General features: G+C 38.4%; 1 protein-coding gene across 4 annotated transcripts; it reads right to left on the bottom strand.

Moving 5' to 3' along the window:
• Positions 1 to 28,900: 28,900 nt before the first annotated feature.
• Positions 28,901 to 67,864, bottom strand: DHX35 (DEAH-box helicase 35). Of its 4 annotated transcripts, none has more exons than XM_081948880.1 (23): positions 67,767 to 67,864; positions 58,965 to 59,098; positions 58,337 to 58,429; positions 57,276 to 57,353; positions 53,831 to 53,935; positions 52,380 to 52,441; positions 51,432 to 51,501; positions 50,704 to 50,763; positions 48,883 to 48,995; positions 48,486 to 48,713; positions 47,461 to 47,557; positions 44,067 to 44,225; positions 43,002 to 43,212; positions 41,172 to 41,296; positions 39,236 to 39,290; positions 36,530 to 36,625; positions 36,170 to 36,264; positions 35,452 to 35,529; positions 34,578 to 34,707; positions 33,017 to 33,098; positions 32,349 to 32,420; positions 31,748 to 31,886; positions 28,901 to 30,350 (listed from the first exon to the last, which is right to left on the bottom strand). In XM_081948880.1, the coding sequence occupies exons 1-23, from the start codon at positions 67,861 to 67,863 to the stop codon at positions 30,306 to 30,308; spliced, it is 2,424 nt and encodes an 807-aa protein (XP_081805006.1). In that variant the 5' UTR covers position 67,864; the 3' UTR covers positions 28,901 to 30,305. The 4 variants fall into 4 exon arrangements, with proteins under 4 accessions (XP_081805006.1, XP_081805007.1, XP_081805008.1 ...); XM_081948881.1 differs by having other exon boundaries at positions 31,775 to 31,886; XM_081948882.1 differs by lacking the exon at positions 48,486 to 48,713.
• Between the last annotated feature and the right edge of the window lie 4,225 nt (positions 67,865 to 72,089).

The following is a 72,089-nucleotide window of genomic DNA, read 5'->3' as shown; positions in this document are numbered from 1 at the left end:
TGGTTTGGCTTCTGAATGGTATTGGCTTCTGGATGGTGTTTGCATCAGAAATGAACTAGACAGGAAAAGATTCCTACTAGACCAAACCAACAGGGACCTACTCACTCTTCACCTCAAACTCAGTAACAAAATCCACCCAGCACTCTGGGACAAATCCAAACAACTAGCCTTTTGGAGAGCTGAAACAGAAACCTCCCATAAGATAGACACACACACACACACACACACACACACATACACACACACACACCAACAAACTCCACAGACTAGAAAAACACCAGAAGCCCAACCCCCCTCCACAGCAACTCATGAAACAAACAGTACATAACATATCAGACAGAACCCTCGCCATAGCAGAAACCAATGTCCTTTCCAAAGGATTCAACTTTGCAGTCGCCCCAAAACGCATCCCCACTGAAAACATCATATGTGGAGTTGAAGCTACCCTAACCAAAATCAACCCAGATGAAGCCAATAAAATCAGACTTAAAGTCACCAACATCCTCTGCTCCAGCAATCCACCCAGAAACAACTTACATAAAGAAGAACAAAAGGCACTCACCAACTTGAGGAAAGATAACAACATAATCATTCTCCCAGCAGACAAAGGTAATGCCACTGTGGTGATGAACACATCTGACTACCAAGCCAAACTATCCAACCTACTCCAAGACCCTGTTTACAAACCTCTAAACACAGACCCCACCACCTACCTGGAAAAAAACACCAAATCCAAAATAAAAGCCTTTCCCATCAGTGAAGAGATCCAGCAAAGAATCATCCCCAGAGAGAAATCATCCAGATGCCCCAAGCTCTATGGCCTCCCCAAGATACACAAAGAAGGAACACCACTCAAACCCATAGTCAGCTCCATAGGCTCACCTCTACAGAATCTTGCCAAATTTCTTGCCAAACAACTTCAGCCTTACACAGAATCCATCACCTCAGACATAAAAAATCACTCCACTTCATAGAAACAATAAAGAAACAAAACCTACAACCCAGCGACCTACTCATGAGCTTCGATGTCATATCCCTCTTCACCCAAGTGCCTAAAAGAAGCCTTGACAGCTATCCAGAACAAACACAACCCCCCTAAACACACCCTGGACCTGACCAACCACTGCCTAACCAGCACATACTTCATCCATAATGGACAAAGATACAAACAGATAGAAGGAGCACCCATGGGATCACTCCTCCCACCCGTTATCACAAACTTATACATGGAACATTTTGAAACTAATGCCTTAGATAAATCTGAACACAAACACAAACTCTGGCTTAGAAAAAAACTGGACAACTTCTTCACACATCTCAACAGCCTACACCCCAAAATACAATTCACTATGGAAATAGAAGCAAACAACCAACTTCCCTTTCTGGATCTACAAAAAACCCAATGGCTCCCTAGGACACATCATCTACCGGAAAAAAACACACACCAACATTACATCACAGAACTCAGGAGGTTATATATATTTAGTGTGTGTGTGTGTGTGTGTGTGTGTGTGTGTGTGTGTGTAAGCATAAATGAGCAGCTTCTTCTGGTCATTCTAAATGCTGCCAACTTCCATAGAATGAGCCATTCATCTGAACCACTTCAGTTTTGTATCGTTGTATCACCATTAAAATGTGTAATGATATAGGCATCATTCAGTTTTATTGCAAAGTATATTCATCCTCTTTTCTATACTGATGAAAGGTATTTACAAATGGGAAAAACAAAGGCTCAATAGAATAGAATAAAAAATTAAGCTGCATATTAATGAATAAATAAAATCTCTGCATACCAGGGAATTCCAGATAAGTTGCTCAACATCCATCTAATTCTTGGGATTCTTGAGTTTATCCTTTATAGGCAAAGAGCTGCCAATGATGGATCGCCAATGGTGTGCTATAGCCTGTGTCTTTGGCACAGCCAATGGCTTATACTACAGTGTGAAGGCAGTTGTGCAAGTCAAAGCTATGGCGAAATATATGTGACTAAGCATTCAAATCTATTAACTGCTATGGTACAATTAGCTATTACACATTTGAAGAATCATTTGTGTGATTCTCTGTGAATGTGTCTATGTGACAATGGATGGATGGATGGATGGATGGATGGATGGATGGATGGATGGATGGATGGATGGATGATGAATGTAGATAGAAGGGGACAAACAGTTTGGTTTACATGAGAAAAGGGAGCGCATATGTGCGAGAGATAAAGAAAACATTTCAAAAAGGTGTTTTCTAACTCTAACTGGTCGGAATCTACCTTAGTTTTCAAGATTCCTTTTCTAACCCAGATCATCCTTAAAGATACCTTCCTGAAATCAATATTCTTGTTCCTTACTTTGCCAGTTACATAATTTCTCTGTCATTTCTCCATTTGTTTATGTCTCCATCTCCTCCTTCACCAGTGTGTGTGTGTGTGCACGCGCGCGTGTGCATGTGTAGCATAGGCATAAATATTTGGCAATCTAAAAAAGTTGGCTGAGCTCCATGAAAACGTATAACATAATAAACTGAATCTTTAAGAATGTCTCTAAACTAGTTATGTATGTAATCCAGAATTCAAAGCTTCCCCAAGTTTCCAAGTCAATTCAACATTCTTAATATTATAAATAAATAAATCATAGTATAAAAGTGTGATACTCATTGTTGAAATTAAGGTTAACTTCTTTTCCAGCTAGTTAACACAGACAAGAAGAAATATTTCAGTAAAGCATTAAAGTAATTCTTAATGCCCACATTGGGGAGGGGGGGTTGTGGGGTTTTTTGGAGGGGGGATTACTTTTAAGATATCTCAGAGCTGTCCATTCCTTGATGAATTTGGAGTGAGGGGGGAGATTCACCACAGAACATTTATTCTGCTACTTAACAAAGATTTGAAGCACTGAAAAACTTAATGGTATTTTTATGTCATTCTTCTAACACAGGCTTTTACGTTATACCCTAGTCTTCTTTGGAAACTTTTGCCAGATGACACAAAGGATTGTTGAATTAATCACACAATTTTCTGAATCCTGGCTTGTGCGTTGAAGGAGAAGAAATCAACGGATGATTGCTAGCCTGCGTTCTTCACATCTAGGACCCATTGGAAAGAAAAAGAGCTGCCCAGGAGCATGGCTTGTATTCCACATGAAAAATTAGCCCCTTAACCTTAAACGTGTTAAGTGCAGACATGCATCTTGCATGTGCATGTAAATATAGGAAAGTCTCTCTTTGCCTCCGCCTGCTTGTAGCTGAAGCTCAACAAGATAAATGTCCCCCTCTCAAAGACAAGATACCTATTCTACAAATCACCCCTCTCTTCCCTCTGCACCTTCCTTTCCCTCTAACTCTCCTCTATTACTCATCCCCTGGAAGAAAATGCAAAGAGTAATAATAATTAGACAAGTACAAATAGCCAGACAGCGATATGGATGGCATGTCCCACTAAATAAAGGGCCGTTACCATACCAACAGGCAGGCAGAGTGCTGATCTAACAGTGTTTGTTGGCGCTGAGGCAGTGGCACATCATCCGTTATCCGACAACTTGGGTCTGAGACACGAACCATTGTCCCATTCCACATGCCCCTTCAGCATAAGGCAAGGGAAACTACAGGGGGAGAGAAAAGGACTGCCAGGATATATAAATAAATACCGCTGATAGCAGATTTGCTTAGAAGCGTTTAGGTCAGTCGGGCCCGGAAACCTGAGGTGCTTAGAAAAAGCTGCTTCATATTAATATGGAAGAAGAAAATACCCGTATTAAAGAGCAACCAAGTAAAAAAAAAAGTTAGCCGATAAACAAAACGATATTTCATTGCCTGTCTTGTTTTTAAATTGCCTAAAAACAAAGGTTTCTATAAGGTATAAAATGCAGAACTATTTTTTTAAAAGATTTCTACAAACCCATTAAATTCAAAATGCAAGCTAACGTGTGAATGCAACATATCGTCGCATCTCAACTTTGTTTATTTTCTTTTGTTTTTCCTTGTTTAACTCACAAAACTGTGTCATAAAATAGAAGGCATAAAAAGGGCTGACCCTGAGAACAATAATACAGTATCTGAATTAACTACTAGAGATTTTAGCTGAACCTATGCAAGCAAAACATCAATTTGTTTCTTAGAAATTCTACTCAACTTGTGCACAGGGAGAAAATCTGGGGCCTAGGCTAAACTATTGATGATTGTGAGCATGCATTATTAACTTTGTTATTATTAACAATTATCTTTGTTGCCGCTGATTTTATGCATCTATGGCTTGTATGATGTTCTGATGAAGCTAGATATCTAGAAGGACAAAATAGGCAGGTAATACTAATCAGTGGTGGGTTTCCATTATTTTTACTACCGGTTCACTCGTGTGTGTGTGTGTATGCATGTATACTCGAGCTCACATGTGTCGCTTCTGCGGATGTGCAGAAGCATCCGGGCGGGTGGGCGGAGCCTCCCGCTGCCACCACTACCAGTTCGCCCGATCCTGGCTGAACTAGGAGCAACCCACCTCTGATACTAATGTTGGGATAAAACATTTGCTGGCTATCCAACATACTTCTCATTGCATTCCCCTCTCCCCACCCCAAATAATATTTTCTCCACTGTTGGTGTCTGATGCCACAACTCCATGGTACAAATATCTTGTGCTAGTAGAATTTAGCAACATTTGTGTGAGTGGAAAGTGATGTGTAGGGACTTCTTTGCTGTGCAGACTCTGTCTCAGGTCTTGGAAGCAGATCGGATTGCACAATAATAGAAGATTAAGCCTTGGCTTGCAGATTGTATTTCCACGTTTCCTGTCCGCTGAGTCAGGGCATCTTAACTGTGATAAAGGAAAAAAAATAGGCTTCAAATAAAGGTGGCCTTAATAAATAATGACTATATAAAAGGCCAATTGTAAGTCAACCCAGAAAAAGGTGAGCAATAAAATGAATTTGCTTTCAGTTGATGTGCCTGAAAAACAGGTTCTGAAAATTAGACTTGTGCATATTACTTCTGGCCACACTTGGCTTTTTATATTTATTTTGACTGAAGAGAAGAAAATATCAGAGTTGGAAGGGACTTAGGAGGTCCTCTAATTCAACCCATTGAGTCTTGGGGCACAGTGGTTAGAGTGCAATACTGCAAGCTACTTCTGCTGACTGCCAGCTGTCTGCAATTTGGTAGTTCAAATCCCAACAGGCTCAAGGTTGACTCAGCTTTCCAATCTTCCAAGGTGGGTAAAATGAGGACCCAGATTGTTGGGGGCAATATGCTGACTCTGTAAACTGCTTAGAGAAGGCTGGAAAACACTGTGAAGTGGTATATAAGTCTAAATGCTATTGCTATAAGTGCTTATTCAGGCAGGAGACCCTATACCATTTCAGACAGGTGCTGTCCCATTTTTTTTTTAAAACCTCCAGTGATGAAGCATCTACAACTTCTGAAGGCAAGCTATTCCACTGGTTAATTGTTCGCACTGTTAGGAAGTTTCTCCTTAACTCCCATCCATTGTTTCTTGTCATGTCTTCTTTGGAAGACATGTTTTGGAAAATAGGTTAACCCCCTCTTCTTTGTGGTAGTCCCTCAAATATTGGAACTGCTTTCCTAGATTCACTGATAATTTATTAGAATTCACAATCTGAATAAGATTATACCTATTTAAATGAAGAATTGTAAAGTAACAACTACTGGATCCCTGACTTAGTTTCCTACACCTTTTCTGAGAGTAAAATCTTCAGGTAGTTTCACTACCAGCTGTATGTCTGAGTTAGCTCCAAGTAAGTATCAATGAATAGTTCCTGCCTATGCAAACAATACAAGAATGAAAAAAAGCAGTCAGCTATACATAAAGGAATCAAGCTAGGACAGTTACAACTCTACTAGCATATTTTGAGATAAAGGCTTTAGATTTCAGGACACTTAAATGGCAATTGCTCCAAGAAGAAGGAAAAACATTATCTGCCATGATACAAATAAATCTTCTGTCCACTTGATCTGTCAAATGGAGCTGGGAGGATGAAGGAACAGGACTGTTCCTGTGCAGTAGACAAGCTCACCTAATTGCTAATAAAACATAGTAAAGTCAAAGGGCATTTTAACTCTATATAAACAACTAACAAGAAACTCAGAATAAGGTTCTCAGAAATATAAATTGTATATCCTCTAAGGCACAGATGTCCTTGTAAATGCAACGTTGAACACCATACAGCAGAATACTTAGCATTTTGACTTAAAATGTTTAAATGTTGCAGGTTTATAACACCTATAAACTGAATATCTAATAATAGTTGATAACCCAGCATTGCCTGAGTATTTATTTATAGGGGGAAAATGCCCAAGAACAAATGTAATTTCTAATGTTGGATTTTCCATCTTACCAGAGGGAGCCCCCTTGTGAAGTACTGTGAAGCCATTACTATGGCAACTCCACTGCGCTGTACAGTAGAAGGCATTTTATGTCAGTACAGTAAAGTAGAATCCATTTTAAGGCACAACAGGCTGTATCTTAACAGAACACATACACTGAAGGGTGTTAGGTGTGTTACCCCCACAGTATATTTTTCCAGAGAGTAAGTCATCTGTGTACCAAGTTTTGCACACACACACACACACACACACACACACACAGTCATTCGTATGTATGTATGGTATGTATGTATGTGTGTGTGTATGTATGTGTGTGTGTATGTGTGTGTGTGTGTGTGTGTGTGTGTATGTATGTATGTATGTATGTATGTATGTATGTATGTATGTATAGATTGAAGTCCACAAGTCTTAAAGTTGCCAAGTTTGGGGACCTCTGATATAGATTAATGTACATATCAGCTTAAATGCAATTATTGTAAGATACGGGTCATTTTTTCCTTCACCTAGCATCCTGCCTAAATTCCATTGTTTAGGACAAGCTCATTCTCTAGGGTTGCTTATTCAAAGTTTACTCGGGAATAAGGGAAGACTTCTCTGAACTTCCTTCAGGCCACTTTCTCTAGAACCCAACTCATAATAGCATTTCAGCTGTGCCAATATTTGTATAACTATTTAGAGAAAAACAAAGCCTTCTAATCTTTAAAATAGCTACTGATTTCAGTTGTTGTCCTCACTGAATTTTCAAAGAAAATGTAATCCTTGGTTTTCCATCTTGATGTTGTAATCTGCAACTATCCAGAGGTGAGTTATTGTCATGTAAACAATTAATATTGATGGCGCCATCGGAAAAGGACTTCAATGCAGAATGAACTGCCAAATTGGTAGGAATATCTCTAAATGCAGCAGGGGTGGCGTATCCCACTTTGAGAAAAGTAACATTCCCATAAGAAGACCTTCCTCAACCATTGTCCAGCCAATATTTCTGTAATTACAGAATTCTGAAGCTATGAAAACTTTTACACAGGCAACATCTTACTTGTTGCAACTGCTTCCATTTCTCCAAAATGTCAGCCAACTTTGAAAGCTAGGAAATAACACACCATGGCTAGTCCAGCTCCATGTGACAGATGCTCTTCTGTGGTCAGCCTACAGGTAGTCCTCATTTTATAGGAGTTGATTTAGTGATGGTTCAAAGTTACAACAGAATGAAAAAAAAGTGACTTATGATGATATTTCACACTTACGATCATTGCAGTGTCCTCATGGTCACATGATCAAAATCCAGACACTTGGCAAGTGAATCACATATATGACGGTTGCAGTGTCCCCATGGTCATGTGATTTACATGTGTATATTTGACACCTGGCTTATATTTATGATGGTTGCAGTGTCCCAGGGTCATATATACCCTTTTGTGATCTTCTGATCAGCAAAATCAATGAAGCCAGATACACTTAGCAATGATGTTACTAACTTAACAACTGCAGTGATTCACTTAACAATTACAGCCAGAAAGGCAAGAAGTGGGACTTAACAAATGTTAGCAAAAGAAATGTTGAGCTCAATAGTGGTCATAAGTCAAGGACTATCTGTACTACGAAGAAGGAGCCTTCTTACATTGTTTGCCTGTTTTCCATTTTGATACCCAGAGATTTTTACGCCTGCACAAAGTCCTTTCACAGCTTTGCATTTAACAAGACAAAAGAGACAGTTAACAGGATGGAGCTCCCTCCCCTGACTTTGCTTCCCCTCCTTTTTCTTTCCCAAAGACCTTCACAAACTAGCTCAATCTCCTCTCATAGACTTCTTGCTGATACGTCTCACTTTATTGGTGAGTTTGGCCTTGGGTGTCTCAGCTGTTTGATCAATATTGCAGAGGGTCAGTGATATTTTCTCCCTTTTAGTGGCTTGCTGTCTTTAACTTTGTCACCTGATGAACAGCACTACCCCTCAAACGCTTATCTTGTATCGATTTTCTCAGCTCTCCTTCTGCATTTCCAGCTGTCCCACCATTTCCTTTCCTGTCACCAGATGCCCATTTGATATGAACTTATCCCCTTCTACACAAACTCCTTGTTTTACAGGGACTTCCCACCCCCACCCCCACCCCATCACCACAAACAGCCAATTGTCAAAAAAACAATTTCCTCTTTTGGGAAGGAGGCTGACTCCTTGATATTCTTCACCATTTATTATTGAGGGTTTTTTTTGCTTTCCTTCTTGTTTTCATCATTATCGCTGCAATTTCAAAAAGCGATAGAACCCTGTAAATTGAAGCTTTTCTTCCGTAGTTTCATTAACCCATTCTTGGATAAGCCACTTGCAGGGAACTAGGAGCCTGTATTTCACAGAGGGTAAAATGCATGCTAAGGTATACCCAAAATCCTGCTTTAACTGCAGTTTCTCTAAGCAGTTTACAAAAGTAAAAGTAAAGTCCTACAACAATAATCATCACTAAGAGATTTTTAATTTCTTGTTTACAAATAAATCAGCCATCAGGACAGTTGCACATAACAAAAGTGCCAGGAGAAAAGAAAAGTATTAAAAGGCCTATAATCGCTTGAGAGAGCCAACTTATGTAGTAGTTAAATATCTGGAGTTCTAGTCTTTCTTTAGGTACAAAGCCAGCTGGGTGACTTTGGGACATACATTCTCTCTCAGCCCTAGGAAGAAGGCAAAGGAAAACCACTTTCAAAAAAAATCTTGCCAAGAAAACCTCAGGGACTTTTCCAGGCAATTTTCAGGAATAAACACTGCCTAGGGGACACACATTTATTAATCACTTAATCAGAGGCATAAACTGCAGAGGATAAAAAGTTCTGCCTTTTAATAACATTTGTCAATCAGAAAAGGTGCTACCAGACTCCAGAATTTTTGTCAACATAGGTTAAAATGGCTCTTCTTTTGTAACAACTGCTCCACCATGAGTTTTTACTCAAAGGGGTAGACTTTTAACATTATTGTAAAATACCGTATTTTTTGGACTATAAGATGCACCAGAGTATAAGACACACCATGATTTTGAAAAGGTAATTTTTTAAAAAAAGTTTTTGCACTCTGCAAGCTTCCCAAACCCTCTGCACGCCTTGTTTTTGCACAAAAGGGGGGCGGGTCATATAGAGCTTTGGGAGGCTTGTGGAATGCTCCTGGGAATGGGGGGGCAAAAATGAGGGGGGGGAAAGGCCCATTTTTTGCTCGTTTTTTACCCTCCCCAGCCCCCAGGAGCACTTTGCAAGCCTCCCAAACCCTCTGCATGTCCATTTTACAAAGGGGACTGGGTTTCAGTAGGCCAAAAATGCTGTATTCAGTGTATAAGGCACACCCAGATTTTCACCCTCGGGGGGGGGGGGTGCATCTTATACTCCGAAAAATACAGTAATTAAAAACACATTACACCCGTCAACTCAACAGCCAAAAATGTATGTTTTGCTGGCCAGGATAATGTTTTCAAAAAGTTATAGATGACCCTAAAATAAGTATGTAAAAATGAAATTATGTTTTATTTGAGCATTTTATTTAGCAAATGGACAACACACAATTAAAATGATAAACGGTTAGATTGAGTAATGGATAGGCACAAGCAGGCTTAACGGTAACAACAGCTCTTTATTAGGTTCAACAAGTGAGAACAATCCAGGGAAGGTTGAGTCTGACAGCAGCCCTTTTATAGGGAGCTGTCAGACCCTTCGACCAATAGGATTAAACCTCTGTTCCCGCTGGAACAGAGGACCTTGGTGGAAACCACTGTAGTTGGTATGAGTATCTAACATAAACACTAACAGAATATAAAACAAAACCCATCATCAAAGGCAACCCAGCAATCAAAATAATTGTCCAGGATGAGTTGAAAAAAGCATCCTGATCTAGTGCCTGAGATTCAAACAGGCCTTTATGGCTTTATGATAGGCAGACATGTTTGAGATTGTCTGAATCTACCAAATGGTGCAGTGGTCAAGGGGTTCCATAATTTGTTTTATATTTTTATTATCATAGTAAAAGCTAATAAAACTAAGCTTAAAGAAAAGAAAATAGAAAGGAGTAAAAAGTGTAAGGGGAAAGAAAAAAAGCAGGACTATAATAAAAAGATATACATACAAAACTGACTTCCAACCTTCGTCACAAGCATAAACAAAATTAATGGCTTTTTGCCCCCTCTAAAGTTACAAACCTTTATCTTTTCAACCCATATTCTATCTCTTATCTATAAGCAAATCTATAAAACTTCAAAAGAAAATCAAAGAAAACCAGAAACACTAGGACAACATCCAGAAAGGGTTGCCAGAAATAACAACATATGTACCAAGTTTATATTTCTGCATTTTACTTCTAAGAATCCTAATCTCTAGTTCATTGAAATATTGTTATTATTATTAAATTTATATGCCACTCATCTTATTGTCAGGTTATTGCTGTAGGATATGATTTCTTTACCTTTCTTCTTTGTCCCTTGGCACTGAATTCTTCAAGACAGTAACAAACCTGTTTTGTAAATCTAATAGAAAAAAAATATCTAGGTCAGTCTCATGATTTACAATTAGTATTTCCCTTTTAAATTTTAAAAGCCAGTTTATTTGGTAGATTTAAGTGAAGCATCCTATTCTAAACCATTCTCTTGGTCTGTCAGTTGTAAATTCACTTTCAATACCATGTCTATCTTGTCAGACAAAATTTGTTCTACATTTGTCTTCAGAAATCTCTTTTGCACATAGTCTATTCATAAAAATAGACATCATTAACTGACATTGCTATTTTCTAATTGCATTCCATATTCTACTTCAATATTTTATTCTTATAAGGTTATTGCATCATTTTATAAGCTTATATATCTTTTTTTCCACTTAAAATCTTCAATTTCTGTTAGTACCCAGTTTTCGAAATTCCTTCTTTGTTATGTCTTGTAAAAAGCCAAAACAGAATCTATTTTCCACAAGAAGCTATTTTGTTCTTAATTATTTATAATTAAGAACAAAATAATTTATTAATTATAAAGAAATTCCAAAATCTTATTGTAACAGTTTTAATATTCCAATTTTATCTCAACCATTAATGATTTGGATGAGGGAATAAATGGGGAATTCATCAAATTTGCAGATGACACCAAGCTAGCAGAAATAGCCAACACTCCAGAAGATAGGCTTAAGATACAGAAGGATCTTGACAAACTTGAACATTGGGCACTATCTAATAAAATGAAATTCAATGGTGAAAAGAGTAAGGTTCTACATTTAGGCAAAAAAAAACAAAATGCACAGGTACAGTATCGGTGGTACCTTGCTCCATAGTAGTAACTGTATGAAAGGGATCTTGGAGTCCTAGTGGACAACCATTTAAATGTGAGCCAGCAGTGTGCAGCAGCTGCCAAAAAGCCAACACAGTTCTAGGCTGCATCAACAGAGGGATAGGATCAAGATCACGTGAAGTGTTAATACCACTTTATAATGCCTTGGTAAGGCCACACTTGGAATACTGCATTCAGTTTTGGTCGCCACGATGTAGAAAAGATGTGGAGACTCTAGGAAGAGTGCAGAGAAGAGCAACAAAGATGATTAGGGGACTGGAGACTAAAACATATGAAGAACGGTTGTAGGAACTGGGTATGTCTAGCTTAAGAGAAAGAAGGACTAGGGGAGACATGATAGCAGTGTTCCAATAGCTCAGGGGTTGCCACAAAGAAGAGGGAGTCAAACTATTCTCCAAGGCTCCTGAGGGTAGAACAAGAAGCAATGGGTGGAAACCAGGAGTGGATTCCTGCCAGTTTTAACCTCTTCTATAGAAGAGGTTCCACAAATCTACAGTGCCGTTTAGAACCGGTTCCAGCTCCCTCCCCCCGCCAGTCCACACATCATCAAGATGAAGAGCAAGAGGAAGAATTCTGGAAGTTGAAGTCCACAAGTCTTAAAACTGTCAGGTTTGAACACCCTTGGGGTTATTTTTCTAAAGGATTAGGGGTGCAAGGGTCTTGTAACTTGACAGCTTTAAGACTTACGTGCTTCAAATGAGTTTCTGAGCCAACATTTTGGTTGCTAAGCAAGAGTGTTGTTAAGTGAGTTTCACCACATTTTACAAGTTTGCCACACCCACCCGGTCACATGGCTGGCAAGCCACTCCCACCTGGTCACACGACCGGCAAGTCACTCCCACCCGGTCACATGGCCAGCAAGCCACTCCCACAAAGCAGGCCACACCTACAGAAGAGGTTCTAAAAAAATTTGAAACCCACCACTCGTGGAACAAGAAGCAATGGGTGGAAACTAATCAAGGAGAGAAGCAACTTAGAACTGAGGAGAAATTTCCTGGCAGTTAGAACAATTAATCGATGGAACAGCTTGCCTCCAGAAGTTGTGAATGCCCTAACACTGGAAGTCTTTAAGAAGATGTTGGATAGCCATTTGTCTGAAACAGTATAGGGTTTCCTGCCTAGGCAGGGGCTTGGACTAGAAGACCTCCAAGGTCCCTTCCAACTCTGCTATTGTATTGTATCTATTTATAACTTTCTAAGATCAAAATGTTATTTAGCTTTTTGCTATTTATTTCGGATTCTTTAAATTCTTAAGCTCATCATTAAAGTTTCATTCAGGATTAAAGGCAGTTGGCATTTTCAAACTTCTTGTTCCAAAGGAACCCAATAGTTCAGATACACTTAGCAAACAATTTTGAAAGTAATTAGAAAGTGAGTCTACTCATTTCCTTGTTCTTTGTTGTCCCTTGTTCTTTGCTTCAGTCATCAACTCTAATTCACCAGACCTCCCCCAGAAATCAAGAAATGCCAAAATTTGTGAGTGTGGCTAATAAAAGACAGGATGAAAATCATAGTTTAAAACATCTGGACAACATCTTTTCACCAATTCCTATTGTAGGGTAAAATGCATCAGATAGTATGAATGTAGAATATTCTGCGGACATCTTCTTTCAACCAACATCTTCATGATGAAATGGACAGCATTGTATTGAGCTAGTATTTCTTAAGTTTCTTTGGGGAATTCTGGGAGTTGAAGTCCATTCTTCAAGCTGGAGTACTGTACACTGGACAACAGTACATTTAGCTTTTCTTCTCCATTGTAGGAACAATATTTAACCTTTTCTCAGTTTCAGATAAACCAGGTCATTCTGCCAAGAACATCCTTCCTTTTTTATGATATTCTAGAAATCACAACAGGAAAGGTGTTTAAAAATGAGTATTTCCCTCTCTCGTTATCTACTCATTTGTTTACATTATTTTCATTTTCATACTTATTATAGTGGGCTGTCCTAACCAAAGTTAGGCAAATGTCAAAAAGTAAACTAATTACAATGTGCTAGAGTGACCTACTTCATAGGAATGTTGTAATATTTAACGAGGTGAGGGGAACAGAATATGCCTATTATTTTGGAGCTCCTCTTAAAATTGACTGAGTAAAGTAATTTAATTATTAAACATCTTATAGGTCTCTGGAGATATCCAAGAGAGCTAGTTTTGATTAGATTTTTTTAATGTGCATTCACGATAGAAAATGTACTATTCATGGATAGCATAAGTAATAAATTTGGCTGTACTGTATTGATAATATTTATATATATTCACTATAAACATTGTGCTTACTTCTATACATTTTACTTTTAACCTGAGACAACTGGACTTTCCTGTTGTTGTTTTTCTTTTGAAGACGTTTCGCTTCTCATCCAAGAAGCCTCTTCAACTCTGACAGGATAGTGGGGAATGGAAGGATTTATATTCCTTGCAGACAACTGGTAATCTGCAAGGAATATAAATCCTGCCATTCCCCACTATCTTGTCAGAGCTGAAGAAGCTTTTTAGATGAGAAGTGAAATGTCTTCAAAAGGAAAAACAAGAAAATCCAGTTGCCTTTTGAAAAAGCACCTTTGGGACAATCACGACTGAGAATCTCTACAGAATTTTACTTTTAAATATTAAAAATAGTGGGATATTTCTGGCAGTACAATATATTGAGCATTTTCCCCACTTCCTGCATTTATTTGGGTTTCTATTTTTCCTCCCAAACAGACAAAGAGCTGGGTGCTGTTAAAAACTATGATTTAACATACGTCTTTTATTCATCTAACAAGTTTATTCCTTTGTCAGGTACTGCCTCATATCAAAGGATTTTACTGAGGTGGGCACGCGGGGAATTTATTGCTGTAACAGGTTTATTCTCACAGCCTTTAATCATTTATGCAGACTTCCGTTTTGCAACTTCAGGTACACAAATGGGCAAAAGGTGAGGGGATCGTGAGGCCACACTGCCCCCTTGTGGTCCAAAGCTGCACCTGACAGCCAGAACATTAATCATAGCAGCAGGAGTGTAAAATTCAATTTTACCTCTCCATTCATTCTGAGATGAGTTGAAGGCCGGCCTTGTACATATAAACCGCACTTTACTTTATCAGAGTGCTGGTAACAAATGGCGTGTCTTCTTCAGGGAGTTTAACCATCAAAAAACAGTGCACCATTTAATTCCCCTCGCACCTAGGGTCAGAGCAGGAGCTCTTGGCATCAGCAAATGCTTCAGTCCTCAGCTGTGCAGTAAACTATGTTTTAGAGATTGTTCCTCAATATGAAATGATCAGCCCATTTATCTGCTAAAGGAGCCCATGTCTTCGTTCAGCCTCCCAATATTTTTTCCCGCCAATCCGATCTGGACAATAAACCAGACTCGTCTTAAGATATTCTCTGTTCAATTTGTTATTTGAGTCTCTCCAAGCCCAGTGGTCTCTGTCAGCATCCAGATTTCCAATTTTCTTTTTTCAGCCAGTTTGCCTAGGTTCTTGCAAGACCGAGAGGACTCATGCTATCCCCCCCCCTCTGCCCCCCCCTCGCCTCAAACCAGGAAGATTAACTGCAAGAACGAGACCTTCAACCCAGAGGAACCGAGAGCAAATTGACACTGTTCTCAGCTAATGTTGAGGTGAAATTTCTTAAGACAACTCCAAGTAAAAGAGGTGAGGGAAAAGCAGTGGCAGATCTTCCAAATCTTTTATATTACATCTGGGGACAGCTGTAGGTCATTTTACTCTTTCTTTGTAATTTTATGTTACGTATTAGAACCCTTCCTAAAAGGAGAAGTCTGTAACTGCCGTATATATATATATCTATATATCTGCCTATATATATATATCTATATATCTGCCTCAAAACTGACTTTGAAATAATGCCTCCATCATTCTAAAGAGGTTTCTGGAGAGACAAAGAAAATAGGAAATCTCCTATGGCTTCTTGAACTGACAACATGCCATTTTTATTAAGTGCTGTGAAGAAAACTTGTTAAATTCTCCCAACTGCCATCCAGAAAAAAAATGAAGTTTTACAGCAGATTTTTGTGCTCAAGTTTTCTTTCTTTCTTTCTTTCTTTCTTTCTTTCTTTCTTTCTTTCTTTCTTTCTTTCTTTCTTTCTTTCTTTTGTAGAAAGTTAGCACCCACCCCTCTTCTAAAAAAATGAAATATTCTAGGAAATGTTAAAAATGCAGAATATTATACCTCCCTGGATGAGAAAAGGAGAAACATGCTTTGGAAAGCAGCCCCCACCTTTGTTAATAGCCCCAGAAAGACTGGGCCAACCTATCTACAAGACAAAAGGCTGGCCCAGCTTATGTACAAAACTAAAGATCTTCACCCTCAGGACTTAATAGGATTAGCCCTCTACCTATCTCACCACATGGCACCCGGGAAGATTGTATCACCCAGCAAGGTTCAACCAAGCCTGGGACTCAAGACAACCTACAAAGTTACCACTGCATGGCCCATGGCAGTCTGACAACTAATCGGGATACCTGCCCTTACACAGGAACAAGAAGCTCTAAGGCGGGGCCCAAGAGACAGTATAAATCTCTCTCATACACCCATGTGCTCAATTGTTCAGGACCTCAAACCATGTGGTCCTGTCCACCAGAGGTGGATTCCTGCCGGTTCGCACTGGTTCGGGTGAACAAGTAGTGTTAATTTGGCCCAGGTCACAGCGACCCAGGCTGTCCACCCCCCCTGAACTGGTTCCCGGATTTCTGCTGCCATTGCTGCCATGATTTTTTTTAGCTTTTTCTTGGTCTTTGCACATGCACAGAACAATTCACAGTGAACTGTGCATGAGCGAGCAATGCACGATGAAGCGCACATGAAGCGAATTGGTATCAACGCCGGTAGGAACCCTCCTGCTGTCTACCATTAAACCATCTTTACAATCAGCCTCCATGTTTCCAGTGTCTTTCTTCCCACTTGGAACTGAGCCCAGATGGACATTTCTTCTAACACTTATTTACTTACTTACTTACTTACTTACTTACTTACTTACTTACTTACTCGCTCTTTCTTTCTTCTCTCTCTCTCTCTCTCTCTCTCTCTCTCTCTCTCTCTCTTCATCTTATATCAAAGTTTGGGCTGCACACATCAAGAATTAAAACAACTTCGGAGAGGAGGAGACAAAGTTGTGATGAGACGACGTGCGATCTCAATGCTCTGAGATCGCAGTCGATACTTTTGCCACTGGGTGGTCCAAACGGACCTAAACCGTCCTGCAGAGACGGTGAACAGGAAGAATATGTCTTGCTGATCTCAGGGACATCGCAAAGTCCCTGATTGATCCAAGAGAAGTTCTTCAAGCTGGTGACAAAAAATCCAGTCATTAGGCTGATGAAGTCGGGGTGGCTCCAAAACAGAAGGATATGGAAAGAGAAAGAGTTTCCAGCTGGTGAGGAATTTTTACTGTTTTAAAAGTGGCTACCTATAAAAAACTTTAAATTAATTTAAATTGGACTACAGAAGAAATAAGCAGTGGAATTAAATTTGGAATGGTTTTGGACAGTGGGTTAACTTACTTTTTAAATGCTATCTTCACGGATGGAATTTATGCAGGCCTTTTAAAACGAATGGATTACGTTTTCTTCTATTTTTTTTTCTTTCATCCTATGGACTAAAATTCTCCTCTTTCATTACTGTGGGTGTTTTTCTAACTCATTTAAGAATCAGACTTTTTTAAAACTTGAAATACAAAAAAGATACAAAAAGAAACAAAGAAAATTGCAACATTGGAACAATAACACTGCTACTCGGAGGCTGGAGGTTTGTGAATTGGAAACGAAACACTTTTATTTTTTTTCACTGATTATCCTGGCTTGGCACTTCAAGGTCTCACTGCTTGTTTATAGAGACTGATAAGAAGAAAAGCACACAGATGTTCCTTTGAAGTATATTTTTAACCAGAGAAAGGTAAAAATGAAATGTTATTGTGAATCTATGTTTAATCCTGTCAAAATCTTCTAAGCTAGAGTAGCAGTGTTTGTTAGCTGGAGATAATGGCACAATTTCAACAGCAGAAAGAAGTTTTAAGTCTGCAAAAGATATTCTCAGAAATACAGAAATTATCAAATACACGTGAGAGGACAGAGAAGAAGTTGGAAGACTTAGTGCTTCTAATAGCAAAATATGATGAAGAAGTTGAAGATGTTCATCAAATGGAAAAAGTGGTGGTTAAAATCCTAAAAATCAAAGAGGAAAATGAATATAAAGAAATTAAAATTGCTGATATTTATGGTGATTGGTTTGTTTCTGAAAATGGAAATAGTGGAATACTGAAAGAGGAATAAAATGGAGGGGAAATCTACCCCAGATGGCAAGATACAGAAGAAGAAAAAACAAAAGAATTTATGGATTTAAAGAGATAAATCTTATTAGCAATAGCATTGATAACACTACCGACAATCAAAGATAAGCTGATGAAGGAAACAGAAGAAGGGCATCGAAATTACATGAGAGATTTTATAAGCAAAGAGTTGCTAAGAGGAGTCCATACAAACTTGATTAAGGAGATGATTAGAGGACTGACACCACAAATGGCAGAAGATATGAGACTGTTTTGCTACTGGAAAGATACAGGTTGATAGATAGAAGAGTATAATTTAAAAATAGTTAAACTTAGTGAAATTTAGTGACAATAGATATAGTTAAATAAATAATTGATAATGATAATAATGTATACAATGTGTAGTGTTATGATAAGCAATAATGGGATATGAATATCGAATGGTACCCATGAAAGGAAGATTAGAAATTCTTTTGGATTATATATAAAGGTTAATAAAAAAGAACTAAGTTAGATACAGTTAAGTCTTGAATATGAGGGGGGAAATGTTATGATACAGGATATAATTAAATAAAGGAGGGATAATGATAACAATGTATATATAGGTATGGGTACAACATAAGGAAATTGGATGTAAATTGTGAAAGGTGATTTGGAAAGAAGGTTTAGAAAACTTTGTTATTAAATATTATGGATGTTTAGCTAGAATAGGACATAAGGATTCAGTGTTATTGGAGGATTTTAGAAATAGTAAATGAAATGCCAGTATGTGGTTATGTATTAAATCTTGGTATATTTTATGATGAAGGACGTTTAAACAATTATAGTCAAATGAAAATGGAGGTATGATGATGGTAACATGTATAAATATCTGAGTTAAAATACTTGAGTTAATATGAAGTATGTTTGTTGACTGTAGAAGAGATGCACGTAAGCCTTTTTGTAACCAACTGATACGCTTTCTAGAGTATGTAAAGAAGGATGTGTTATGTTTGTTTTGAAATTTAAAAATAAAAAACCTTTTATTTAAAAAAAAGAATTAAAACAACTTCAATAACAAATATATGTATTAAAATCATAAAGATTAAAAACCTGGCACCAAACTTAATAATAATAATATAATAAGTTTGAATTTATTAGCCGCTCCCTTTCCAAGTAGGACTCGGGGCGGCGTACAATGGGGCATATAAAACACAGAAAATATATAAAACACATAGGCGTACATACAGAACATACATACAGATACACAAACACGGACTCGGAGGAGGTAAACAATTTACATCATATAGACAGTTAAAAGACCCGCATTAAAATACCCCAATTGTAAAAACCCGATATAAAATTAAGATTTAACGTTTAAAATACAATTTAAAAACAGTTAGGAGGAATAAGAATAATTACGATTGAGCCAGGCCAGATAATTGAAAGAGGTGGGTCTTCAGCTGTACACGGAAGGAGCGGAGATCGGAAGTAATCCTGATGTCACGGGGGAGGTCATTCCACAGGGCTGGGCCCACCACAGAGAAGGCTCTGCTCCTGGGTGTCGCCCCCCGGCACTGTTTGGCGGACGGCACCCGGAGAAGTCCCTCTCTGTGTGAGCGAATTGGTCGTAGGGATGTGTGGGGCAGGATGCGATCCTGCATATAACTAGGCCCTGTGCCATGAAGCGCTTTAAAGATCATAATCAAAACCTTGAAACGCACTCGGTAGACCACAGGAAGCCAGTGCAGCTCGCGCAGGAGAGGTGTTACAGGGGAGTACCTAGTCCTCCCCATAATCACCCGCGCGGCCGCGTTCTGGACCAACTGTAGTCTCCGAGTGCATCTCAAGGGAAGCCCCATGTAGAGAGCATTGCAGTAATCCAGGCGAGACGTCACTAGCGCATGGGTGACTGTGCGTAGGGCATCCCGGTCCAATAAGGGGCGCAATTGGCGCATCAGGCGGACCTGATGGAACGCCCCCCTTGCCACGGCTGTTACATGGTTATCCATGGACAGCCGGGCATCCAGGAGGACGCCCAAATTGCGCACCTGTTCCATGGGGGCTAGTTGGACGCCCCCGATGGCCAGAGATGGAAACACCTGGTTGAACCGGGAGGCCGGAAGCCACAGCCACTCCGTCTTGGAAGGGTTGAGTTTTAGTCGGTTGCCATCCATCCAGACCCGTACGGCCTCCAGACACCGGGACATCATTTCGACGGCCTCATTGGGGTGGTTCGGGGTGGAAATGTATAGCTGAGTATCATCAGCATACAGATGATATCCCACCCCAAAACCACGGATGATCTCGCCCAGCGGTTTCATATATGTGTTGAACAGGAGAGGCGAGAGTACCGATCCCTGTGGCACTCCACATGTGAGTGGCCTCCGGGTCGAACTCTGCTCCCCTGTCAACACACGTTGCGTCCGATCAGAGAGGTAGGAGCCAAACCACCGTAAGACGGTGCCCCTGACTCCCAGCCCCTCTAGCCGGTGCAACAGGATACCATGGTCGATGGTATCGAACGCCGCCGAGAGATCTAATAGGACCAGGATAGAGGAACAACCCCTATCTCTGGCCCTCCAGAGATCATCAACCAATGCGACCAAGGCCGTCTCTGTGCTGTGCCCGGGTCGGAAGCCGGACTGGCGCGGGTCTAGATAATCATTTTCCTCCAGGTGACGTGGGAACTGCTGTGCTACCACACTCTCTACAACCTTCGCTAAAAAAGGAAGGTTGGAGACTGGACGATAATTGACTAGGTCCGTTGGGTCCAGGGAAGGCTTCTTGAGCAGGGGCCTCACCACCGCCTCTTTCAAGGCGGCCGGTAGAGAACCCTCACCCAACGAGGCGTTCACCAGGCCCAGGAGCCAGTCGCGCGTAACCTCCCAGGATGCCAGTACAAGCCAGGAGGGACACGGGTCCAATAAACATGTGGTAGGTCGCAGACGTCCACGCAACCTGTCCAAATCCTCGATGGCAACCGAGTCGAACTCCTCCCAAAGCGGTCCCTCAAGACTCGCAACGGGCGTCTCTACTGAATCACTGAAAGGGGTCCATCCCATCCGGATTTGAGCGACTTTGTCCTGTAGATAATTCCCAAACTCCTCTGCTCTGCCCTGTAGTGGGGCTTCCCGTGGTCTCTCAAACAAGAGGGAACGGGTCACCCGAAATAGGGCAGCAGGGCGGTTATCTGCAGACGCAATAAGAGCGGCACAATGTTGACGTTTGGCCGCTCTTAATGCCACAAGGTACGTCTTCAAATATGCTCGTACCTGTGCTCGGTCAAATTCGGAACGGGAGGATCTCCAACGACTCTCTAGGCGTCTCTTGTGGCGTTTCATCACCCTTAGCTCCTCGGTAAACCAAGGTGCCAGGGTGGTTCGTCGCCGCAAGAGAGGCCGCAAAGGCGCCACCCGGTCTAGGGCCCCGGTAGTCGCACTATTCCATGCGTCTACCAGGTCCTCCACTCGGGGGCGGGTCAGGTCCACAGTAGGTGGCCCAAGTTCCGTCTGGAACCTATCCGGTTCCATCAGGCGCTTGGGGCGGAACCATCTAATACTTAAACTTTCACTTCTTAAATCTTCTCACCCACCTCACCCTGTCGCAGTCCTTGGGGGAAAAGATAAGTCTTAAGTCATATTTGACTAGGAGGGTAGAGGCCTACCAAACTTCAAGAGGAAGGGTGCTCCATAAGGCAAAGGCTGCAACTGAAAGGATACTGCTGCTACACTTCATAAATCCCACAAGAGGGCAATATTTAAGGGAATATTTACTAGGAGCTTACTCACCCCATCTGATCCAATAGGACAGGTAGATGTCCTTAGGGAGAGGCAGGCCTTCAGCTCACCTGGCCCTGTGCCATATTTTAAATTCACAGCCAAATTATTAGCTTGCTGTGTTTCAAAACGTACTGTAAATAGCATCTTTGGATCATATCAATAGAGAAGAGAATTCCTAATTTGACATTGGCATCAAAATAATTGAAACAAAGGAGGTTAGCAGCAAGTCACTTTGATCTACTGATCAATGAGGTTGTAAAAGACTGGGCTATACATTGATTCAGTTCCTAATCTTGAAAACACTAAGCCCCATCAACCTTCATGTCCTTTTATTATTTATTTAGTACAGGGGTGTCCAAACTTGGCAACTTTAAGACTTGTGGACTTCAACTCCCAGAATTCCCCAGCCAGCTGGGAGTTGAAGTCCACAAGTCTTAAAGTTGCCAAGTTTGGACACCCCTGATTTAGTATATTCACAAACCATTTCCCTTTGCCTTGCCATGCCAGGACAAGCAGTTTACAGTCCGTAATTTTAACAATGCTTAATGAATAAGCCGTACATTAAAATACAATATAAATTTAATTTGAATTTTAAAAGTGAAATAAAACAAACAAAACTACATCCCAAATGTAGTTTTTCTAAGAGATCTGGGCGGAAAGGAAAACATTAACAATTACCTAAAAGATGTAACTGTAAAAATAAAAAATAGCAGGAGGGGGAGCATTCCAAGGACCTCCAGGGTAACTAGTGCTGATGTAGGATGAAGCTCAAAATTTGAAGGCTTGGGTTAATAGGTAAAATATTAAATAGCTAGAATCCACACAGAGGGGGGGGAAAGAACTATACAAATCAAGCAGACTATATATGGAAATTCAGAATTCACAATAATAAATCAAGATGGCATCATCAGAATGGTGTGCATAAAAAGAGCTCTGCCAATTGTAGCCATGAACAGCAATGCTACATCTGCCTGGGCCATTGATTTCTGACCCTCTAACCTTATTCATGAATGAGCAAGGATCCATGGATAATACATTTAAATGTAAGCATGTAGTCTACAATGTGCACAACATTGCATTGAGCGGAAATCAAGGGAGACAGAATCTCTTCTGAATAGGCTAATCTGAACAAAATATTTTTCCATTGCTTTACATATAAATATATAATTACTGGCTACTTCTCAACTTAAAAAATGTCTACAAAGACATTGTGCCAGAATTGCAGTTAGATTGCATCTGATGATTGCGCACATGGATATAATTGTACCACGTGTATACAAACGCAATTCAACCTTGGTTTTCTTGAGGACAATGGTTAAAATATGCCTTCATTAAATGTCTACATATGCACTGCTTATTAGAAATGGGGCCTGCAACAAAATGTTGTAGGGAAGGTTTGAGCAAATCAGGTACCTATTCTATTCTCTCTGCTCCTCTACCTGTAGGGCATGGAATAAATTATCCTGGTTAGCTGAAACTCTGAGAAAAGTTGGTATCTCAACAAAAGTTGTTTTTCTGAATAGTCAATCAATATTTTGAAATCCTAACTTTTAAAGCTAAAATACTAAAAATGCTCATTTAAAATTTGGGGTCCATACTGTTAGCATATTACATCCATATTTTTTAATTGGTAATCATATTTTTCCAATTAACAATAAGTGTAACTCCCTAGAAACAGACAGTATTTCTACTTTTAAAAAGTCTCTTTGCTCTATCCCTCTAGCTCCAGTTCTTCATCAGTTTTGAAGCAGGTCAATTTGTGGGATCAGTGAAGAATAGAGCTCTTCAAGCTGTCGAAGAAAATAGGTAATCAGTGACATATTTCACAACAGTTCCGGATTATTAGCACTGCAGATATGCTACACCAGTAGTGCACCACTACTGCAGGTAACACTGATATTATCTACAGCCACTTTATATATTTTGTGTGATTTTTTTTAAAATCTTTCATTTCTAATCTGACTTAAAAATTTCAGATACCTATAATTCATAAAGGTGGCTCAATGGCTAAGATGCTGAGCTTGTCGATTAGAAAGATCAGCAGTTTGATGGTTTGAATCCCGAGTGTCACGTAACAGAGTGAGCTCCCATTACTTGTCCCAGCTTCTGCCAACATAGCAGTTCGAAAGCATGTAAGTAGAAAAATAGGGACCACCTTTGGTGGGAAGGTAACCGTGTTCCGTGAGTCTTCGCCGTTTAGTCATGCCAGCCACATGAACACGGAGACATCTACGGACAGCGCTAACTCTTCGGCTTTGAAACGGAGATGAGCACCACCCCCTAGAGTCGGGAACGACTAGCTAATATGTGCGAGGGGAACCTTTACCTTTATAATTCATAGCTGTACCTTTCCTTAAAGTGGGAAGCTATAGGTAGTCCAGGTTCTCTTTCCCATTTCCCAAAATATCCTAGACTGGCCTGAGGAAAAGCCTCTACACTACGGATGTCAAACTTGTTGAGTCACGTTGCCGTCACATGATGTTTCACGATGTTTTCTCCATTCATAGAGCTGGAATGGATTTGGAGAAGAATGGGAATGCTATGTACATTAGCTTAAGCCCCTGAATGAAAGATGGGATATAAATCTAAATTATCTTTAAAAGGTTGTTAAATTTGCTTCAGAAGGGTCAACTAGTCTTTACCCCACAACAGAATATCTAGATCTATTGGTGAAGGGGATGTGAAAAAGTAACATTTCAGAATATTTAAGATTATTTTTAGACATGATTCCTTGGTGTTCCCAAGAATTATCAGAACTTTGTCAGGACAAACAAAATATATTTAGGTGAGCTTGTGGTACCCTCTTGACAACAGATCACAGTACTCAACTTTCCTAATATCTAAGTTTTCTAAAGATAATTGATAATTCTTCTTTTAAAAAATTAATCCCACTGCGGATATTTGGTTTTGACATCACTAGAATTGTGCAAAATAAGCAAAACAATTTGTCAGCCCTGGAGGCCATCTTTTTCTTTGGATCTTCAGGGCTGCCACCCTTGGTGGATGGGCATGCTGTGGGAACTGGAAGGGGGTATAGGATGGCGACGGAGTGAGACGTATAGCCATAACAACAACATTCCTTCACTGGGAGTCAAGGACGTTCAGCCTGCACCTGGAGAGGCGTAACTAGGAAACAACTCCAGTTAGGAAACAACTCCAGTTAGGATGGTGACCTGATTGGACCATGTGATGAACATGTAGGTGCAAGGGAAGGGACTTTGATTTTCCTCTGGGTGGGGAAAACCCAGCAGGCTTCAGATTCGGCTTTTCCCAGAGGTGCCCATATGACCTCTCTAATAAAATGGAACCTTGAGGAAATGCCTTCCTTGGAGTCTTGCTTGGTGGGGGCGTTACTTAGAACCCTGACACAATTTACTTTTGATGGACATAAGTTACAATACAATACAATACAATAGCAAAGTTGGAAGGGACCTTGGAGGTCTTCTAGTCCAACCCCCTGCCTAGGCAGGAAACCCTATACCATTTCAGACAAAAGGCTACCCAACATCTTCTTAAAGACTTCCAGTGTTGGGGCATTCACAACTTCTGGAGGCAAGCTGTTCCATTGATTAATTGTTCTAACAATTAATCAGGAAATTTCTCCTCAGTTCTAAGTTGCTTCTCTCCTTGATTAGTTTCCCCCCTTTGCTTCTTGTTCTACCCTCAGGTGCCTTGGAGAATAGTTTGACTCCCTCTTCTTTGTGGCAACCCCTGAGATATTGGAACACTGCTATCATGTCTCCCCTAGTCCTTCTTTCTATGAAACTAGACATACCCAGTTCCTGCAACCGTTCTTCATGTTTTAGCCTCCAGTCCCCTAATCATCTTTGTTGCTCTTCTCTGCACTCTTTCTAGAGTCTCCACATCTTTTCTACATCGTGGTGACCAGAATTGAATGCAGTATTCCAAGTGTGGCCTTACCAAGGCATTATAAAGTGGTATTAACACTTCACGTGATCTTGATTCTATCCCTCTGTTTATGCAGCCTAGAACTGTGTTGGCTTTTTTGGCAGCTGCTGCACACTGCTGGCTCATATTTAAATGGTTGTCCACTAGGACTCCAAGATCCCTCTCACAGTTACTACTGTTGAGCAAGGTACCACCTATACTGTACCTGTGCATTTTGTTTTTCTTGCCTAAATTGTAGAACCTTACTCTTTTCACCATTGAATTTCATTTTGTTAGATAGTGCCCAATGTTCAAGTTTGTCAAGATTCTTCTGTATCTTAAGCCTATCTTCTGGAGTGTTGGCTATTCCTGCCAGCTTAGAACATCCTCTTATCTAAATCAAATTTAACGCCGAATAAATTTACAGATTTTTTAATGCCCTTTACCTGGTTCTGTCTTTGGTTACCAAGTTGCAGTTTTTATTCTTTCCAAAGCAACAGAAGGTGAGTAGAAATTATGTGAAGTACATCAGGATAACTTTCTCAAACCAGAATGAAATGACACCTGCTTTGGTGTAGCAAAAGAAAGACTGAGATTTGGAAGCCGGAAGAAAGATTGAGGTAAAAAAAAATTAGTCTGGATCAGGCTGAGGGCTACAGAGAATAACACACCAGGAAGAATTTCCCAAGTGCAGCTCTATGGGAGTGGCAATTTGGATAAGCAGCTCAAAATGCTTCCAGCTGCTCCATTTTAAGCCTCTCATCATCCTATGACTAAAGTGGAGCATCTGCAACCAGCCCTGTGCTTTCTAATGCACACCTGCAGAGATAGACATATGCAGGTACTCCCAATGCAAAGCAATGTCTACTGAAGGTAGGAGGAGAAATACATTTGCAGGCAGGAAATGTTATGTTATCTAGTTGTGCAGGAAAAATAGATGCCTCCCATGCTCGTTCCTGGTAAATAGATTGGAAAGAATTTCAGAAGCCTTGCCCTGTGCACTTTCCCTATTTTGTCACTTTGTTGGTCTTTTTCCCCTAAGAAAAATTGGTTTGTTTCATTTTTATTAGAAACATTAAGAAAAGGCCAATAGAGTCTTCAGTGTATCTGTGTGGGTAACAAACACTGGACGACGACAGAAAAAAGGCAGAGAGAGAAGGCGTACATGTCTGTGCAGCCCTTCATATAATTCAGAGCACTGGAGGGTGGGGGTAGAAATGTCGAATTTATCTGCAACTCCTTAAAGCAACAATGGCAATTCTCTGGATCACAAATACACACAATCTCATTTTTCTTGATGAAGAGAATTGGATTTAAGGAGCAGGCTATATACGTTTACATCAACATTCATGTAATATCATGGTAACCAACATCAAATTCATTATTTATATTTACACTAGCTGATAACTCAGCGTTGCCTGGGTATTTATTTTTCCTAATCCTCTATTAGACAGGAAAAGGAATGAATGATATCTATAGTGTCGTGTGACACACAACACACACACACACACACAGACACACATCGCCCCCCCCCTCCAAACATACACGCACCTCTGCGCCCCATTTTGGGCCTAGCAGGCCTCCCTGCAGCCTCCTGGGAGCAAAAACAGGCCGTGGGGGGCTTGTGCTGCATCCCCCATTCTTCCCCCGCCCATGTGTGGCAGAGACCCGAAAATCACCTGTTGGCGGGAGGCAAGTGCGCATGTGTGGTGGAGCTGAGCGGGACTCTGTGTGCCATCTGCATGCAGGACACACACACACACCGAGGGGTTTTAGGGGTGTCTTACACCCCCCCCCCCAGTATTTTTCGCCAGAGAGTAAGTCATCTGTGTATCAAGTTTGCTTGAAATTGCTTGAGGTGTTCCAGAGTTATGCTGATACACACACGCATAGAGACAGACAAACACACACACACACAGAGCCATTTTTATATGTATAGATTCAACTAGCTCTCCATAAACTAACATCAAAATATAGATTTAATACTTATAAATGATTAAGTCATTAAGTCATCAAGTCATTATCAATTCATAGACTTTCTCTATGATGATCTGACCCTCATCTCATATTTCAGGTCTTCTGATAGTGACACTTAAGTCCACCGAACCTGCCTCAAAAGTCTTGCTATGCTGCTTCATCATGGCGGGGAACTTCTGGGACAGATAAATAAGGAATCTTGGGAATCTTGGCAGTGTATATATTTCCAGTAGGATCACCCAAGCCCTAAAGGTTATCCCAGGTACCTAGCTAAAGCATAGAGGCACCTGTATGAAGCGATATAGGAAGATGATAAAGACAATCACTTTAGTGACAATAGCAATAGCACTTATATACCGCTTCATAGTGCTTTTACAGCCCTCTCTAAGCGGTTTACAGAGTCAGCTTATTGCCCCCAACAATCTGGGTCCTCATTTTACCCACCTCAGAAGGATGGAAGGCCAAATCAACCATGAGCCAGTGAGATTTGAACTGCTGAACTGCAGCTAGCAGTCAGCTGAAGTAGCCTGCAGTACTGCACTCTAACCACTGCACCATTTCAGCTCCCAATAGCAAAGATATCCCATTTATTCTGCATGAGAGAAGGCAATAGTATGCCACTCCTGGATTTTTACCAAGAAACCCACATAGATAGAAAATACAAAACGATACTGCATTACCTTCTATAAATAGACACAACATTTCCAGTTATGGAAGACAGCTTTATTTTGTTTTTCTAAACTGTTGCAAGAACACATGGAAATTTACACACTTTATGTATCCCAGGACTTTGCAAACTCTTTAAAGGAAGAGCTTTTTAGAGACTCATTGGGAGCATCAGCACTATTCCAGACTTTACATAGTACACAAAAAATAAAAGATACGCCTATGGAACTCACAAACAGGGAAAGGGGAGAGAAACCATAGATCCATAGACTGGAATTAAACTTTGTTACGTTGCACATACAGCAGAAAGACATTGTACAGATCATACATTGATGGGTCAAGCTTCTCTGCAGACTTGTGAAAAGCAGAATGGAAAGAAGAGTTTGAAAAAGTGACTCAGGATGTACATCCATATTCTGTGTAAAAACAACGCCATAATTTACATGTATTTTAAAAGAAGAATAAAAAAGAAGAGAGCAAGTCATACAACCAACTTACGTTCTAGAAAGACAAATCCATATTTTCAAAATACATACGTATATCTAAAATAAATGATATTTCAAAATAAATATCAACATGCTGAGGCAAAGAAGGAAGTTACAAAAGTAAAACAGTCAACGCACACCTTAAGCAGCGTACTCTATACAAACCATCCTTCCTCTCTGAGGAAAACAATCCTAGCACAACTGCAAAGTTCAGAAGGTTTTATTTTAAAAAAAAAAATGTGTGTCAAAAGGTGTTTTTTTTAAGATTCATGGAAGTAAATTTTATCATTTGTTATATTTCGCTACAAACAATGTTGTCAAATGGATTTCAGGTTAATTGTAAAATGGGGCTAGTATTCTATTTCATTGAGGGAATTTAATTTCTAGAATTTGTTCAAATTTGCTGTTTCACTAATATCTTTTCTTCCCCCAAGCTACAGTCATTTCACCAAAACATCTTATTTACTGTACAAGGAACATAATAATAATAATAATTTATTAAATTTCTAGACCGCCCCCTCTCCCTGGAGGGACTCGGAGCGGTACAACAGACATACAACAGAAACCCACACAGATAGAACACTAGCAGTTCTACAGCACCCTGTGTCTCATTCCAAGGAATCCTTATATTCAACTGAGCCTCTGTTGGGGAAAAAGATAATATTCCCGGACGTGGTCCCTCTGGCTCTATCTTAAAGTTGGGTTCTTTATCCTCATTGCTATAATCGTCACTATCTGAATTTTAGCAGTCTGGCATTGGATATAAACCACATGCCAAGAACCATTGATTTTTGTTAACTGTAATATCAAAAATTTTGAGAATGTGCAAATACTGGCTCCAAGTTTCTCATTTCTTAATTTTGAAATGAAAGGAAACAACAAACAATACGTCCGCATGAAAGTCCTTTCCCAAGGACCTTAATTTAGTGAAAGTCTTCACTTTCTGTAAAATAAGCTAATTTGAAAATCATGACCATTGTAAGAGAGGAAATGCAAGAAAGAAGAAATGTAGAAACTGGTAAAAGATTATAAATCTATTGCTTTACAGGAAAAAAGGCAGGGGGGAAAAATCACAGCAGTTAGGCACAATCACAGTTTCAAGGTTTTCATTTCCACCCATTAAGGTACGTCAAGGCTTTGCTTGTGTTCCCAAATCTGCCTACAAGTAGCAGGTAGTTCCAGGATGATCAAGTTTCTCACAGTGGTCTAAAGGATCCTGAGCATCTCTCTGAGGGCACTGTATTTGCCTCCTCTCCTTTCTGCTTCAAGGGTATGATGTAGTTATCCATGGACTGCAAATTTCCTCGAAATTGTCTCTCTCTCTCTCTCTTTCTCTTTTTTTGCACTGGTAATTTTTCTACTTTATTTAAAATGAGCATAGTGCCCTGATGAACAGAAGTGGTCATCACAACTAGACTGCTGGATAAGATGTCCACGATACAAGCTCTATTTAAGTGTTACAATGTATTGGTCATGCATACATCCCTACAGAATCCTGGCAAGCAGGCATTTCAACATGAATAGTTGATATGAGGTCAGGTTGCTAATCAACTAATTGTTGGAAGGACAGTTGTACATTTTCAAATTGGCGACAATTTCAGCATCAAACATGGTGAACTTCAACAACCAGAGAGAGTCAGTGGTCATCTACTTTAGCTCTTTTGGCTTTCAGAGAAAGATGCTGTAATGAAAAAAAAAAAAGATAGTATCTTTTAAAATTTATACGCTCATAAATGCTCTAATGAACCAACTCTTCATCAAAGAGCTAATCAAAACTAGCAGCCTTCTAGCATCAAATTGAATGTTGCTTTTACAGCTCTCCTGAAACTCCATTTCGCCATCCGGCCAAAAGCATTAAAACGTACAACCATTTGCCAATATAGAAATATAAGTAGTCCTCAACTTATGACCACAATTGAGCCCAAAATTTCTGTTGCTAAGTGAGATGGTTGTTAAGTAACCTTTTGTCTCATTTTATGACCTTTCTTGCCACAGTTGTTAAGTGAATCACTGCAATTGTTAAAATGGTAACGATTGCTAAATGCATCTGGCTTCTTCATTGACTTTGCTTGTCAGAAAGTGACCACATGACTCTGGAACACTACAATTATCATGAAGATGAGTTGGCTGCCAAGCGCCTGAATTTTGACCATGGACATGTTGAAACGATCGTAAGTCTGAAAAATGGTCATAAGTCAATTTTTTCAGTGCCGTTGTAACTTTGAACCATCATCAAACGAATTTTTGTAAGTCGGGGACTACCTGTAATTGCTATTTTGAAATTGCAATTTTACAATTGCTATTGTAAAAATGTGGGTGTCTGGTAATACAAAAATAAATAAAATGAGGAAAACACATCTTGCAAAGTTGCAGGCTTTTGGAATTCCTTCATCAATAGAATTTATATTATAATGAAGCATTCCACTGTTAATCAGATGGAGTAATATAGTAGTCTCAAGTAGAGTTGTGTAACATACTCATTGCTCTCTTGATGCGACAGATGGTGGTCAAGAATAATTCACAGGGCTAACTACAATTGGGTTTTTTCCCCTCCTTTCTACTTGTCTCCTAAAGAAAATATATACCTTGCTCATTGATACTACGCCAGTGTTTCTCAAACTTGGCGACTTTAAGTCCTGTGGACTTCAACTCCCAGAATCCCCCAGCCAGCATAGCTGGCTGGGGAATTCTGGGAGTTGAAGTCCACAGGACTTAAAGTCGCCAAGTTTGAGAAACACTGTACTACGCTGACATCATCTCTCCTTTACATTTAAAAATCTAAGAGGTCAACCTATTCATAAAACACCATTTTGTTAACAATGGTCCTTCTCTCTTCCAGATTTGCTAGATCCTACTGATCCTGAAATAAGACTTAATTGTAATTAATGGGATTTCAAGAATAATGTGAGTTTTCATTTTGTGTTGACTTTTTAGAAAAACAGCCACTTTTTATCTAACAACTGTCTCATTTAGCAACCAATTTAAACCTTGAAGTATATTACAATTTAATAAACGCTTCAAAAGTGAAATACAAAACACAAGAAAACATAGTAAGAGCTGCTAATACAGCAGTGATACCGTTTGGAGTCCATGCCGAGCCCGTACCGTTCCTTGCTGATAGAAATGAGGGGCCAGTTCCAATAACCAAGCAGATTTAATAGCTGTAACATCTCGCATGTAATACTTTGAAGTCTGGATAACTTCGTTGTACACTACCCTAAAGTTAAACGATAAAATAAAAATAAACTATATAGTGTATGAGACTTGACATCTGAGCTAAGTAGTAGGTTAATTATCTTCAAATATTTTATCCTTAGTACAACTTCTTGGCATGGCATGGCATGGCGTAAGATTCAGAGATATTCTTTGGCCAGATTAGAATCTTAATATGAACACATGAACAACCAACAGGTGAGTTTTCATTTCAGTGCAAAGGTTTTATGGAATTTTATATATTTTCAAGGGTTTAAATTCAAGGTTTTTTCCTCTCATTCATTCATGCCTCAAAGTCTCATGGTTGTGTTACTGTAATAGGTTTCTCCAGATTTAGGAAAGAGAATAGCAGTTTGGAAATCTTATAAACAAAGAACATAAACACATTCTTCCTTGCTCAGACAAAATACAGGCAGCCTTTGACTTACGACCACAATTAATTAATTTAAAATAAAACTTAGCTTACCAACGAGGAGGTTTCTCGGCATACAGCACTGAGGTGGGATGTATGTAGAGTTCATGATCATCACGAATAGTCCTTGAAATAACAGTATTTTAGAAATACAATATTTACCAAAGCAACATGTCAATGTTTAGTTATAGTACAAGCCACTATCAATGTCATCAAATACTGGCATGATCAGCATGTTACTAAATCAGCAACATTTCAGCTATCCCAGCCTTCTATTGAATATTTTGAAATCTCCTGTTCATTTTTCAAATGAAGCAGATTTTTTTCAAGAAAAACCTCTCTCCTTGACCTAATTGGATTTAATTCAAGTGAATTCATTATCAGGATGACCAGTTTGCCCAAACAGAGCAAGCATATTACAGACCAATTGTTCCAACTGATGGCTATCAAAAAGAATTGTCTGAACTCAAATAGTCATAATTTTATATTTCATGTACATATTATGATATTGTATCAAGTATAATCTTGAACAAACTTCTTCAATTCAATCATGATTCGCCTATGTTAGCTAAATGAAAACAGTAATATTTCTATTATTTTTAGAAGAATTTGCTAGAATGAATACTTTGTGCTTATATTTTTAATTTAATTTTAATTACTGCACTCTGTGTTTTATATTAACTGTTTGTGGTCAACCAGATGCTGGATAAAAATAAATTTACCTGTAACACCCAGTAGAATGAAATCTGGCTGCATTAGCAAAAAATCCAGAAACAATGCACCTTAGAACAGGGTCTGGATCACCTATAAGAAAGATGGATTTTGTCATTTTACAGTGAGCATGTATCAGAGATAGGTATCTTGGTATCCTCCAGATATTCTGCCTTTCAAATCATAGCAACCAAGCACCAGAGCTGCCTCACAAAATATATGGAGAGGTAAGGTTATCTTTTTCAACAAACCTGAAAGGGTCAGGTTAAAATGAAAAATAATAGCCATAAATTTCAAATTAGTGGTGGAAAAAAAGAAAAGGGAAGTTCTTCTAAAAAATACATCTTCCTGACACAAAAATGTGTTATAAGAGACAATGCCTATAAATAAATGACTATTACCATGTTTCTCAAAAAAAAAAAAAAGTCCGGGTCTTATTTTCTTTTGACACCTGAAAAAACAGCTAGACCTTCTTTTGGGAGGGTTCTAATTATTGACTCACCTCGTGGCGGTGGCACCAACAGAACCACCCAGCAGGAGCCCACTGCTAACCCACTTTTTCTGCGGCCGCTTGCTGCCACTTGCATGCATCACCCCCGCCTCTGTTTCGCCTTCAGATGCCTGCTGGAAGGCATCTGCAGCCGATAACAGAGCTCTGGATTAGGAGCTCTGTTATCAGCTGCAGATGCCTTCCGGCAGGCATCTAAATAATAATAATAATTATTATTTTATTTGATTAGCCGCAACCCTCTCCCGAAGGACTCGGGGCGGCGTACAATCAAAGCAAATAAAATACAGATAAAGACAACATACATACATAAGAAACAAAGACATTTACATGTGCATGGAGGAGGTAGACTAATAAGTGAAGACAATTAAAAAACACAATTTAAAATCCCATTAGATAAAATTACCGAATTAAAAAACCCGTCAGGAGCGTTATGAAGATTATGGTTGAGCCAGGCCAGCTATTTGGAATAGGTGGGTCTTGAGCTTTATACGGAAGGAGCGGAGGTCAGTGGTGGTCCTAATATCCGGAGGGAGGTCATTCCACAGGGCTGGGCCCGCCACAGAGAAGGCTCTGCTCCTAGGCGCCGCCCCTCGGCACTGTCTGGTGGACGGCACCTGGAGAAGTCCCTCTCTGTGCGAGCGGATGGGTCGTAGGGATGTATGGGGCAGAATACGATCCCGCAGGTAACTAAAGGCAAAATGGAGGCTGGGGCGATGCGTGAGTGGCGGCAAGCGACCACAGAAGGTGGTGAGGCAGGTGTCGGGGTGTGTGAGGCCTGGTAAATAGGGCAGCTCCACCCCTCCATCCCCACCATAGCTTATTTTTTTATCTGTGTGCCTCGCCCTACCCCCTGCAGGTGGGTGGGTCTTAATTCCGGCTAATTTTGTGGGTGGGGCTTAATTTGATTGCAGGCACTCAAAAACGTGATAGGGCTTCTTTTCAAGGTGGGTCGTCTTTTTGGAGAAACACAGTACATACTAAACAAAACAGAAAAATTCATTCAGCAGATTAAACATGAAAAGTACATAGGAAACACATTGGTAAATTAATGCAGTTCATACCTTCACTAGATTTTTTTGGCACTTTGAACTTGACAATAAGTTTTTTCAGCTGCTCCCTTACAATTGTGGCTCTAACAAGACCTTTATAATTCAGAAAGTGTTCCTGACACCATTGAGAACTTTTGTTGTGCTACAAATAAATAGGAAAAAAATGAATCACACCTACAAAATTTCTATCACAAAGTGTTAGCACTTTATATGCAGTTTTCTGGTTTCCTTAATGTTGTGAGAATGAAAATACACACAAACCTTCTCACTCTACACTACAAGACAAAACTAATCTCAAAACCTTTTGAACGTTTTCAAAATCAAAGCAGTGCAATTTGCAAAATACGCTCTACTATGTTGCCAGTTCAAATAATAAAATATCCTTGATATCTTTTTTTAAAACTTCACAAACTGAAACTTACTGTTAACAGTTTAATTTATCTGCATCCTAAATCTTAATTTCTACTGAGAAAGCTATTGCACATGGCAGAATTCTGCAATAAACACATTAACACTAACATGCACACATAATTGAAAGATAAGGAAATATGCTCCAAGTTACACAACACAAGTAATTATAAGATTAAGAATCTCAGCTTTAATTTTAAATATTTCATGTACTTATCTCTTGCTGTAAGAGAGATAATTGTTAAAGAAGTATGTCTACAAAATACACCACATGCTGTTAAATTTCTAAAATCACAATACTTTAGGATTTTCAGTTAACTTCGCTGAGCTTCTTGCCTTCATTACAACTAAAATTATTAGCTTTAGAAAACCCATCAAGTTAATTATTGCAAATGACATTTTGATACATATTGACATCTGTTGGAATCATGGCTAGAAAAACCCAAATGTCATTTTGTACTTTAGTTTAGCTGCTTACTTTTATAAAAGCTTCATAGACATTAAGCATTGTGAGATGGTCACCCTCCTCAACAGCAAATTTTCTGTGTTCTCTTATCTGAAAAGGAGAAATCTTTTATATAGCAAACAACAGAAGCTGGAATACGTTTCTGCTAGTTTTCAAGAAAAGTATAATCTAAATAGATTAAATCTGCACTTAATACAATACAATACAAGAGTAGAGTTAGAAGGGACCTTGGAGGTCTTCTAGTCCAACCCCCTGCCTAGGCAGGAAACCCTATACCGTTTCAGACAGATGGCTATCCAACATCTTCTTAAAGACTTCCAGTGTTGGGGCATTCACAACTTCTGGGGGCAAGCTGTTCCACTGATTAATTGTTCTAACTGTCAGGAAATTTCTCCTCAGTTCTAAGTTGCTTCTCTCCTTGATTAGTTTCCACCCATTGCTTCTTGTTCTACCCTCAGGTGCCTTGAACAAAGTTTCAACTAACCCATGAACATAACAGTCTTGTCAGCATTACACTTCAAATGGTATTTCAATAGGTATAAGTACTCAGAAGTAAAACCATACCAAAAGCTACATCATTAATACACAAGTCACCATAATGTTTTTAATTAAAAAGCTAATAAGGAGGCACAAACTATAAAATGAAAACAAGGTACCCAAGTGAACAAGTCAATGCAAGCAGTCTAGAAGTGTTTCAAAGTTATGTCGGTGGGTATAAACCAGCACTTACAGCTAGTACTTTTTGGTTTGGAGGAACTGTGAAGATATTTTGGATTTGCATCATGGATGCAATGCTCAGAATCTCTTGGGAGCAGCCAAAATTTCCTGGAAAATGATTTAAGGAAAAGAAAATTCATTGTCATGGAGCAATGCTTCCTTTGTTACACCTTTCCAATTAAAACAGCTGTCGCAGAATTATATCTCCCATACTGCTTTCTCCGTACTCCTGCTTCACTTTCATAACCCAGTCTATCATGCATCTACGTCTAACATACAGCAAAATATTTATTTTTAATGATAAGTGCACATTGAACATTTTAATTACAAAGTAAGAGGAATTGATACTCCAAATTATAATAGAACATTTCACCTGATTCTAGGAGCATCTTTGCAAACATAGGATTTAAAGGGAACTCTGCTATTCTAATTCCCAGAGGTTCAGTGAGACGACAATATTTATCCAGTCCTGCAGGAGAAGAAAAAACAATGATACAGAATGTAAATACTGGTAATTTGGGATGCCTTAAATGTAAAATGTTAAGAGTATAGAAAGAGGTTATTGACTGTATTATTTTCCAGAGATAAAACCATATTCCTGGATCTTTGCATTATAAGAGTTGCTATATCTTCAACCTAGCATTCATATAACAAAAATGTACCGTATTTTTCGGAGTATAAGATGCACCAGAGTATAAAGTGCACCCAGGTTTTGAAGAGGCAATTTTTTTAAAAAAGTAGATAGGTAGATAAAGGGATAGAGAGAGAGAGAAATAGAGAGAGAAAAATACAGTAGGAAGGTAGGGAGAGAGAGTGTGTGGATAGATAGGTAGGTAGGTAGAGGGATACAGAGAGAGAAATAGAGAGAGAGAGAAATACAGTAGATAGGTAGGGAGAGAGAAAGAGAGAGAGTAGATAGGTAGGTAGATAAAGGGATAGAGAGAGAGAGAAACAGAGAGAGATAGAGAGAAATACAGTAGATAGGTAGGGAGGGAGAGAGAGAAAGTAGGCAGGTTGGTAGGTAGAGGGATAGAGAGAGAGAAATAGAGAGAAATACAGTAGATAGGTGGGGGAGAGAGAGTAGGTAGGTAGGTAGATAGGTAGATAGAGGGAGGGGGAGGGGGAGAGGGAGAGAAGATAGGTAGGCAGATGTTTCCAGGTGTATTTATCCATGTGCTGGAGAAGGAAATCACTGACAACCTGTAGCACCTAAAACTTTGTTTCTGCTAGCACAGCACTTGACCAATGTAATTCTCATCAATCCTTCTAACTAAACAGCTTTCTGAAAGGAAAAAAAAGTTTTTGCACTCTGCAAACCTCCCCAAAACAGCCCATTTTTCACAAAAACTGGCCCGTTTTTTTTTTTAAGAGGCATGAATAGCCTTGGGGGGGCTTGCAGAGTGTTCCGTGGGAGGGGGCCAAAAACAAGCAAAAAAACCGGCCCGTTTTTCGCAAAAACGGGCCAGTTCTTTGTCAAAAAGAATTGCACGCATAGCCTTATGGAGGCTTATAGAGTGCTGCTGGGGGTTGGGGGGGGGGCAAAAACATCCCATTTTTTCTCATTTCTGCCCTCCCCAGCTCTCAGGAGCTCTTTGAAAGCTTCCATAAGGCTATGCACGGCCATTTTGGTGAAGGGGGCAAGGCTTCGGGTGGCAAAAAATGCTGTATTCGGTGTATAAGACGCACCCAGATTTTCATTCTCTTTTTTTGAGGAAAAAAGGTGCATCTTATACTCCGAAAAAGACGGTAATCAATGATGAATGTTGAAATCTACATATATTTTTTCCCCAGAAGAATACAGCATCTCCTATTATTTTTACAGTCTGTAATCTTAAAAGCATTTCTTAACAGCAGCCTAGTTGTATAAAATGTATTGCATTTTTATAATTATAATTTTGATATTGCCTTTGACTTTTCAGAGCTGATCTAAAGATGGAAGCACATATACGGGATATATAAATATTACCGTCAAAAGTTCAAAATCCATATGAAAAGTGCAATAACAACCAGAGGATTCTTGTAAAGTACACTAAATTATCAGCAAACGAATTTTACAGCTTACTAAGGATTTCATCAATCTTTCTAAATACTATAAACTATTCACTGGAAAGATGTTGTACGCATAACTAAGCCTTCATTAAAGTACCTATCTTTGAAGCCCAGGAATGAGAGCCCATTCACAGCAGAGTTCAGATGGCATCACAAAAAACAGAAAACTGAGAATACAAAAGGCTGAATAATTTTTTCGTATGAAACCCGAAAACATAAATGGGCCACTGATAATCAAGGAAAAAGCAGCCCCTTGAGCCAACTGAGCCAAATTAATGGGTGTTAGAATTGCTAAAGAAAAACAGGCTGAATTTCTGCAAGAGAAGTTACATTTCTTCTTTTACAATATCTATTTTATTACTGAACTAGTTTATGTAAAGCAGTGTCTCGATTTCAGCAACTTTAACATGGGTGGACTTCAACTCCCAGAATTTTGCCAACCTGCGTATTGGGGAATTCTGGGAGCTAGTCCACTTATCTTAAAGTTGCTGAGGTTGAAAAATACTGAAATAAAGTAATTTAAATTCTCAGAATTAGTTATCGATACATATTTTACTTCAATTCAATTCTAGGCAAGGGTTCTGTTTTTAGCCATCTTTTATTTTAGTGACCAGAACCTTCTGATTAACAATCAATACATAAATATCTAAAAATGAGATTATTTGACCAACAATGTATTACTCTTATAAATGATAGGTAGCACTCAATTGCAAAGGATATACAGAAGAAGCTCTGCAATGCCAATTACATTAACTAAAAGCCATAAATATTCATTCTCAACATTTGGACTAGGAGGGGGGGGGACTGCTTTATAGATCTTACAAAAATTTTGGCGTGCATTTGACACAAGCAAATTTTCAGAGAGCTTCACATCAAAGGCAAAAATATTTTCGTTTTTATAATCCTGGTACATTAAAAGCAAGACAGTTCTATTTTGGTTAATTGATAAATAGTACCTACGTGTAAAGGCAATAACATGCATACCTTTCACTCCCTCTAGAGTTAAAAATAAACAAAGACACCATCTTACCTCCTAAGGCATACAACAGCTCCAGAGCTTGCACCATTGACTGAGCTGGTGGAGGCTAGAGAAAAAGTAGTAATATAATTTTCTCTGTTTGTTATAGAAGGATATTTTCAATTTAGAAACCCATCTTTCTATGAATTCAAGAAGGAATCGCTAGTCTTCTACTGTAATCTACTTGGCTTCAAAAAGTTTGGCACAGATTAAAGAAGAGTCCACTTTGCGACTCAAAAGACAATGTTTGGAGGAAGAGCCATGTCTTGTATTGGTGCTATGAGGCTTTTTTAAAGAGGCAGGACAGCCACTGGGAAGGCCTTCTTCCAACTTCCCATTATATAGCAACATTTAAGTGGAAGAGCATAGGGGAGCACACTATGCAATCTAGTAAGACATGCAAATATCTTCAGGAAGACTTAGTCTTCAAAGTAACCTGGCCCTGTGCTCTGTAGGACTTTAAAAGTCATCCAGAACCTTGAATTGCACCTGGATAACAATTGGGAGCCAGGGCAGCTGACACAGCTTTAAATATGGTGGGTGATCTGTGGGGCACCCAAAACTATGTGTGCCACTGCATTCTGGATCAGTTGCAGTTTCTGGATGGTCTTCAATGGCAGCCCCATGTAGACAGCATTGCAGCAATCCAAACAGGAAGTAGTTAAAGCATGAGCGATTATGAGCAAGGCTTCCAGTCCACGAATGGCCCGTTAGTGTATAAGATGAATTTGTGCAAAGGGCCTCTGACCATGGCTGCCACCATGGCTTCCAGCAGGAGTCATGCATCCAGGAAGATACCTAGGCTGGGTGATTTTATGAAATAAGTGAGACTATCACCAATCATTGGTGTCATTCGTTCACTCAAACCTCTTTAATATCTAAAGAACCCAGCTGAAGCTCTGACAGCATTCAGAGAAGCAAACATTTATAAAATCTGAAGAGAAATATTTTTTCATAGAATTCGAAATACATGTATACTTATTTTCACATAATTTTGAATCCTGTTTAATGCAACCAACTGGGTATCCGTGCAGTTTCTCTGTTTGTAGAGCACTGCACCAAACACATACAGGTCTACAAAGGAACTAGACGTAGCTATCTTGGATCCGAGGTTTTTCTGCAAACCTCACTGAAGTTATGCTGGTACATGTAGGCTGAAGCAAAGTAATATTAAACTGATGTATGAAAAGCATGCAATGAAAAGGGAAACAGCTTTTGGGATCTGCCCTATTTTGATTCATACAATAAAACATTGCAAAGTAAGTGGAGTGGCTGATCCAAAGGCCACCCAGGTGCTTTGCTGTGGGTCTTTATGGCCCACGTCTAACATCCTCATCACTTTGCATCATTCATTTTCATATTGTGCTATGGTTAGGGTTTACCATAATAAACCTTCCCATATTGAAGAATGGTGGGAAATAGAGATACTATGAAAAAGGATAGGAGATCTGAAGAGTTCTTTTTTCTCCTGGTGATGATGATGATAATAATAATAATAATAATAATAATAATAATAATAATAATAATAATAATAATAATAATAATAATAATAATAATAATAATAATAATAATAATAATAGTAATAATAATAATAAATTTGGATTTATTAGCCGCTCCCTTTCCGGGCAGGACTCGGGGCGGCGTACACTAAGACATATATAAACATACATATATACAAAGACATACATGCACGGAGGAGGTAATAGATTAAAACATTTAGACAAATTAACACCATTAACATGCCCCGTTTAATAAAAACCCAATATACAATAAAAATTTAAAATTTAAAAAAGACAGTCAGGAGGAATATGAAAAAATTACGGTTGAGCCAGGCCGGATAATTGAAAGAGGTGGGTCTTCAACTGTACACGGAAGTTGTACAGGTGGGTCTTCAACTGTACACGGAATATGTTAAATACAAAAGATTAAACAAGGTTCTTTTACTTACTGAGAGGAAGGGAAACCTAAGCACATTGTCAATTCCTAATGCCTTAAGCTGCAATATAACCGGTGCCAGGTTACTGCGTTGCATTTCAGGAATGGTGGACTGTGGCAACTTCTCAAAGTCTTCCTCTATGGAGAAAGCAAAGTTCTTCGTGATTACGTTTTAAACATGAATCCTTCCACTTATAAGATTCCACAACTCAATTAATAATGCATATTAAATTCATGTGTTCCAACTGAAAATAAGATGGTCGTTTTAAAAGTGGTGCTTTAGAATGTACCGAAACACATACAAAGCAGCTCTTTTTGAATCATTAAAGCAGCTACATATTTTTCCCTACTTGTGCACTATCACCACATACTAAAAGCAGGCAAAATCTTCATCTGCAATATAATTTTACAGAGCCAGAAGAATATAGTAAGGAACATTTATGGGGTGGGGACAGGCACTAGTTTTCAAATCAATATTAATTCCTGGTGTCTGTCTGGAGAAGTCTCTATAGTTTTCTTGGCAAGAACTGTCTCTGTCCTAGGGCTGAGAGAGTGGCAAGTCCAAGGTTACACAACTGACTTGTGCCTAAGACAGAACTAGGATTCTCCCAGTTTCTTGCCTGACCTCTTAACTACTACACCAAATTGGCTCTCAAGGAAGAGTTATCTGGCTATAAAGAAATGTTTCCCTGAAGCATTCTGTAATACAAACTCTTGTTCAGCATTATGAAGATATTAAGGATTTCAAGAAAAGGAAATTACGGGAGAATCTGCTTCCATAACATATTGAGGCACATAATAGGGAAGAGAAATTAAAAATGAACCATGAAATTCTATTTTGGGGTGGGAAGGTGGATTATCAACAAAATTACCTCTATGTATTTTCGTACAGTATTGTGAAATATTTTTTAATTATCTGCATAAAGAACAGTTTAGAATAAAATAACAAGTTGGAAGGGGCCTTGGAGGTCTTCTAGTCCAACCCCCTGCCTAGGCAGGAAACCCTACTCCACTTCAGACAAATGGTTATCCAACATCATCTTTAAAATGTCCAGTGTTGGAGCATTCACAACTTCTGGAGTCAAGTTGTTCCACTGTTTAATTGTTCTAACTGTCAGGAAATTTCTCCTTAGTTCTAGGTTGCTTCTCTCCTTGATTAGTTTCCACCCATTGCTCCATGTTCTACCCTCGGGTGCTTTGGAGAATAGCTTGACTCCCTCTTCTTTGTGGCAGCACCTGAGATATCGGAATACTGCCATCATGTCACCCCTAAGTCCTTCTTTTCATTAGACTAGACATACCCAGTTCCTGCAACTGTTCTTTATATTTTCAGCCTCCTGTGCCCTAATCATCTTTGTTGCTCTTCTCTGCACTCTTTCTAGAGTCTCAACAACTCAACAACATTTATTAAGGATTTTTTTAATGCAAAATATATACAATGAAGTTGAATCTATTATCTTAGGGGTTGCCACAAAGAAGAGGGAGTCAAAATATTCTCCAAGGCACCTGAGGGTAGAACAAGAAGCAATGGGTGGAAACTAATCAAGGAGAGAAGCACCTTAGAACTAAGGAGAAATTTCCTGACAGAACAATTAATCAGTGGAACAGCTTGCCTCCAGAAGTTGTGAATGCTTAAAGACTGGAAGTCTTTAAGAAGATATTGGATAGCCATTTGTCTGGAATGGTATAGAGTTTCCTGTCTAGGCAGGGGGTTGAACTAGAAGACCTCCAAGGTCCCTTCCAACTCTGCTATTGTATTGTATTATAATTCTAAATTAAACAGCTCGATTATGAAACTATTGACAATAAATTAAAACTCCACTAATAAGACTTTACACTCTACCTGTGTAAAGTCTGTAACATTTTCCTGAGCGATTCCGTCCAGCACGACCAGCTCTCTGATTAGCTGAGGCCTTCGAGATTGGAACAACCACAAGACATTCAATGGCTGTTTTGGGATTATATGCACGAAGCTTCACAAAGCCACAGTCAACGACAAATGAAATGCCATTGATTGTGATAGAGGTTTCTGCAATGTTAGTAGCCACTATCACCTGAAAGGTAAAGGTAAAAATCAGTTCTTACCTCATAAACAACTAGGTAAGTTTGAGAATATAACAACTGTGGCTTGTTTGAAGGGTTGCTTTAAAAAAAAAACCACAAAAATTTTTAAACAAAACTAGAACTGTAAGAAATGCTGATTATTCCATTTTGACTAATGACACGTAAAAGCAATAGCCATTTTAAAACACTGAAAATTTTTCACTAAAGCAATATTTTGTACATGTTAAATCTGTACAAACTGCAGATTAGGAACAGATTTCTACAGACAAAATTACAGCCCTTACAGTAGATAAAGTTCCCAGAATAAATAGTCTAACAGTTAGATGAAAAGCTACATTGCTGCTTTCCTTCTTAAAAAATAAAATTAAGAACTGTTCTTTCACCCGATATTGAAAAGGAAAGTTCATAATTAAGTGGGGGGGCGGGGGGAGAAAAAAGGACTGATGCCGAAGAAAGGGTCGCATGTTTAACAATATACCACTAGAGCCAATTCTGTCTGGTTTGCATTCAGTCTTTCTAACAGCCAAATTATGATCTGGAATGTCCCAGCAGATGATATATTTTTGAGCATAATATAAAATATAATAATCTCTATATTGTGCAAGTATAATATAAAACATGCATATCCTATCCTAACAAAGTAAGTAGAAGAAGATGGGTACTACAAACACCCAAACACACACACACACACACACACCAGCTTGGCATCCTTTAACATACCAATACTGTAATGTTCTATCATTTCTGTCGAGGATGTTTATGCTGGAAATACTGGGAGTTACAGCCTCAATACAGGCATGAGGCTTGGCAATTACATTTAAGAACAACAAGTATCTACTTTTACCTTTCTCACATTATGAGACATCCTTTCAAAAACTTTCATCTGCTCAGTAGCAGGCAATCCAGCGTACATAGGAAGGACACGCAGATGCTTCTTCATGCCTGTGCGAGCGATGATTCGAGCTTGTTCTATCAACATAGAAACAACTGTTTCTACTTCTTCCTAGAAAAGTAGTTGAGTGATTGACAGATTAAATTATATTTACTGTACCTTCAAGAGCATATCATGGGGCTGAATTATTTTTAAAAGGAGACATCTAATCTAGCTTCTCATAAAAAAAAATTCCCCGTCCATGATCTTAAAAAGGCCAGTTAATTGTGTTATTAAGATGCTAAACATCAAAGTGATTTTCTTCCAATGCACCACAACACTTTACAGTCCAATAGAGAGATCAGAATGGGAATTTTTCAAACTAGAGCCTTTTACAACCATCAATTATGGCTGTTTTTAGAGGACTTCATACAAAATGGATAACAGAAAACGAAGTATAAATTATTGGGGTTTTTCTTTTCATTTTTAGTTTAAATATAATTTAATATATTATAATATATGAAAAAGAAGGTGTACCTAATTTCAAAGGATATATATATATATATATATATATATATATATATATATATATATATATATATATATATATATATATATATATATATATATATATATATATATATATATATATATATATATTGTATGTGTGTGTGTGTGTATATATATATACACACACACACACAATATATATGTGGCCTTTGAAATTAGGTACACCTTCTTTTTCAGTCTTCTTTAGATTTTTGCCATCTTTAGATTTGCACAAATGTTTTGGTAGAACCGTCAAGACAAATGTTTCAATTATTTGACTACTATGACTTCTTTTTTATTCTCATTTGTGAAAAAAATAGTTCACAGAGGCAGAATATGCCTTATCTCTTATTTTTCTTATTTCTTCTTATTTTTCATCTCATTCCAAATTATGATTTCTGGTCTTTTGCAAAAAAAAAAAAAAAAATCCCCAAATTTTCATATATGATATTTCATACGGTATATACTTCAGGACATTTGAATACTGCTATTCTGTTCCCCAGTGATCAAATAAATGCATATCACTTAACATGTGAAAACAGTCAGGTAGGTCTTATTCCACCTATTAAAAGAATGGGCAACTTCACAAATGGAAGTTTGTGAAGAGTACTACCCTTTTGCAACAACAGGAATGGCCTTTTCAAATACTCTGAAATATGCTGGCATGCAGCGTTTACATACCTAATAGGTTAGGAAAGTTGTATTTTCCCTTAAACCATCTATGTGAGGATTACGTGTTGTCTAAATGCAAAGAAATATATTTCTTCATAAAATAAAAACTGCTAGAAGTGCAGTCCATCCAATTTATTGTTGCAATATTGTTGTGTGTGAAGCAGGCCTACAATTGTCATAAATATAATTATGACAAATACAATCCATGTTGTATCATATCCTACAAATTTTTCAGATAGAAAAATGTGGTAATCCCACATACTTCTGCACCTCAGATCCCGACCTCTATATATGCTGTTGCCTTGATCTATTAAAGCTATAAGTGAAGAACTTGTCTTAATTTCAAAAATAAGTGGTGTTCAATAAACACCACGAGTAAAGATTAGAAGCACACATTTATTTTATTTTATTTATTCAATTTTTATAGCCACCCATTTTGGACAAGTAATTCTGGGTAGCAAACAATCGTAAAATGTTCATGCACAAACCACTCTGTGCTACTTTCTGGTATTGAACTGGCACACGTGCTTCTTGTGCCTTGTTCCACACACAAATTTAAATAGGTTTGCTTTTGTTCCGGGCAGAGATGGTTGACGGAAAGTTTGGGAAAATGCCAAGGACACTGGCAAATGAAAGTAGATGGAAAGAGAAAGACTGTAGAGGGCAGACTAGTGTGTGATACAGAGAAGGAAACAGAACGAACAATACACATCAGCCTTGCTCAACTCAATCTGTTTCATCTAAATCGGTGTCCCTCAATTTCACCAACTTTAAGAAGCCTGGATTTCAACTGGCTGGGGAATTCTAGAAGTTGAAATGCATACCTCCTAAAAGTTGCTGAAGTCGAGATACCCTTATCTAAACCAGAACAGCTAAAAACTCCTAGGTTTGTTTCTGCTGACCAATGGCCATTTCAAAAGAGTTTGGCAAAATCTCTGAAAATGCCTTGGTTTGTTCCAGGTTCAGAACAAAACAGGTTTCCTGCATTATGCATTTCTCTACATGACCTTATACCCACTGAAAGCAAAAGGGAAGTTCTGCAGAACTGCAACTTTATTTGCTGCACCACAGGCAGGGAAGAAATATTAATAGATTACTCACTCTTGTTTATTATTATTCTAAAATAGGCAAATACATTTTATTAAAAGAAAATGCCTAAATATTTACATTTGATATTTGCACTGCCTCAAGTGTCTATGTGTCTCTCATGTGCATATACATACATACATTTTCCTTGTCTCATATCCTCCTGTTAGACCTCAATCACAAATCACAACATTCCAGGCCAGGGGTCAGCAACCCGTGGCTCTTTCATCCCTCTGCTGCGGCTCCCTGTTGCTGGTTGGCTCCACAATTGATAGGGCTTTCGGATAGGACAGGTAGAGGAAAAAGGATGCTGCGCTAGGAGGAGATTCTATGGTGGGGGAACCGGACTTCCGGTCAACTCCAGAATTGGTTAGGATGTTTGTGGCTCTTTCCAACCCCTGTTCCTGGCCAATAGAACAGTGATGGTGAACCTATGGCACGCGTACCACAGGTGGCACGCGGAGCCAATTGTCAGGGCACGCGGGCTGAGTTCACCCTTTTTTAAAGCCATTTTTCGCCCTCCCCAGGCTCCAGAGGCTTTATAGGAGCCTGGGGAGGGCGAAAACAGCCTCCCCTGCCCCCCAGGACGCCCTCCGGAGGCATCAGGGAAGCCTCCGGACCCCTGAAGCCTTTGGAGCGCTTAAAATGACCCTCCAAGGGCATCCGGGACGGCGGGGGAGGCTGCTTTCGCCCTCCCCAGGCTCCTATAAAGCCTCTGGAGCCTGGGGAGGGTGAAAAAAGCATGTAAAAATGGGGGGTCGCACTTGTAGTGCGCGCATGCGCACTGGGGGTCACGCATTGCATTATGGGTCCGGCACGCCCGCACATGACCCTCCTGCGCTCCCCCCACTTATGGCACGCGAGCCAAAAAAGGTTCACCATTGCTGCAATAGAGTCCAATATTATAATTCAGTAGCCTTCTCTCAGTCGCTAGATTCTGGAAGTCTAATATAATCAATATTTTAAGTTAGATGTGAACAGCAATCTTGTATGAAATTAAGTCAACATATTATTTACATCAAACCAATAATTTCAAGAAGACAATTTATTTTGCATCTACCTGGCCAGTTAAAAACGCCAGTATATCGCCATCACCTTCTGAATTATGAATTTTCATGACCGTTTCCACAGTTGACTTCACATAATCTGGAACAGGACTGTTAGGGGAAAGGGGATAAACATAATAAATTTCCCAATAAAGTATAGTACTATTTCTATTTATCACCAGGAATAAAGAAAATACAAATAGATTTGATCCTTTTAACAGGATCAAAAAATTAACTCTAACTACTCTTTTCAGTTTTCTTCATAAAACATTTGATATTACTAACATTCTATAATTCAATTTATATACACATGCTTAAAATGTTATTCCACATAAGTAGGAAAAATAGTTGAACAAACAGTAAGTATCCTTCAGGATATTATTAAAAATCTAATTTTTAAACAATGCAAAATCAATATACAATCAAATGTAGCATATCTGACTAATCTATATCGAGTTTTTAAATCTGGTTCTAATGGCCTTCAGTAACTATTTGCCCACAAGCAACTTTCAACAAGGAAGTAGGAATTAAAATTGTTGTTATCATACACAAGGTATCTTACCCAAGCGTATCTCTTTATCATAGAATTGGAATGGGCAGGCTCACACAAGGAAATATTTTAAAAATATTTGAAGTAGAATGTGGTGGAACATCTAGATTCCAGTGCCTAATATGTCATTCCACGTAGCACTCAAAGTAAAAAAGAACTGACTAAATTACAGTATATTCGTATGTACATATTACTTTATAAAGCTAATGAAATAAGCTCATACAGAAATAATACTTTTACTTCAAAAGGGCTACAGAACAGGTTTTATCTATTATAGATTAATACGGCTACTCTTCCTGAATGTTTTATAACAATTAACTTCAACACTTCTCACTTCAGTCAGTTGTAAAAGTAGCGATGTTACAAGAACATAAAGGGACAAGCAAAAGATTATCCATCTATGAACATCCACATTTCTTGCTTAGCACAAGTGCAAAAGCAAGCATCTGGATGCATAGGTAAAGAACAAGCCCACTTCTGCCACCGGACCTTTCCATCTCCTTCTGTGGAGGAGGAGGGAGGGCATGAAGTTGCTGCCAAGCTTGCCCATAGCCCTTCTTTGGAGGGGGAAGGGGAGAATTAAGATTCCAGGGGAGGAAAAGCATGAAGATTCCACCGAGCCCCCGTAGCACTTGTCTGAAGTCTGCTCCAGCTGGCCGGTGCAGAAGGGGACGGGGGAAGGTTCCTGAAGCCCTCCTCCACTCAAGTCTGCGCCTGCTGCTCACAAAATAGGAGAGAGATACAGTCAATTGGAAAACAGGATTTAGGTTTATATCCTAAATGTGTTGGTAACAAAGCCCAAGAATACCTAAAAGATTCATTTAATCTTCCTTTCTCAATCAGACTTCTCTTCTAACCACCACTTAAGCATTAAACAGGAACAGACCTCTGAATGTAGAAGACGTCCACTGGAAACGTCCGTCCTTCCACAGTAAGGATCATGCTGGTATCTTTGCTTGGGTCACTGCTCTCATTTTGGTTAAAGAAATCCCTAAATTTCTAAAGTAAGGACAGTAAAATCATCATCACCAACAACACCAGCTAAATGAAGCAAACACTTATCAAATACTGGGAATCCAAGGACAAATATTTAAGTTTAAAATAAAAACATGGATTTGTTTTCTGGAACCAAATCCTTACTTCGAGCAGTGCATTTTCAAAATAATATCAAATAGTTAATAAAGCATATATATAACTAGCATATTTATCTATATGTTTCTATATATCTATGTCTGTCTCTCTTGCAATCTTAGTAACATTTTTAGTTTTGACCTTGATTTAATGAGACCAATAAATTATCCATTTTTTAAAAAAGAAGAACATATATCCAACGTTTTTAGTAAATTTAAAAATAACAATTTGCTCATAAAAATGTAAATTTAACAGTTACTATTATAATTAGGGGGAAGCAAATTTATACGTATATATAAATATATGAGATTTAATTTGCATATTTGACACACATTAAATATGCAGTTAAGCTACTTTCTACATTCGATGTGGACACATAATGTATTATAAAACACAAGGATATAAAATACTAACCATATGAAATACAACTCAAATTTTTCAAATTAGCAGTGTGGCCTGTATTTCTTTTCTAGATTTACTTAGTCCAATAATTAATGTTCTGAAGACATTTACTGTGATGAATAACAGAATTTTATTTACTACTTACATTACTAATGGATAATTATTTTCCATCAATTATCACTGGCAAACAAAAATTGCAGCCTTTTAATTTTTAATGAGTAAGAAAATTAGACAGAACTGAAAGAACATAAAAGCAGCCATTTATTCAATAAGTCACTCACACACAAAGAATCTATATTAAAGGAAACTTAAGATGCCATTTTGCAGGTTTTCTAACGGCTTCTGAAAAGGAATGCCTGTATTCCTTTTCCTTTGCAGAGATAACATAACCAAAACCTTTAAGCTTTATACAGGATAACCATTGTCAGTTAAATACTTCTGAGGTTAATCATGGTTTTCAGGACTCAGCTAGGAGAAATAAAGCCATCCAAACATTTTTTTTTAACCGAGAAACACAAATCTTAGTATGATGTTCTTCTCACAAAGCTTATTTTCATTACCCGGGCTGGCATGAGTACATTTCCAAGACAAAGATCACTGGGAAATGGACCTTCTTGAGGCAAGCACTTTTGGTCAACCATATTTACACAACTATGTTGTTGTGTTTTAAAAGAACTAACTATGGGAAAAAAAGAGTTGTGAGGGCTGGAGGAAGATCTTCTCCCCTCTTTTTATTGCCAGGGAAGCAGGGAAGGGGGTGGCGAGGAAGAATTCAGACAGTGATTTGGAATGGGAATCACTAGAGATGAATGAATTGCCCCCAAATTAAGATAGCATGTCTATCTTGTCTTCTCAAGATAGCATGAATTAATGTCCGAATTCAGAACTAATTTCCAAGTGCATCAAAAGATCCATTTATCTTCCTAAGGCTTAAAACAGTCTCCATTACAAAGTCCCCTGTAAAATAATCATTTGAACAAAATCACTGCTTCTAAACAATCCACCATTTACTCTGGTGGGGCTTATACTCACAGCATTATGTTCCCAGAAGACTATGCATTTGTACCCAAATATATGGATGAAACTCTTACATGTTGCATCGTAGAGGATAGATCACAACTAAACATGTATATTGCTTCGTCTTTCTAACATACTCTTCTGGACAGTCACCTACCTCAGCATCCAGTGTAGCAGATGCTATAATCAAGCGAAGCTCTCCTCGTTTTCTCTGAACCTATAGGGAAAAATATTAAAGACTGTTCAGTTACAATCAAATATCAAAAAAATCTAAAATTAACATTGATGAGAAGTACTGGCATATTTTATATTTACGTATAAATACTACATATCAGACTAATACAAGGTAATTATAAAATCAGTTTTTGTTCTCATTTTCTCATAGAAGGATCCATTCACCTAAAATTGACATTAGTTTTTAATGGCATAGATTCTCCTCTTCTGGATGATCAGTTAGGTATCTTAATTTAAAAGAAGTATGCAATCTTTACAATAACCATCATCCTTGATATATCTTGCCAAAAAAATTACTAAGCAACATTGCACAGTGATACTATGCTATTTTCTCCATAGCACTCATGTTCTTGATACTGGAAAATCACAACAACATACCAGGAGGGAAGTACACATAGCTTTCCAAATACAGAATTATATTCCACAGCACCTCCTTTGGCCATACTGGGAACAGTAGTTCAACAACTTCTATTAGGGCCCCAAATTTCCATTCTTGATATAGGTTGAATATAAGAGCCTTAAAATGGCTGGAATTGACAAGATATAAGCAAGATTGCAGCCTACAGCAACAAAGTAATTGTAAATATTCGCTTTGTTCCCAGCTCAATGGTTGCAAAAAGAGTTATGAAAAAATATAGTCAGAATGCTAACCTTCTTTAATAAGCCAATGGCAATATCTGTATATAAAGTTCTTTCGTGAGCTTCATCCAACATGATGACACTAAATAAAAGCCAAAATATTTTTTTTAAAGATCCCAATCATGAAATGTTCATCAGAATGTTAAACATGCTTGACAGCACCAAGTTAACAAATATAATTCATGATTTAATAGCCACAGTTATTATGAAAACCATATAACTAAACTGATGTTACACACTTGTGACTCCCAAACTTTAAAAACTTCAACAGTTACAACAAAACTTAATAAATTATACCTAAATTCTAAAAAAATAGAACTTAAAATAATTAATAGAAAGCCAAGTATAGCCTACGTATCTAAATCAGACTTTTGTAGAAACTATTCAAGAATTGCAATCTGAAAAACTTTTCTTGGGCTACATCTAGCTATATTATTCTCCCAGCAAAAACGGGTCAATTAATCAAATGGATTCTTATTTTCCATCTGAGCTACTAAATAATGTGACCAAAATATATTTGAGTACACAGGAGGAGAGAAAAATAGAAGTTGTTTTTGTTATAGGAGTTAATGTTTAATTATATAAGAAAAATGTTAATACAAATGAATAAATATGTGGTATGTATTGTAGCAAAACTCAGAAAGACAGTAGGAATGTAAAAAAACTGCTTATCTAATGATGGCATTCTGACATCTCTTATGATTTGTGTCTATGTTTGTGTGTGTATAGATAAATGATAGGTAGACAAACAGTGAATCAGTCAGTCAGTCACTATCATTATAGTATTTGATTTATTGAAATAATAAACAAAACTCTGAATACAAGATTAGTCCTCAAACATTTACAATCTACATTCAACAAAAATAAGAAAATAAAACAAAGTAACAAAGAAAGGTAGAAATGAACACAGACGAAGCAAAGTATGACCATCAATAGCTTAACAATAACCAGTGTGTTTACCTATATCTGGTTAGTAATGGGTCAGCCATCATTTCCCTGACCAGCATTCCATCTGTCAGAAACTGTAACAAACAAACAAAAACCCATCTATGTTTGTTCTGAAACAAGATTCATGGCCCCAAATTGCAGCAGTTGGTAAGAAATTTCATCTACTTCCATGGGTTCAGAGATTAGTGTCTCTTTTATACAAAGCAGTAGCATGTATGCAGAAGACAAGGAATGCCTGGAAGAAACTGAAGGTTTGGAGAAGGACAAACAACATAAAGGAAAAAAGTGATAGTTGAGAATGCTACATGGCACAAAATATTGTCTTGGCTGCAGTGGGAAAGAAGGATAATGGTTGAATTACAAAAGGCAGTATTTACAGCACATAATCACCCATTTATTTAAATAAATTGGCTGCCCATCTCTAATGAACAAATCTGACATTTTTTAAAAATCATTTAAATGTGCTTTGGAATATTGGAATATTCACCCTGGACTTTGGAATAACCACCCTGGACTCACCTAACTAAGTATGAAAGTGGCCCCACAGGTAGTCCTTAACTTACAACCAGAATTAGGACCAGCATTTCCACTATAGGTTGTTGCTGTAATAAGTCAAATCAGACCTGATTTTATGACCATGTTTATGGCAGATCACCATGGTTGTTAAATGAATCACATAGTCATTAAGCAAATAATACAGTTGTTAAGTGAATTCAGCTTTCACAATGGGCTTTTTTTTAACCAGCAATTAGGGGAAAATTCACATGACTGCTGTCAGACCTGGAATCTTTTGCAGATCTTTTGCATTAGGATTTCAGGTCTGCCACATTTATTGCTGTGGGAAACTGGGAGTTTCCCACAGCATTGCATGCTGTGTAGATTGTATAAAGTGGGGTAGATATAGTCAAAATAACATTCCTTTCTCTGCAAGTCAAGGACATCCTGCCCTGCACCTGGAGTGGTGTGATTGGGAGGTATCTCCAATTGGGACAGTGCTCGATTGGACCATGTGACGGACATGTGGGCGGTGGGCAGGGATTCCCCCCCTTCCAGTTTCCCACAGCAATAAATGTGGCAGGCCTGAAGGCCTAATGCAAAAGATGGCTTCAAGGTCTGACAACTGCAGGGCTCTGCAGCCATCCTAAATTCAAGCCAGTTATCAAGGGCCTCAATTGCTATCATGTGACCGTGGGGATGGTGAAGTGGTCATAAGTGTGAGTAGAAGTTATAAGGCACTTTTTCCCGAGGCGGCTGTAATTTAGAACCATAGTTTAAAAAATTGTCGTAAATCAAGGACTCAACTGTATTTGACTCTGAAAAACATTAGAACCTATTCAAAACAGCTAACCAGTATTGATCCCCCGTATTCTCATCCCCAGAATGTACTATTTCACTTGATCTTGACTGACTAGAAATATTTGTAAATACTTTGAAAAAAGAAGCATTTTGCCCAAATGTATTACCTTTATTCTTGTAGCCTGTGGGTCAGTACAATCATCAAATCGAATGCAATATCCAACTTCATGGCCCAGCAAGGCACCCCTCTCTTCAGCTACCCGCTCTGCAATCTAGGAGAAAGAATAACCTGAATATTGTAAATAATAAACACATTTGATTTGTGAATATGTATTGCTTGCTTATCTTGCACAACTAGGGGAAAATAATTTTAAAAATCACTGAAGTAAAATTTGGTTAACTTGAGCTAATTCTCTTGGATCATTATGTAGTAGTTAAGTATAGCCAATTTTATATGGTAAGGCCTAGTTTCATTAATAAATACTGGCAATGCTATTCTGCTTCTATGAAGACGAAGAAAAATAAAATAAAATCTTCTGTACTTAAAGACTGCACCAGCACAAGGACTTCAACACAAGAAAGCTGGATGTTCTCCAAAACTTTCTTTCACCAGAAAACTGCCAGACTCTCAGAGATTTCCCCTTCATCATCAGAAATGTATTATTTGATGGCGGCCCTCCAGCTGTAAAACACTCTCACTACTAAAGAGGTATACCTCGGGCCAAAAAGATCGTCTAATAGAAGCACCAGACATATTTTTGGATCCAAATTAAGACTATAAAAAGGAAACTTCAATTTAAGAAATGACATGGTCTGCTCCATGTTTCTTTATGAAAAGACTCCAGAGGAATTATTTGCTGGCATTCATTAGCTTTTTAAAGAGATGATATTATGGGAAAGAAATAAAACATCTGCAATGATTCGACACTCAATGAATTAAAATATTTGACCCATTATTTTAAAGTTTTCTTATGGCTGTTTCTCCTGTCAGTTTTGTGTCTTCAAGACAATTTTACAATATTCCAACAGTGAACAGATAAGCAGTCCATTCTAATAATAAATTTTAATTAGTTATAAAGCTAGTTAAACAAAAGCAAAATCTGCATTAACTAACATTTGCTGCACCAAAGATAGAAATGTCCAAGTGCATTTCACACTTGTTCTTCAAAATGGGCCATGTGATAAATTTCAACAACCTTGAAACGAACCATGGCTAAACCCATGCAGAGGCATGAAGCTAAAATGACACATTTTAATATTTATGCAATGCTACATTTTAATAAATATAGAAAATGTTTCAAATACAATGCCTATAATTCAAGACAAATACAGCAAACCTTTTACAAAGTTCCAAAATTGTTAAGTATTTTGTGTAGTACATCAAATGCACTTCAAATAAATGTGGCTATGAGTTCAAAGCAACTACTTAGAGCTGTTTACTAATTTTCCTAGTTTTGCAGTTTTAAACGAGTCCTTATCACTCTGGGGAGTCAATATAGTAAATGGATGAAATCCTGGGAACATCAAATTTGCATGCTTTTGGCATTCTCACAGAGTGGTGACTATTTTTAAATTTTATGTATTACTTATTTTTAGAAATTAGCGTTCTTTTTTGGAGTATAAGACACACTTTCCCCCCCAAAAAAGTGGGTGGAAATGTCTGTGCGTCTTATAATACACTGAATATTGGGGGGGAGGGGAGTCAATCAGCTATTCTAGAATGGGCAGCAGCAGCAGCGAACAGGCCAGGGTGGTGGTGGCTAACAGGCAGCGGCAGCAAATGGGCAAGGGTAGCAAATGGACTGTGGCAAACGGGACGTGGCAGTGAACAGGCTGCAGCGGAGGCAGCAAATGGGCCACAGCAGTGAACAGGTGGCAGCGAACGGGCCGCAGTGAACAGATTTTTTTTTTCTTCTTCAAAAGCATCTTAAAAGGTGACTCTTAGTCTGGAGCGTCTTACAGTCCAAAAAATACCGTAATACATGAACTAATTTACAAATCATGCAGTAGAACCTAGGGCAGTGATGGCGAACCTTTTTCACTTCGGGAGCCAAAAGCATATGCTTGAGCCTGCGTGCCCACCCCAATAATTTAATGTCCCCCCTACGCCTTGCCCCATGCACATGTGACCCCCCTCCCACTGTCCCGTGCATGCACACACTGCTTTCTTGGAGCCTGGGAAGGGTGAAAACAGCCTCCCCCACCCCCATTCTGGAGGCCGGAAAGGCCCCGTTTTCCAATTCCGGGGGGCCAATAGGTCCATTTTTTGCCCTCCCCAGGCTCGAGAGGCTTTCTAGGAGCCTGGGAAGGGCGAAAAACAGCCCAACATGGAAACCGGAAGTTTTGGAACGGACTTCCAGGTTACCCATTAAGCCATTTTTCTCCCTCCGGAGGCTTCAGGAGGCTTCCCTGAAGCCTCTGGAGGGCAAAAAACAGCCCAATGCGCAAACTAGAAGTTCGGAAGCCTCCGGAGGGCAAAAAACAGACAAAAATCAAGGCCGAAAATCCGCTGGATGTGCACGCATGCACGCTGGAGCTGACAGGGCAACGCTTCGCATGCCCTCAGAAATAGCTCTACGTGCCACCTGTGGCACACATGCCATAGGTTTACATCATCGACCTAGGGAATGAAATTACAGCTCCAGTGTACTAGAAAATGAAGAGTAGTATAGAACACCTTTCCTATAAGTAGCATTTGTTGTTGTAATCATCCTCTTCCAATATAAGTGACAGGAGAAAATAGAACTAATGGCTGCTTTAAACTTCCTCCCTGGTCAGAAACCAGAAGGATTTAGGATATTTCACACATCCATAAAACCAACTGATATGGCTCAGGTTTAATCACATATATATCCCCAACATCAAACTTTATTAATATGGAAAGAACTCAACTTGGGAAGTAGAAAGGGAGTTCCAATGTCAGTCTCCCTCTAAATTTAGAATCAGAATGGATTAATCTTATTAGAAAGAAAGAACCCTCTTGGAGACATAGCTTTTGGCAGTCCCCAAAGAAATATAAAACTAAGGAAAATCAATTTATCTTGTGCACTATTTAATTCCATTAAATGACAATCCCTTATTGAAACCAAGATGGCTTCCAAATCAATTTGATAGATTTAATAAAATATCAAATATCTTATTAAACATGTATAAGCACTTTAGCATTCTCAAAATAGCTCTTTGGATCTAACTTATCCACTGCAAGATTTGTTTGCACCTTGTGTCAAAAAGTTCCAACCCATGCAATGAATTATAATGAAATATACTGATAGTAGGAAAAAGCAAATGAAACTGGGCTTTGTTTATGATGGCATGAATGGACATCAGCAGCAGTCACTGAGAGGAGACAGGGGAAGAAGGAAAAGGAAGAAGGTGCTGTGAAATGGGGAACAGATCAGCATGCAGGATAAGCAGAAGAGATTGTAAGAGAGAACAATGGGCACCAGGTTGGCTCTACCTGTCCCATAACATTTCTTCAAAAAATTTTGTCCTGTAGCGTGTGGGTCTTGGCCAAAGCACATAATCAAGTCTACTTTCCTCCACATATGAAGGCATGATGTTTTTTTCCAGAACAAGGAAATTGTTACCAAAACCTATATTCAGGCGACTCACTGAAATACAAGCAACTCTCCGAGGTTGTGTTACTCCCACTATCCGGCCTTCAGCAGTCCAACCAGCTTCTGTTAGATACTGTGATGGGAAAAAATATTTATTAGAACTGATGTATAAATTTATATTAATCTTGGTTTTTAATTTTTTTTATTCCTCCTCATTTTCCCTTCATTTCTATTTCCATGCAAATAGATTTTCTCACTGGAAAAAAAATGTAGATCTAATAAAATGTAGAGGTAGTTCTTCAGTTCCGACTGCGATCGGTATTGCCATAATTAAGCAATGCAGTCATAAAGTGTAATGTCATGTGATCACATTACTTAGTGATGACCCTCCAGCCAGTTCTGGCTGCCACTGTAACTTCAAGGTTCCTGCGTCATTAGGCATGAAGTTAGTGGCAGTCCAGGTAAGGAGAGCAAGGTGCCATTGGGAAGTCTGGTAGGTCCTGGAAAGTCCAACACAAGCTGTGCACAAGTGCAGGAACGCCAAGGGAAGGAGAGTGCAGTGTTCCCTTATGCTTCAAACATAAGGCGATAGGACAGGGGTGTCAAACTCAAGGCCCGTGGACTGGATCTGGCCCATGGGATGCTTAGATCTGGCCTGAGGGGCTGTCCTGCAAACAGCAAAGGATCAGCCCACTGTGTCTCTTCCAGCAAAAACGGAGCTCGACAAAAGGCAGACTAAAGGACAGGGTTCCTCCTGAGTTCCGTTTTCACTGGCAGAGCGCTTGGGCTGCCACAGGCACCCCTGGGCTCTATTTTCACTGGCAGAGGGCTGCAGGAGGCCATTGCAGCTGAAAAAAGAGTCTGGGAAGGCCAGGTGTAGCCCTCACGAACTTTATTTTCACTGGCAAAGACTAACCCATCTAGCATAAAGTCGCAAGGCTGGCAGGAGCAGCAGGGCCAGCAAGGATCAGCCAGCGGGCATAGGCCAGCAGCACTAGAAGAACATAGGGCGGACTAAAGGACAGAATCGGTGATATATCTATCCATGGAAAATGATTGACAATCGAAACAAGTATTCCATTAATAATCAAATAAATGCAGATTATTAATACTCACTTGGGGAATCTGAGTGCTTTTCCCACATCCTGTTTCTCCGACAATCACTAATGTCTGATAGTTTTCTACTAGATAGAGGATATGATTTCTAAGCTGGAAGAGAAATAGATATTCAGACATGGATTAAAGTACCTCATTAAGGAAATTTCAATAAAGGGGTAAGGATACAATCCATTCTATAATGACACTATGGGAATATTTAGGTAGAATGCTTTATCTCATATATTCTGAAACAAACCATAAAACAGATTTATTTCTACTATATATAATTTACTTTAATATATTACACTAACAATAAAATATGTAAAATAATATCTCACAATGACACAAGAGGCACATAATCTTTACCAAACGAGCTATAATCCAGCACAGAATTCTTATTCCCATGCAATTCAATTCATGTTTACAGCAACAGTGAATAACGGCAGGCTTGTATTGCTGTCACAATGTCCCCATACATTGAGATAGGGAAAATTAGTCTGTCACAGCATAATGTGATCTACATACAAGTTAAAAATACATTTATTTTCTATTTTGCAAAAATCAGTTTAAGATATCAAAAGGTAGAGCATACCTAAATGGCAATGCTTGCAATTCTGCAGTTCAAAGTAATAAAATGAATTCATACCTTAAAAACAGGCAGCTTTTGCCTCTGTTGCTCAATAGAAAGGGAAATAAAGGGATTATAGATGACCGAAACACTTGAATTTTCAGCAGCATTCTGTCTTTCCTCTGAGAGGCTGACACGTGGTCCTTCTGTGCCTACATACCCAAGCAAACAAATTTTTATTAATTTGATGTTAATTTTTACAAAAATACAAAGGTAAAGAAATGTTTTTGTTCACAATTTTACTTGTAATTTCACATACTATATTTAAGAGAGAATTAGTCCTCACAAATGCAGAGCATTTTAGTTTAGTATTTTAAGATTATTATTTTTTAAATACCAACTTGCTGGCATACCAGTCATGTCCCTATCAGATGAGGACAGATTGCTCCTCAGGTATGTATCTTTCAATGGTCTCCAAGGTGAAATTTCTAATGCACTGTGCGTAAGGCTGTTTTTTTCATAATGGTTCAGAAATTAAAACAAGCGCTACCATTACTGGTAGAAGACTGAAATATATGCATTTCTATGATACTATTGTAGATACCTTGATTATGAGGAATTAAAATGATGGATTTTAAAAACCTAAACAGTTTAAGCTGCTGGTTGTTGTTTTTTGGATGTCCTCTGCTATGAGTGGGATTGGACATAGTGTCTCCATACTTGCCCTACATGACCTCTTGCTGACTTTAGATATTGTTGACCATTTGAATCAGCTCAGAGAGTTGGGAATTTACATAGCATGTTTTTGCACTAGTTCACCTCCTTCATTCAAGGTCATTTCAAGTTGATCGTGATTGGGAAGGAGAGATCTCACCACTGCCCCCTACAATGTGGGATGTCACAGGGCTTGGCGCTTTCTCTTCTTTCCAAAATCTACATGAGGCCACTAGCTGAGCTCATCCATTGCATGAAGTGAGGTATCATCACCGACGATGCTCAATTATATATTTCTCTCCCTGCTAAATGTCTCATCCCAGTTCCTGAAGGTTGGGAGAGTTTGGATGGGGAACAACAAGGTTCAGCTGAACCCTGGCAAGACTGAACGGTTTTCATTCTGGGGACCCACTGATTCCAGGAACGCACCATCTTTCATGTTGGATGAGGTTACACTACCGGAAACTGGATGGTGGTACAGAAAGCACTGGCACTGGCAGTTACTTATGCTTCTAGGGCAGCACATGTTACACTTCTGTTTCACAAGTGGTTTTGGTTGCTAGTTGGCTTCTGGGTCCAATTTAAGGTACTGGTGCTGGTTTTAACCTTTAAAGCTATTCATGGCATGGGACTGGGCTATCTGAGTAGCTGTCTCTGCCCAGTTATATTACTCGCTCTACCACAGACAAGACATGCTACGGATACCATCAGCTAGGGATCTATGTGTGATGGGTCCCAGGAGATGGGCCTTCCTCTGCTGTGGCATCCGCCTTAAGAAACATTCTTTCCCCTAAAATCAAAATGGCCCTTTTGGACTTTTGGTTAAGGTCCTTCAATACCTGGTTATGTTTCCAGGTCTGGGGCTACCAGGAGACTGAAGATCTATTCTGAGGGCCCCATTGCTGAGGGAACCATTTTTATCCTCCCTTCACCCAGTGTTAGTTTTATTTAATTATTTATTGCAATGCTCCTGCTTTGGGAGATATGGGCCGCTATATAAATTTGATTGATTGATTGAGACAGACAGATGTCCTGCTGTTTTACCTTCGTAGCTCAAGCAACTAATAATAATTTCACATCAATCCACAAAACACGATTATGTATACAAACAGTCCTCACTTAACAACCACAATTGGGACAAGAATCTTGTTGTTGAGCAAATCGGTCATTAAGCAAGATGCTCACATGACTGTTTCACTCAACAACCACACTCAACGGCACTCTTGGTTGCTGACATTAACAATTTCCCAGGTTGTTAAGTGGACAAAGTGAAAAAAATGCCTGCTAAAGGATTTCAGCTTTGCATGAATTTGAAATCATCCTGGCAGACAGTCCTTTCATTCTCAATTGTTCATGCAACCCACCAAAAAATTTAGCTCCCCTGTTTGCATAGAGGGGAAATATTTGGGTGGATTGTAGGAACAGAACTGAAATCTTCAGAATTGAGTTCAGCATTGACTTTCTAGGGAAGCCAGCAGAGAAGATTACAAATGGAAATCATATGATCACGGGGCACATGGCATGAGTCATGACTATGGGTGTGAGTTTGCATGCAGTGTGGAATGCTTTACATTTTACAACAGTGAGAAAGACTACCTGTAGCTGCAATTAAGAAGCGCAGGTTATTTAATGTATGACTATTTTCCACAGAGGTAACGTAGTAGCAACAAAAAAAAATAGAATTGTATTTTCCAAGAAAACATATAAATCTGAATTAGCCATGTCATTTTCAAGGCTTGTGCAGCTGCTTTGGAAGGTCCACCTGATTGTCTCTGCATGCTTTGAGAAAAGTGCTTGTGCATATATATTGCAATGTACTGTTTTCTGCATGTAAGGCATCTCTTTTCAAAACTGCATAAACTTACTGGATACTGTTATTTTATACTATTGTAACTGTATTCCTTAATTGCAGTTTTTTAGATAGGGAAATGTTTCCCTTGCACATATGTGCTAGTCGTTCCTGTAGGGGGCGATGCTCATCTCTGTTTCAAAACCAAAGAGCCAGCACTGTCCGAAGATGTCTCTGTGGTCATGTGGCCGGCATGACTAAACACCAAAGGCGCATGGAGCACTGTTACCTTCCCACCAAAGGTGGTTCCTATTTTTCTAATTGCTTTCAAACTGCTAGGTTGGCAGAAGCTGGACAAGTAACAGGAACTCACTCCGTTACGTGACACTAAGGATTCCAACTGCCGAGCTTTCTGATCAACAAGCTCAGCATCTTAGCCACTAAGCCACCTTGTCCCCTTTGTGTTTTAGATACACATACATAAACAAATTTGTTGATTTTAATTGTGATTTCTGAATATGAATCTTTTTACTGTATATTAATTGTATTGAATATAGATCTCTTAGCAGTAATTACATGAGTATTTATTCAAAATAAATTTCTACTGAAGGAAGGCGGGGCTGAGGTTGTGACGATACAACATGCAATCATGGAGCTCCAGGATCGCCATCAATATCTCTGCCGCTGGACGGCCCATTTGGACCTAAACCGTCCTGTAGAGACAGTGATAGAGATGGGCACATCCTGCCGATCCCAGGGACACCGCAAAGTCCCCAGCAGATCCAGGAGAAGCCCTTTTTTCCAGCCACAGAGAAGCAGCCATTGAAGCTGCTGAAAGTTGGTACAGCTCCAGAACGGAAGCAAAGCGGGAGAGAAAGTGTGTCGAATTGGTGAGATAAATTTTATTATTAGAGAAGACCCAAAAAGATCAAAAAGTAAAGTTAAAATTGAAGACAGAAGAGGTTAAGTGGCAAGATTAAGCCTGAGTCAAACTTAGTGTGTTATTTTTTTTAACCTTTTTTTGATGGAATTTTTACAAACGCTTCTTACTTTTTAAACCGGACTGGGTTTTTTTCTCCTTCTATTTTTCCTTTTTTAATACCTATTGATTAAGACTTTTTTCCTTTTTCATTTTTCAATGCTCTATCGCATTTTCTCTTTAAGAACTTTTCTTTTTCTCCTTAAGCCTGGAATATAAAGAGAGGAGTAAAAGTAGAAGAAAAAAAGTAACACTGCCACTTAGAGGCTTGGAAACATTGTTTTTCTTTTCTTTCTTTGAACATTTGATCTACATTTCAAGTTCTTTGAGTTTGTTTATTGAAAATGAACAGGTGCTTCTCTGGGGTACTATCAGTAGCTGGACTGGAGTGAAAAGAAAGCCTTGACTTGAAAGAGAGAAGATTGCAGTTAATTTGTTTGGAATTTAATAAAAAAAAGTTTTATTCAATATAGTAGCAGTGTTTACTATCTGGAGGAATGTTGCAGCACGGAAAAGAAAAGGAAGTGACATTACAGATGATTATGCAAGAAATTCAAAAAATACAAGAACAGAGAGCATTGAAAAGAGAATGGAAAATATTGAACAAACCACAGAAAAAATAGATGAAAAAATTGAGAATACTTATCAAATGATGAAATATGAGGACAGATTTCAAAAAATTGAACAAAAAGATGAACAAAAAGATAAGAAAATTGGTGATATTGACAGCAGATTGAGCGTGGATGGAAAAGACAAGAGTGAAATATTGGAATGGGAGATTGACAGATTAGAGTTTTACCTCAGATTCCAGAATATAGAAGAAGAAAAGGGAGAAAATTTGGCAGAAGTAATGATAGAAAGTTTAGCAGAAGCATCGGTGATAACCAAAGGGAAGTTGATGGAAGGAACAGACGAGGGGTCTCGAGTCTTTACAAGATATGCAATGGAAAATAAGTTGCCAAGACATGTCCATATAAGATCTACCAAGAAAGCAATTAGAACACAAATACTACAAATGGCAGGAGGACTATGAGGAGGATGGACAAAGGTTTTGTAACCAAAGATAAACAATTTCATGTAGTATACAATATAAAGAGGTAATATTACTGGATGGTTTTAGGATGATGTAATAAAATGCCATAATATAATTTTATTATAAATTTAGAATATTTCACATAAAAGGAAGTAATAATAGTTACAGTCAAATAAATGTTTAATAATGATAATAACTTTATACATATATATTGGATTGATGATATGAGATTCTATATAAATTGTAAGTCAAGACTACGATGAGGAATATTGGACTAAAATCCACAACTGGTTGGAAAAAAATGAGAAAATACCAATGCAGGAGGAAGTTATTCATAAAATAATGGAATGTGCTGAAATGAGTAAATTGACATTTGAAATTAGAGAAGAAAATAAACAATTTTATAAGATATGGGATTTATTTTATCAATGGTTAGCTTAAAAAAACCATGGAAATGAAAGATACTAGAGAATGTTATCAATTCAAGAATAATAGAATGATACTGAGTATAACACAAAGATATATTATTATTGGATAGATTGAAGATGATGTAATGAATTGTTATAATATAAATGAACCCAACATTAAGTATATCTCACTTAAAATGAAGGAATAATAGTGATAGTCAAAACAAATGAGGTATAATGATAATAATGTATACAAACATATTCGATTCGATATTATGTGATTTATATAAATTGCAAGTGATGACTATGGAAAGACTGCACAAAAACCTTGTAACCAATCGACACACTGTATGTAATGGAAAATGGTTTTATGTTTTGTTTTATGTCTTGTTTGTCTATGTTTGTCTAAAAATAAACCTTTTTATATATAAAAAATAAATAAATACATTTCTACTATAGGTCTTATTTCTATATGAAATGAACATGGTCTCACTGAATTCAGAAGTGTTTGAATTCAAACACTTGTAACAAACCACTGACCTAAGTACACCTATAGCAACTGACAATTGCATGTGCTAAATCATACAACAGATACAAATAGGTTAAAAAATATGAGTACAGGTTGTCTTTGACTTACAATCACAATTGAGGCCAAAATTTATCTTGCTAAGCAAGACAGTTAAGTGAGTTTTGCCTCGTTTTACGACGTTTTGTAATGGAAATCCATTATTTTGTAAAGACAGTTTTACAACCTGTCTTGACACAGTTAAATGAATCAAGTGCAGTTGTTAAGTCAGTAACATGGTTGTTAAGTGAATCTGGTTTCCCCATTGACTTTGCTTGTCAGAAAATCGAACAAGGTGATCATATGAGCCTGGGACACCCATTATAAATATGAACCAGTTGCCAAAAGTTGGGATTTTGATCACAAGATCATGGGGATGGTGCAAAATATCTGTTTTTTCAGTGCCATTATGACTTTTAATGGTCACTAAATGAACGGTTCTAAGTCAAGGATCACATGTATATGTAAACTGCAGTGGGCTCTTCGGCTTACAAGAGGAAAAAAATCATTCCAACTTGATTACATAATTAATTGCTATTCTTATGATCCATCAAATCAACCCTGACTCCTGCTGATTCAGGAACAAGTCCATGCACTTTCCTTGGCAATATTTTTGGAAGTGGTTTGGCTTTGCCTTCTTCCTACAGCTGAGAAAGAGTAACTAGTCTAAACTCATCTAGCTGGTTTTGGTGCTTAAGGCAGGCCTAGAATTCCTGGTCTCCGAGTTACTGGCCTGGTGGTTGCACCTCAAATTGGCTCATGTACCATAAACAGCATATTACAATTTTAAGATACTGTCAGCAATATCATCAGCATGCATATGCACATCTTCACATGTTGCAATTCAAAAAGCTGCTATAAATTCAGGTTTGCCAAAAAATTTCATTAGCTACAATTTATACCACATAAATGCTTTCTTAATTATATAATATGAATGCATTGCTATCAATTCAGTCTAATAGCTTGCCCAGAAACCATATTATTGCAGTCTGAACACATCTCAAAGTAACAAGATTTGGAAAAGTTTCTTTAACATGTCAGGGCTGTTTTCAAAACTATACAGCACAGAAAAGAACTTCAATTATACATTGCACTATTCAAAAAAAAATAGTTGGTTTTGCTCTATATGTTATTTAAACCATACACTGTAGGGTTTACATTAACTGTGGCTCAGTATTTTTTAAAGATGCAGGTATATGAGTTTCTTCAACGAGCACATAATTAAATAAGGAATGTTTTACCTTGGAAGAATTTCTAAATTATCCTTTGTGTGTTTGACCTGGCTCTAAATAATTTTACCAATAAACTATTGTGGACATTAGGGGTATTGTGTTTATGATATTTATTAAGTAACTGAAAGAACTGGAATGAATCTAACTTTAAAAACATTGAGAAGATACTATGTAGTCCTGTGTTTTCTCTTCAACAATCCTCACTTTATTTTATTTGTACTTTAAAAATCCTAAATTTTTTGTATATGATTTACTATTTACATATAAAGAACAAAGTGCATATAAGTATCATGGTAATACTAAATAGCAGCACCCGTCAAAACTGATCACTAATTGTATATAACAGTCATTTGATAAGTAGTTATTTCAAAATTGTATTTTAAATTAAATAGAACTTTTTTGCAAGTAAATATTCATAGAATTATTCAAAAACATTTAGCTTCAAAGATCATATTACAAATTGGCAGCCGTCAGGGTTTTTTTTCCTCTACCCTTCAATAACTTAAAACGAAGCAGGAATAAAATGGGGTAATGGAAATGTGAGGAAAAAATAGGTTGTAAGTGGAACAACATATGCTTATACAGAATTATCAAATTGTTGTAGTTTTTTCCCAGAAGAAAATGTATCAAACTTTGAAATCTATTTAAAATAATTGTAAAAAAAGACTACAAACACTACTGTTAAAATCTGGATATACAGTAGAAGGACAACTGTGTTTGTTTTTTCTAGAAATCAAAAGAAATCAGTTCAAGGGCAAATTGTTTTTTTCACTGAAATATAAAATATTAATAATCTCAGAAAGAAGTGGCTGTTATATTAATAAATCAGTGAAAATTACTCAAAGAATAAATCTTCCTTAAAACCCAAAGGCATTAAGAAATGTGTTCCATTGAACACAATGGCACTAGTAGTTCAACAAGGGTCTATCTATCCATCTATCTAATATTAAAAACTATGTCAGTTTTTGTGGCATTAAGGTGCAGGCAAAGTTCTCTAAATTCAGTTTATATACCAGAAATAATCTGTATACATAAACAAATAATTATATAAGGGAAACTACAGCTGCAAACACTGTGCCTCAGCTGTTAAGGTTAGCTCCATGTCTAAAAGTGAGCAGTAATTTAAATATTAATAGCTCTATAAAATTAAGTTTCAGCATTGGAAAACTGTCTTCTAATTATCCTTCACGCCAGAAAAATCAGAAAATGCAAATAGATAAAAGCTACCATGTAAACTGCTTAGCACTGCAGAAGATCCTGTTATCACAGCACTTGACTGCCATTGCATTTACATATAATGAGCTAGCAAGAACAGCATCTAATTCCACCACTGAGGATTTTTATCTTACTACTTTTTAGTGGAGTGGAAGTTTTTCCTCAATTCCCCAAAGCCCCTTTAAAATTTAAAATCATATCCTTTCAGTTCAGATGACAGTTATCTTAAAATCATTTCAAGTTATTACTGCTTTGTACACAAGAGCAGATTTATTTTGCAATTGCACTAGTTAGCATTCATTGCCTATTAAAATAGGTAAATTCCTTTTTTTAAAAAATAATGGAAGACTGCCTCCCTCAATATATTTTAAATGTAAATATTTGTGTGGTTTGCCTCTAAGGAGGTTCACTGAAGGCGGCTGTATTTATGGGTGTGTTAATTTTGAATATTCTACAACTAGAATTATACTGGTGATAAACCCCAAGACCGAAAAAGGGTATTCACTTAGCTAATTTATGTATTATCAAGCAGCTTAATCTCAATCCAGCGCATTTATTTAACGCCACCTGAACGAGGTAAATAGATCCACTCCGTAGTATTATATGACATTGGGGGGGGGGGGGGCGCCAATAAAGAGCACAATTTTCTCAGTTCAGAATTCACAAGCCTCTTAAGTCAATTGAACCGCACGTTCAAAGGTTAAATATTAAGATGATTTGAGCAGGTGCAGAATAACTTTTCTTCTAGCCTTGTTAATTTATATATATATATATATGCAACGATGCAATAATCGTTGCATTCCCTATCGCCTATCCCGCCGGCGTCCATTCGCAGACTGAAACTCGTTTCCACCAAAATTAGACAAAAGCAACCTCCACCCTTCCACTCCTTATTCCCTCCCGTGGTATTCATATTCCCGTCCCTTCCAAGAAATTCAAGGCTTACCGGGTTTCCAAAACTTCAACGGACCCACGGGCGCCGCCATCTTGGGGTGAAAGGTCAAAAAGAAAAGAACGAAGCCTCTCGCCATTGCGAGGAGCATGTGATCGTGAGGCGTTTGGGGATTGGCTGGCGGTTGCCATGGCTTCTTTCCCCTCGCATAGGCGAAGCGGCTGCCTCTTCTCCAATCTACCGCCCAAGGGCAGAGTTTCAGCGTGGGGCGAGGGGGACGCAGGTGTCTTTCGAGAGCTGCGTTGATTTCAGGATCTCTGTCGTTTGGCGTGCCCGTGAGGCCAGCCTTTGGGTTATTTTAGATGAGGGTAAAAGGCTTCGGCAGAAACGCAGACGCGGTTTGCCATGACTTCCTTTGACAAGAGCGTTTTTCAACCTTGGCAACTTTAAGATGTGTGGATTTCAACTTCCAGAATTCCACATGATTTTATTTCAAAATTAAATCTGAAATTCATTTCTCTCACCAACATCGCAGGTTCAACATAACCGTACCTTTTCAAAAAATAGCTGGATTCAAAAGTTTTGAATGTGACATTAACACTCTTAACATTAAAAAAACTGTTCCCGTAGATCTTCTTAGATATATTAAAATATTACGGTCCTATTGGGTAAAAGAATAGACACAGCTGTGTCTATTCACAGCACTCCCCCAAAATTTTTGTTTGAGATTTCATTTATATTCTATATCTAGAGGATCATGCTTGCTGGGAATTTTAGGAATTTCAGTCCCACTCATCTAAAATTTCATTGAGGACATATGTACTTTTGAAAACTACGCATATATGCCCCTCCTTTGATGATAAGTAATCCTTCATGAATTCTGTTGGTAGTATAGAGATGGTTATTTCAAGTGGTTGGTTCCTGCTAGATGTGTTAGAGGGATTTATTTGTTTGTTTATTGATTGGATTTCAATAAGCAGATAAAGATAGTAAGCAAACTATTTAAAATAATGTATCATATTTTATTCCATAATAGTTGAGTGATTATGCATTAGCATGATGTGCAAAAGGCAGATTACATGATGTTACCAAGTTTTGAAGCTATTGCTGGGGATGCCTTGTTATTCAAGGTTGCCATTAATTCCACGCTTGAATTCCCAAAGATGCCATCACTTTCACAGAAACCAGAAAAACCATAAATAAATAATCACACATGGGGTGTGGAGAACTCATACAAATGACAACTTTATGGCAATCAGGTTTGCTAGAAGACCACCAGTGATCCTGCACCTTTCCTTGGAAATGTAGAAATTTACTAACTTCTTGTCTACATGTAGCACCTGAATTTTGATTATAATCAAGTGCATGTGTAAATTCATCTTGCTTTCTAGAAACATGAAGTAGAGCTCTCACAAAAAGAAATAGATAATAGATTAGTGGTGAAATTCAATTTTTTTTACTACCGGTTCTGTGGGCATGCCAAGGGAAGGATATTGCAAAATCCCTATTCCCTCCCCACTCCAGTTGGAACGGGATCCGGAACCCACCACTGATTCATACCCATAAATATCAATTCCAATCCAACTAGAGGGTTAATTTAATATAGGATTCCTGGTTTAACTGGCCTGAAAAAGTAATCTTTTTCAATCATTTCTAAGTTAAATTACAATTATAAATACCTCTAAGCATTCAAAATTGTAGTTAGAGCTGTCTAATGTGAAGAAAAATGAGTTTTTGTCATCTACGTGGATCAGCTAATAAGAGAAAAGCCTTGTCAGATTCCAAAAGAGAGCATTCTTTAAAAATCATATAATCAAAACAATCATTCTTACAAATGTGTACAAGGCTGAAGTATAAAAAAAATAAGAGGAAAAAGAAGCATGTGTGACGGCACATTAATAGTCAAAGGAAAATCCAAAGGTGCTTTTTCAAGAGACAACTGGACTTTCTGGTGTTTCTTTGAAGACGTTTCACTTCTCATTCAAGAAGCTTCTTCACTCTTCAAACATCTTCAAAGAAAAACCAGAAAGTCCAGTTGTCTCTTGAAAAGGCACCATTCTGATAATCACGACCTGGATGACTAATAATCTACATAGACAGTCAAAAAAGAACTGAATCTGTTCACTGAATATGAAAAAAATGTTGGATGTGATGAGAAAGCAAAACAAAGCAGGTGGACAAGTACGAGTGGAACAGAGTATCCAGGAAGAGAAAATAACAGTGAATGACCTTGTGCGAGTAGTAGTGTTTTGTAGTGTTCTATGGATACATCCTGTTATTGCAGATTGTTGACCTTTTCATGTTTCCAGATGAATTCCCAGATTTTCCAAAAATGAAGAAATACATCTTGACCGTACTCCGATGTTCCATTTCATAAACGCTTCTAGAAGATCACTAAATATGTCAGTGGCTGGCAAGAAATCTTTAACTACAGTGGTGATTTGAAAAAAATTACAGATTGTTGTTTAATTACAGAGACTTCATCAATATGGAGGGCAATTATCTGAATCGGCCAGAGTCATTGAGAGTTGACCAGCATACAAGCTTAATAAATTATTATGGATGGTCACACAATGAACGAGATGTTTAAGATGGATTAGGCATTTTATCCCCCTCTGCAGGGTGAAATCAATTTATCTTTGCTACGTTCACAAATGTGACTATGCACCTCCACGCATGCACAGAGCATAAAAAAACAGCACATGACCTCTGGGCGAGTGAGTGGAGTGTCCCGCCGCCACCAATTCGCCCAAACCAGATAGAATCGGCTGAATTGCACCACTGCCCCTATCCCCTAAGGACCTAGGATTCATTATTTGATGGTATTAAAGGTATTGTTATAGGACAGTTAACCTTTTTGTCTCGGCATGCCAAAAGCGGGGGGATCGCGTGTACACGTTTCCACACCAATAATGCAATGCCCCCCATGCATGTGTGCACACCCCCCCCCAACGAATGTGTTCAGGCCTTGCTGAAGCCTCCGGCATGGTTGTCATTATTCTTCTGGCCTTATCAAGGGCTTTTAATTCTGCTTGAGTCCAATCCATTATTTTAGCTATCTAATGACAGGAATTGTCTACCTGTTGTTGTTTCTACATCAGTTTAAGACTGCAAATATTCTTTAAATGAATACTTTTTTTATAAGAGAAAGATTTGTCTACAGCAAAATTTTGTTGAAAATACTAGTGTTTTTAAAAATAAAAAAATCTCAAGAAATTGTGATGAAAGCCAAGTCCTTGATGGAGTTTCTCACTTCTTTAGATGGACCCTGGATTTCACATAAAGCCTATCTGAGAATAACCATTTATATTTTTGTTTGTTCATAATTTTGATTACATATTTTAATTACAGTAGTAAAAGCTCAAGTCTCCCAAAACCATCAGCCTGAGTGTAACTCGACAAGCCAGACACAAAATCCAAGAACACAGGCAGACATATAACACTGCAGGAAGTTTACATGAGCAACTCCCACTGCAGACATCTAGTGGCTACTGGAGACTACAAATATCAAAACATCCGTGTCCTGAAGTTGCAGCTGGAGGCCACTAGAAACCCAGAAGGGACTTCCCCTCCTCCCTCCATACCCAATCAGGTTTTGGTGATGGCCAGGTTGGCTCTCATCCATGATCAGGTTGAAGCAGCAGCAAGTCACATAACTTCCAGAAACGGGTCTTGGGGCTGAGCAGTGAACCAGAATCCAGTTTCCAGGCCATTATCTTGGATTGTCACTTATATTTCCACTTTTCAAGTTTATCCAGTTTTATTTTGTGTATCCAGTAAAAAAGAAATTCTTTATTAGGGTCATCTTGCCAATTGCAATTCCATTTTAATTACCTTGTCTATATTGTAATCCATTTTATCATCCAAAATTTCTGGTTCTAGTAGTTCTGCATCAGAAAGAACGTTGGTCTTACCTGAACGTTTTTGTCAGGAGATGTGGAGGGAGGGGTCACAGAAGGGTTATTACAGCCTGATTGGTCCATTTGACTGAGAGAAAACTTCTTAACCTTTGGCTTCTCCCGTTGGTTCCCAGTTTCCGCGATGTCGTTGCATGCATCTGTAACAACAAACAAAGACAAGGGAAAGCCCCCCCGGGGTCACCCGATCCTACACCTCCCGGACCCTGTCTATCTAACTAGGGCGGGAATGTGACCCCTCCCTCCACATCTCCTGAAAAAAACGTTCAGGTAAGACCAACGTTCTTTTTCCAGTAGAGTGGAGGGAGGGGTCACAGAAGGGACATACCCAAGCTACGTCCCCGGGCGGGTAGACTGGGTCCCAGGTGAAGGTTCGGCCACCACCCTCTGGAGGACCCGCTGCCCAAAGGATGCCTCAGCCGAGGCATACGCGTCCAAACGGTAGTGCCTAACGAAAGGC

The sequence above is a fragment of the Natrix helvetica genome, assembly GCF_964273705.1.
Source record: "Natrix helvetica genome assembly, chromosome: 3".
NCBI classification, from domain to species: Eukaryota; Metazoa; Chordata; class Lepidosauria; order Squamata; family Natricidae; genus Natrix; species Natrix helvetica.
The sequence above is the reverse complement of the archived record's forward strand: the minus strand, read 5'-3'. Positions and strand labels throughout refer to the sequence as shown.

Excerpts from the sequence above, each read along its gene's own strand:
- DHX35 (XM_081948880.1), bottom strand. The coding sequence starts at position 67,863 with ATGCTCCTCGCAATGGCGAGAGGCTTCGTTCTTTTCTTTTTGACCTTT. Across the intron at positions 36,265-36,529 it reads AAAGATGCTCCTAGAATCAG|GAAATTTTGGCTGCTCCCAA; the intron begins GTGAAATGTTCT and ends ATCATTTTCCAG. Across the intron at positions 33,099-34,577 it reads GCCAAAAAAATCTAGTGAAG|GTGATCCAGACCCTGTTCTA; the intron begins GTATGAACTGCA and ends TCTTTCTTATAG.